The sequence below is a fragment of the Salarias fasciatus genome, chromosome 1, assembly GCF_902148845.1.
Source record: "Salarias fasciatus chromosome 1, fSalaFa1.1, whole genome shotgun sequence".
Classification (NCBI taxonomy): domain Eukaryota; kingdom Metazoa; phylum Chordata; class Actinopteri; order Blenniiformes; family Blenniidae; genus Salarias; species Salarias fasciatus.
In genome coordinates this window covers 3,355,272-3,425,729 of record NC_043745.1, presented here as the reverse complement: position 1 = coordinate 3,425,729, position 70,458 = coordinate 3,355,272, and the positions used below count along the sequence as shown (strand labels likewise).

Below are 70,458 nucleotides of genomic sequence, written 5' to 3'. Positions count from 1 at the left end.
AAACACAGAGGAGGAACATTTCCAGGGTGAAATGATTATCTTTTTACTTTAACTGCCAGGTCATTTTCCCTTTTCAGTAAACTTGTTTCCAGAGCATAAAGCCTCCAGACAACTTCTAAATGTTACTGTGTTTAACTTCAAAATCAACGCTTCAAAGAGGCGACTTAATGTTTTACTGTCTTTTTGATGCTCAAAGGCACAGTGGCAGGAGACGATGGAGCAAAACGGAGGAAACACTCTGTTCTCTAATGTTATTTAAAGTTTACTCTGAAAACGGTTGAATATCGAAATGTGACAGTCGTGTAGTAAATTTCTGGAATCACAGTCTTTCACTTCAACTTTAACTTTCATAATTCATATGCATCGATCAGCCATAACATTATGACCACCTGCCTCACATCATGTAAATCCACATTTTGGAAGGAGATCTGGGAACTTAACATTTCAAGCTCTGTTTATAGAACATTTCAACTGTGTTTTGGTTTCAGAAAAGATGTCTGTTCACACTGAAACAGCAGAGTTACTGAAAATGATGCTTCCATGCTGGATCATGAATCAGCACTTCTGTCTGTTTGTAATGAAACCAAAAACTTTTCCTGTTCTCTATGAGTAGAAGAACTGTTTAATATGGCCATGGTGGGAGGGGAGTTTCAGAAAAGTTTGGTTTTACCTCGTTCACCCAGGGACAGGGTCAAAGCATTTTCAAAAAGTTCCATTTTGGAAACTGTTCTCGAAAAGTTTGATGGTTTTGTGTAAACTGAGCCTCAGGCTGGTCGTTCTGTTTCTCCTGAGGACTGACCATGAACTTCCTGCTGTTTTGTGAACAGCCAAACAATATTTGTAACAGAAGAAAGAAGGAATCATGATGAACTTTGACCTTTAAAGCTCTTTATGTAAATTAAAAACATTGTTTATGATGCAAGATAAAAAAAATGCCTCTTATCATCAAACTATAATGAAATATACAACTGAAAATGATAAAGGCACATTTTCTATACAGCAGAATGTTAATGACAACCTACAACATCCCCGAAGCCTCCACGGGTTTGTTTAACTCCCACAATGCATCCTGGTCAGCCGTGATTTGGTGCAACACAAAATGAGAGTAATTAAAACCAGGAGCAGGTCCAACATCCTGCCTCTTCCATCTAACGCGTCTACATCCTTCATGCTGCACACCTGACCGAACGTCTCAGCTGGGAATCTTTTACTGATGAATTTCAGAACACACTGATCAGCCTGCCTTCACTGATGTTTCCTGGAGGTGTGACTGTGGATTAACCTGCTCGGTGTCCATCTGCTCCTCTGTCAGCGGCTCTCCTGCAGGATCCACTTTGGGACGTTTTTCTTTTAGTGAATGATGTGAAGAAGCTCTTCACTCCGTCCCAGCAGGTGGTCTCTGCAGGGACCACCAGGTCTTCATGTCCTGGATGATCCAGACATGCTCTGGAGAACCAGCTGATGTGCCTGACCGTGTTGGGGGTGTGGCTCGAATCCTCAGTCAGTGTGGTCACATGGTGTTTTCAATTCAGAATTGGTTTATTCCAAACGAAGTAATCATAATTTCATTCCTGATCTTGGTGTTTCCATAGGAAAAACGAGGGATTAAATCCTCTTTAGACAATATTGAATTTGTTTTAATAAGATTCTGCTCCTTCCTACTCCTTTCTGAGCATGTTAAGTTTTTCACTTTTCACTGCTTTTATTGTGCTCATCACTTTCTTCTTATGTATTATGTTCTGAAAGAAATTCAACAAGTGAAAATAAATGACATTTTGGTATGCTTCTGCCTTGAGACATGGCCTCAGATTATGCTGCTCTTTATGAGATGCATGCTCACAAGCTGAAGTTATGACGATGGATTTTAACCTTTCCTGTTTGAGGTTGCAATTAAATGGTTTATCAATAGCGCGTGCTGATCATTTTAAATAGCCAAATTGTATGGCAATTTGTTGACAGTAGTCAAAATGTCCATGATTTATGTATTTAATGGATATTGATTTGTACATATAAAGGTATTATTGAATAAAAATTAATCTATATTTTTTGTGAAATTTGTTGGTGTTACGGTGCAGTGTTGGTGCTATTCTATAGTATTTAAAGAACGTATATGACTGTGCTGCCTGTAGGAATTGGACAGATCTGGGACATAAAGTATAAAACCCAGTCACTGGTCACTCTGTGATTTTAAATGAGGGTTGTTTTCGGGAACCGTTCCACAGAAAGTGTATATGTTAGTGTGTAGAGTCTCATGTTTGTCCATCTGGTGGACTTCAAATCCAACATTCCCTCTGTTTCACTTCTGTTTCGGCCTCCACCAGTACCTGACACAGATATCTGGCTGCTGAAGGCTCCGCCGTGTTCCCAACATGTCGTCTGGGTGTTTGGAGAACAGGACGGAGGTCCAAACGCAGACGGAACAGGCAGGCTGGCAGACGCTGTGGCTTTAATAAGATTTGATGAAGGTTTACAGGCAGGCAGGCGCGAGTGACAGGCTTTGTGGCAAGAACAGGAGTCAATAGCATAAAAGACAACACGATCTGACAGGAAGGAAGTGCAACTGGCTAATATAAATACAAGCTGGGATAACGGGGAGGCTGAGCGGCAAAATGGGGAAAATAAACACGGCTAGGGCAGAAATACAGTCACTGCCTGCGATCCAAACAGTTTCAGAGGGAACATAGTAAATGTGCTTTTTTAAGGTAAAGCCCCAGGGCGTGTAGGCTGGGGTGTCAAACATAACGTCAGTGGGCCAAAACTGGCCCTCAAACATGACACACCAACAAAGAAAGCTTTGATTTGGGAAAAAATGTGATGAGAGTTGCAGAGAGAAAACACTGAGATGTCAGTGATGCTGCCATGGAAGATAGCAAGCTAGCATTAGCCTCAGCTGTCAGGACGAGGAGTTTACAAAAACATGCAGAATGCAACAGCTAGAATGTTTTCTTTAGACTTTTTAAACCAGAAGGTTTCATTAATATTGGATTTATGTTATGAAATGTTATGCTATGAAATTGTAGTCATTTTTGGTGTTGATTGGTCGGTTTTGTGCAAATAGACATTTTCATCACATGCACTCTGCTCCACAACAAAGAAGCACTTTAAAGTTTAACCTAAACTGTGGCACGTGGGAGCATGGTTCACCTGCTCAGGTCTGTGAGGTTATGGGCCTGTGGGGAGGGACTCCTCCTCTTCCTCATCCTCCTCACCTCCTCCTAAACAAAGAAACAGCTGCTCTCCATGTGATCCAGACAGCAAAGTCTGTGTTTGCTAACTGATCCACTAAAAAAGCGAATTCAGAGTTTTTCTTACATTTTACACATGAAAATCATTGTTGATCAGAGAGGTGCACCATGGGAGTCAAACACACTCCAGTTCAGGTTGTACACACAGCTCAATGTCATCTGGAGCAGAATGGTCAGGTAAAATAACAATAATGACAAGAACAATTAATAATATTAAGGTACACTTTGAAGTTTTCTTCACTGTGGTGCAGAGTGTAAGTGATGAAATGTCTATATTTTCACAAGAAAAGCAATTAGTCCAGAAAATGACTAAAATCTCAACATGAAGGCAATTTTAATGAAACCTTCTGGTGCTAAATATAATGAATTGTTTCGAAAACTTCTCTATAAATATTCTCTATAGCAGTTGCATTATGGGTGTTTTCACAAACTCTCCCATTGAGGATAGTTTGACTGTTCACGGCAGCTCGGCCGTCAGCATTCTGTTGTTTCCGCTAAGCTTGTTGTTTTTTTTGTCAATATTTTCATTGACGTTTTTATAATTTTCTTAGTGGTCGGATTGAAGCCTCTTGCGTGCTGGTTTTGGTCCGCAGGCCTGACGTTTGACATTCCTTGTAGAGAATATTAGTAGGTTGCTCAGTTTGTAGCCATCCAGGGTGCTTCACTCCCAGATCTCACCCTGTCATTTGGCAGGTTACTGAAGCAAACACTCTTCCTGATGGCTAATGTGAGCAAGTTGAAACTGCTTAAGTAAAATACAACTTTTAACCTCTTGGTTTTTATCAAAATATTGGCAGTGGAAAACCCCAGCAGAGTGTGTGTGATCTGCTGCACCGACGGAGGAACACCAGTGGCGTGTCCGTCAGAGGTCGCAGTGGGTCCGACCGTTTGGAGTCTCTAAACTGCCCCTGGGTGTGAGTGTGTGTTGTGATCTTCAGTCTCTCGGCGTTGGTGGAGCCCGGCCGTCGTCCAGTCGGCTGGGAATCTCCCCAGTCTGCCATTTGGATCAAGTGTGTGTCGAGCGATGGACTGAAGTTTAAGGTGATTGACAGGCACACATCCTGATCATTATCCCTGAGCTAGCATAAGGCCACTGGCTGGTCCTGTGTCTGTGTAATGAACATGAAGACAACAGCAGAAGATAAATGTTAAAGCTCCTTTCAGCTGCTGCTTTCAGCTGTATCAGCCTCGCTGCATTTTCATCACATACACTCTGCACCACAACAAAGAAAACCTCTAAAGTTCACAGTTAAAGGTTATTATGGCTCTGTTTTAGCGGTCCAGCCCACTCAAGATGAAATCGGGCCGCATGTGGCCCCTGAACTGAAATGAGTCTGACACCTCTGGTCCAGACAGCGGAATCGGTCCACAGCTGCAGGATTAATTTGACCAGCAGAGATCCACACGTTGCATCACACAAAAACAGCCAGAGATCAGGTGAGAAGTGAGGCCGGGGGCGGAGGAGGCGGAGGAGGCCACCTGCACAACGAGGCACGGAGGAGCAGCAGCCAAACCACTTGGGAGTAATGGTCTGTGAGGCTAATGTTTCCTCTGTCTCTGCTGAACCCTGAAGGATTGTGGGGAGGGCTGGGGGGGGGGCGAGGCGCTCACTTGTTGTTGGTGTGATGTTAGGGGGAGGAGGGGGCAGGAGCGGGTCACCTGTAATGGTGGAGTGCTACATTGTGGCCGTTCCACTCTCATTACACCATTTACAATTACTGATACCTATCACCCAACTCCCCAAGAGGCCACCATTAGCACCACAACTCAAATGAAGTGGATAATTGTGTCTCTCTGCGGCCTATCATGAGACAAGAGAGTCAGACGAGAGAGGAGGAGGGAGAGAGAGGGGCTAAAGGAACGAGAGGGGGGGGAGCGATGAAACAAATATATGCTCAGATGATAAAAAGAGAGATGAGTTGTGAGCACGATGCCTCGACTTCATCACCCATGCCTTCATCAATGTGTTGCATTGATAAACCTGGCTCCAGTTCTCTGAAGGATCAGTGCAGAGCAGCCTCTGCAGGGCATTCCTCCACACAGCTTAGATCTCCCTGTATACAGGGCTGCAGGTTCAATTCCTCAAATGCATCGTAGCAAGAAACCAAAATTATTCCAAATGAATGAGTCGACCGCTTTACCCGGTAGGCATCGTACCACACCATGAAATGATCGAAAGACATTTAAGACTGTGGCAGAACAAGTGCAATGGATTAGTAAGGGTGTTTCTTCACACATCTGCATTTAGACTATTTGAATATTTGGAGTGAAGATCTTCTAATGCCCATGTTTTCAACAGCCCTCCCAGAACGACTTCTCCCAAAAAGTGGTCTCTGTATTGAAACGGTTCTTAAAGGAAGGCTTCGTCTTGAACCCTTGAAGGTTTTTCAGCAGCAAATGGCTCTGAGTACAACTTCTCCCCTTCAAGAAGAACCCTTTTGGAACAATCCTGTGTGAGTGCGCCTTATGATAGAAAGAGGAAGAAACTGTATTATAGAACACTATATAGTTACCACTAATTCCACCTCAATCTATTGAGGAAGTAATGGGAAGCTAATCCTGTTCCTTCTTATCTAAATACCATCTGATCTTCCGTCTGGGACTGTGGCAGACTCTCCGTCTTTGTTTCAAATTGTTGCCTCATGTTTAAATGCAAAGTTCATAAAATGCAGCTCGGTTATGAGCAGCGGAGTCAGTCCCAGATCTGCTGAGAGTCCCTGAAGTGCCGGGTGGAGGAGGCGGGGCGGACGTGGTCCCTCCGGTCCCTCTGGAGATGCTGGAGAAGCTGGAAGTGGCTGCAGGGTCTCGGTGTGAAGGACCGCCGTGGATCACAAGAGCAGCCGCTCTGTCCTGATGGCTTAATGACAGCCGGCACCTCCAAACAGGAGGCAGGAGAGAGGAATTCACGGATGGGAGAAGTGAGCGAAAATAGAAATTGATCTCTTGAATGTTAAATATAAGATGAAGGACAATAATTTTAGAGCAAGCCCAGAAAGACTTGTCAAACTTGGAGCCAGCGCTATCCTTTGTCTTAGCACAGTTGTCATGTAGGGCCTGTACCCAAATGAAATATTAATCTTGCATAATAACTTTCAAAGGGAAATAAAGCGCAGCGTTAATTATTAATAGCATGTGTATTCAAGGCATTTCTCTTTTTCACATGGAAATATTCCCTGACAGTTGCCACTCGAAGAAAAGAGAATCCCCACAATGCCACACAGCAGCACAACTGACAATCACCAAACACTGATGCAAGTTCCATGAAACATCTAACCTACATTTGCAGGTATCAGTGGGAAATGCAGCATCGCGCTGACACCTCCTGCTTTCCACGCCACCTTCTCTACATGTACCAACTGACAAAGCCGTCACAGCTTTGGACAAACTCCAGGAAATCCGTCGGTGCTGCATGAAAGAAGAACATCATTTGACTGTACGAGTTCAAACACGTCCACACCTCAGGTTGTAAAGATGTTTTTAATTCATCTACTTCAAAATTATTGTTGTTGTCACCGTCTTTATGACTGACTCAATTTACAGTATTTCCCAGACTGTAGGTCACTTTTCTGTCGTTTCACTGCTCATGCAAATTGTAATAGTTATATCAACTGATATAGCAAAGTATTGTGGTACATACCATCTGTCACCACTAGATGTCACTCTGTGACAACAGCAAGCTGCTACTGCACCACAGATAAACCATTACTACACAGTCTTTAACTGAAAATGAAAAGATCTAAAGAGCTTTAAAAGAGCTTAAAAAAATTTCCCCACCTTTTTCCTCTTCATGAAACATTTTTGACAGATGTATGCTACGCTCAGGTGCAACTTTAGTCCAAAAATTATGATACCTTCTACGGCCTGCTGCGGCAAAAAACAAAAAACAAAAAACAAGCATCTGAAGAAAATCAGCCACCTGATCGCTGACGACAAAACTCAACACACTGCCCTGATGTTTACTGATCTCCTGCATGAAGCATGATAAATCCATTTCACCAAAAATCACCATGAGTGAAATCACATTGAAACCGGAGGATTCAAGTAAAAGTTCAGCATGCAACAAGCTGTTTACACCGGAAAATCTGCTGGAAACAGTGTTGTTCCTTTTGCTCATGTCACAATTGGAGTGATTAGATAGAGCCCTGAGTGTTGATCAGAGCAGGTCTGGGCGGTCTGAGATTGGTTTCTTAACTTTATTAACCAAAACATACAGAGTCTGGTTTACTAGCGACATTATGCACACATGTATGGAAACTGATGTACTAATGGAATCGCTTCTGACAGACATGCAAAACAACACACAGTCCATTCAGCTTGATTCCCTTTATGAATATGGAATATCAGGTGTGTGCTGCTCCTTCTAGAATACTGCTGGTTCCTGCTGCTAGATTATTGTCTTGACCAGGCATGAAAAGTGGCACAAATCATCAAACCATGCCCTTCCTCAGCTGGTTCAGCATTTAGTCTGCGCTTTTGATATTTTCTCTATCGTATCTAAAACTTTTCTCTACAGATTCAGATTTATTTGCTCTCCAGGATCTAGTTGCCACAAAATCCTAATTTTAAAACTCAATTTTGCAGGTGAAGTTCTTTTGTAACCACCTGCCAAACGAGAACCAGTCTATTGATATGAGCATGCAATTTTGTATGCAATAAAATGTATTTCTTATTTTTAGTGAGTGAGTTTAATCGTCTCATGATTTAATAGAAATCTGATCAAATTTAACCAAAAAAACTAAAATAAAAATACTGCTGTGCAGATTATTTAACGTCTCTCAAACCCACCAGTGGGCTGTTTAAGGCATTAAATTTTACAATCAACAATCATCATTATTATATTCAGGGGAGCACTTCGAACACTCGCTCGCTCAGTCACAGACTTTTACATTTCCAGGCTCGTTCCAGCGTCGATCAAACGGATTAGAGGTGAAGGTCTGGCTGAAGTCTCACCTCCTTTCAGGCAGTGTGCGATTTTTTAAGTGCATCCCTCAAACTTAAGGAAGGGCTCCTGTCCTGTCATGCAGTGATTTCTGAGACAAACGGGCAGATCATGTGATGAGTTGTGTGTTCCATTCCAGTGTGGGGGCGTGTGGACTCGAGGATCAGATAATCTGAGGTGTTGACGTCAGTAAATCCAGAAAATCACTGTGATGAGCAGCAACGCTGTCTGTGAGACAATGGATATCTCATTTACTGCCTTTCTGTCCCATTTCAGCGCGCTCTGCCCGGAGCCTCTTAATATGCACGTGATCCGGCTGCACTTAGGGGGCGTATGGCGCTGCTGTGGCGGCGGCGGGGGGGCTGCGGCCAGACCAGCCATTTCAGTGTCAATTTACAGAAATTCCCACCGTCCAAAAAATTAGACGGGAAAAGTGAGAGTACTTCCCATTTTCTTGGCAGATCTTTTAGTTTAATTCAATTGAACCTTTCAATGCCGTATTTACAACACGCAGGAAGCACCGGCCCTATTGCATTATGGGAGGAGGGGAGAGATAAAGATGCTGATTCCTTCAAGCTCTCTGGCACAAAAGGAGATAAAAGCAGATAAAAAGAGGAGTGTTTTTCGTTGTGTTCTATTCTGGACGGGAGGAGAGGATTCGGCCGCTTCATAACACCGCCTGTCTGCGTTCAGGAGACTAAACACGAGATAACACGTTCAACTAAACCCAAGTCTGACTCGTCCTGATGCTCTCAGGGTGGCCACGCCACACACTCTCATCCGGACGCTTCAGCACGCAAACAGGAAGTCTTGCTTTAAATTCTTCAGTCAGGAGGTTTTGTTCTTTAAGAGACTTGAATGAAAGACAAAATCAAAAAGCTCCCAGTTTTAAGGTTCCAGTGTTATTATTGAAGGTCTTGGCCTGGCGGTCCTCTGGGCGAAGCTCCTGGTCCTCAGCTGTGTCCCTCCGGACGTATTGTGGGCGGAGCTTATAGAGAACTGGACCTGCTGCTGCAGGACCTCCAGATCTTCGATGTGAGCGCTGTGTCTGATTAAGTCACTCTTGTTCAAGATGAGCTCTGGACTGCACCAGGCGGTCCCCTGTCCCCCATTCTGTTCAGGACTCTCATTAAGGGGTGTTGAGGTGCAGCGGAGGGCAGGAGGGCAGCACTGAGAGGATGTTTTAATCCTGGCATTGCTCCAGGAGGACCTCTATTTCATATATTACACCGGTTAGAAAAATCTACACTTCCTATGGAAGAATTTTCATTTTGTTTCCGATTTTGAGCTCCAGTATCAACATGTTGACGTAAATTTACTGAATTATTCTTTGTAAAGCATCATTTATCCCTTTATGGGTGAAGTAACCATTGTTCTTTCTTTCTAACTAACAGTTCTAATATAATACAAACTTATGAACCCATCAGCTTTTAATGAAAAAGTATTCCTCTGCAGGAAACTGATGCCGTCCTACCAGCTTCTTGAAGACATCAAGAAAGAATTTTACCCTGTTTACAGATTTTTCTTGGCTAATATGATACTAATATTGTCATTTTGGTCAGTTTTACTCTCTCCATGAAACATTTACTTGTGTGTTTTAAAGTCTACAGTTGTGAATATAAAAAAGCATATCTTGAAATATTCTTTAATGATATCATTTAGAAATATTGCAGTTACTGTTTTCAAAGAGGGGGAAAAGGGTTGTAATGAAAAACATTTTCACAAATTTGCTAAACTTCCACAGATGCTGGTGCTCTGGAAAAAGAGGAGTATTGTTTCTGTCTGTCTTGCCCACGCTGACACGTCTCTTCTTACATTTAAAACATATTTTCTTGTAATTATCCACCTTTTAACGAGGGATTCCTTCAGATTTGGTGTCTGTAAGCCGTCTTCTAGGAAAACAGGCGCAGGCCTTCCTGTGTGAAGAAGCTGTGTGAGGGTTTGCCAGATGAAAGATAATAAAATGACACATTTCCTTACTTAGTGGCACCGCATGATGGCTCCAGGCGCTACCTTTGTCTCAATCACCGCGATGACTAAAATCCAGCATTGTAACGCGACACCCCTGATTTCATGCAGCGCGGAGGATTATGGATGTGAATCCAAACCGCTCAGCTCTTTTTTGTGTTCCAATTTCCCAATTAGGATTTTCTGCCTTCGTAAAGACACAAAGTATATTCTCTTAGTGAAATCAGTGACAGCTATTTATACGAGGCGTAATCTCTCAGCCGGTGCTGAACCGGCTGACTTCTGGAGTGACTCTGCCTCACAAAAGGAACACGCCATGAATGCAATTTGGCTGCTTTGTCTTCCTGAGTGTCCATCTCCAACGGCATGGCTGAACCGGCCAGGAAGGGGAGACAAAGGGGCTGTTTAAGACAGCTCATTTGGTAAATAACCCATAACACCATGTTCACTACCAGTTAGAATGAAAAGCCCCCCCCTCCCCCCCCTCGCCTGCACGAGCTGCAGCTCATTCCTCTCTGTCTCGCATTTCAACAGAACAGGACATGAATGTCTGACAAGTAGGCTATCATCCAAGAGATCATTAAGCACAAGGGTTGAAGTGCCATCTTCAGCGCCATGGCAACAGGGTTGCGAGATGAGATAAAAACAATGCGAGGCAGGAGGCAGGAGACAGGAGGCGGGGCGGGCGCTGCACGATTGCCATTGATCGATGGATCTCTGGCTGCCTTTTGGAGGCCAGGAGCAGGAAGGGGAGGCTGGAGCAGGGAGGGCAGGGAGAGGAGCGGCTCCGGGGCTCCGTAGGTACAGCGACAGTGGGGGGGCTCCGCCTCCTCCTCGCAGCTCTAATTGTTGTCTACACATGGCTGAAATCGAACATGTTGACATGGGAGTGATTATCTTTACCGTTTTCTGAATTCACCAACGATTTCACTGATTCTTCACCACGTTTCTGAGGTGCGTTGAACCAAATCTGATAAGAAAAAAGGGAGAAACGGAGATGAGGGCGTTTGTTGATGCAGTTTTAAGAAAAAAAAAACAGTAGCTTTTCAATCTGGTTTAAACACAAAAACCACTCATGTAGGAGACAAAAACATCACAGTAGAATCAAAACGGCTGTTTTTGGTAAAGCAGGATTCTTTATTAATGGCTATAAATCATTATTGAGGATTGAATACAGTTTTTTGAAGGATATCTTGGGGCATGTGAATTATCAGTGAAAAACAGAACCTGACAAACACTTTATTTTCACACATCTCTCTGTAGTCTGAACCAAACTGCAGAGTGATGCTCATTGAAAAAAAAGATTTATTTTTCTAGATTACAAAACCAGAAACTGAATAAAATGGAAGAAGGTTCAAATAGCCAAAGAGCATGTGTAAGAATTAGGAGGCGACATTAATATGAAAACACCTGCTGTACTTCACACCTGAGTGACTGTTTGGTGCTTAAACAGATGAGAAATGTACACCATGTGATACGATCCTTCAGATTGGAACAGTGTAAAGTTTACAGGACATCATTGATTCTACGTGTTTAATTCCAGCTGGATGCTGACATGAAAGCCATAGTTTGGTTGCTTTTTTGAAATCTGACGTGAACTGGGGTCGAGGGAGTTTAGAACAGTCAGACGAAAAAGAGTTGTCTTGAAAACTTTGCAAAGATGCTGAAAGTTTACGAGCTAAAACTCCAAGATGGATGTCATAAATAATGAAATGACTGATTTTTCTGTCAGACTTGATTACCATGCTCCATGCTGAGCGGTACGACTGACACCAGTACAGCCACACACACACCAAACCACACACATCCAACCTTTTCTATGAATTCACTTTTCATAAAGTACCAATCAGCATCATTTCTTACCTTCAAGAATTCAAAAACCTCCTCAGATCAGAGTAACGTAATGACAGGGTGAAGGACAGGCAGAGGTCACGGCTGCACCTGAGGTCAAACTGTGAGATCGGACCCAACAGACGACCTGCAGAAGATGGTTCTGATGGGAAGAAGTCAGAAATAACCATGAACCCAAAAACACCATGATGGACACATGATGGAGAAACAGCTGGAGGAGCAAATTCGCTGCTGGGAAACCATGTGGACGTTTATTCTCCAAGGTCTCCTGCAGACTGCGCTTACAGGACAATGGTTCAAAGTCAAAACACGTTGTTTTCACATCTTTATTTCAGACAAGTTTCACATTTACTCGGCAGTGTTTTTTAAACAACATTTTTCCACAGAAAAGGCAGAAATGCTGAAGTTGAAAATGACGGTGACTGTCAACTGCAAAACTACTGAGTCAGTCCAGGAGAACACGGACTGGGAGTCATGATGCTTTGGAAGAAAACATTGTCCTTATTGTAGGACCGATCTACTCGCTGTGTTGTGCATGTACACAATAGAAAGGTTTCCATCTTCTACACAGAAACCAAACATTTTCAAAAAAGTGCATTTTAAACGGCGCCTCAGTCTGATCCTGATCCTGTACTCTAATCCTGGGTTGGCTGGACCTTCACGCCCCTCAAACCTGAACCACAGGAGCATCTGTGGGATGTGCTTGATGGATTCAGTCCATCTAGAAACCTCCGGGTTAAACAGTCAGCTGCTGCCAGAAGCCGCCCTGGTCGTATTGTTCTGGCCGACGGGGTGTGTGTACGTCCCGTTGCTCCTGTGAAGACGGCACACACATATCACACACCTGGAGGGTGTGTAAACGCTGCTGAACAGATTATCAACCCAATACGGCAGAACCGGTTCACGGCCCCACAGATCTGCAGGTATCAGACGCTCTTTGAGCCGCCGTCGAAACGCAGCCGCCCCTCCGCCCCGCCGCCGCCGCGGCTGCCCAGCTTAAGAAACGCTCCGCGCGAGTGTGTGGACGCACACAAAGTCTATTTAGCTCCTTTTCTGAGCACAATGCAGCTGTTTGGGGTGTGATAGAGGTGAACTGAGAGCAGCGGTGTATTATCTTCTGCAGCTGTCAGCAGTGTTGGTGGGTTTGTGCCAAAGCTCCAGCAGGCTCCACTAAATGCCATCAGGTTACAACCACTGCTGCGCCTTGCTCTCTTTCTGTTGTTTTTTTTTTTTTTTAAGTGCAACAGAAATGCCTTTTGAAGCATGTGATAAGCGACACACACACACACACACACACACACACACACACACACACACACACACACACACACACAGGGAACCTGGCTTGGGAAGTTTTTTGCATGTGTCTCTCACAACATGTGCTAATCAATCTGTTGAGAGCAATCTGTCAGGAAATCTTTAGCTTTAAACACGGCGGTGTGAATAGGGATGAGGCCCTTTCTGTGGGGCAGGGCACTGCGGGGACTTACACCAATCGCTGTCTTTACGCATCCCGGAGTGTCAATAAGGATTATGAGAGCGAGCTTTTATCTCTTCAAACACACAGACCAGTCACTCATTTAAATGGATGAACAATTCAGGTTTGCTCAATAAATAAAAAAAAAGAAGAAGACGAAGAAGAAGAAAAAAAAGCGACTATACTTCCATAAATACATTCAAATCCCAACTCCATTCAAATTCCAGTACCATATGCTTAATTTAAGATCTAATCTCCCCTTTTTCTATTTCCACCAATTCACAGAAGGAAAATCTTTGTACACATAGTTGTTTAAGACCTGAAAGGATAAACACAGACTACCTATTGTTGATGGCAATGCACCTTTATCCTCAACTTAAGACCCACAGCTCCTTTGAGAGCGCTCCTGGCAGATGCCGTATGCAAAGCAGGTGCACTCGGGGAAACACGCCTAACAAAAGAGACATTATTGCATTTCACAACCTCCCAAAAAGACGAGCGGAATATTAAAGGTGACGCAACTGTATTTACACATGGTTGACGGCGGACCTAAAATAACCTCATTTCTATCTTGCTCTATCAAATAAAAGGAGGCAATAAAAATCTGCCAAGAGAAGAACAAATAAAAGCAAATTTTGACATTTTGCTTTTTGACGCCTTCCATTTATAGGTCAGAGAAAACACCAGCCGACCTCTCATTGTTTTTTAAATGCCATTTTGTAAGGCTGGGAAGCGGGAATTAATTAATGCGTGGGTAGCTGCCACTGTCAAGAGGCGGCACATTAAAATCAATGATTAATAAATTCAAAACACACAACAAACTCAGCTGGGAGATGAAAATAGTATTGTGTGCTCCATAGGAAGCAGTCCTCCCGCCCAAGCCAACGTCCACTCAGATGGCTAATGGAAAGGAGCTGCTGCCAGCTGTGTGCCTGTGAATAAAATCACTTTAATTAAAGGAATTACAATGGAAAAGGAACCGGGGATGTGTGTGAGTAGTATCGACAGGAAGCGGTGTCACACACACACATACGCATACACACACACACACGCGCGTTAAGAAATCCCATAAAGACTTAAAATAACAGGCTACCTTTGTGCCTGCATTATTAAACAGGCCTAATCCACACATGCTCCGTTGTACTGTAACAGCTTTAAGATTTACAAATATGTCCGTGAGTGTGTGTGTGTGTGAGTGTTTTTTTAAGGGACGACGCAGATTCGGGAGCCGTGTGTGGAAGCATGAGACTCGGCGAGGAACAAAGACCATTGTGTCTTGAGCAAATAACAAATCCCTAAATACAATTTAATAAGGCATTTGTTTGCCTAAGCAAGGACAATGAAATTAACGGCAGGCAAAAATGAGATCCTTGTGGTTTGTCAGGGGGAAGGGGGTAATAGCAGCGGCTTTATTTAACCTTTTATCAAGCATGACATGAGAAATTAGCTCTTTGCCAGAGATCCTTAAAGGCTGCGGTCTCTCCCACTCCCACTTCTGCCACAGCCAAACACAGACCACTCATTTACAGAGCTGGGATTTCCATGTTTTAAATAAATACACAGCATTAAGTACACCTGTTCAGCACACTGCAAATATCACGTCAAGACGAGCCGCTTCGGTCCGGACGGGGAAACAGGAAGAGCAGAAACACCGAGTTCAGAGAAGCACACCAGTCCAGATTCTTCCTTCCAGCTCATTTCCTTCACTTTTCTTCCAGTTGTTCTTGTGTCATTAGTTTTTCATTAAGATTCCTTTAATGATAACCACTGACTGCTTCCTCACTCAAATTCCTCTTTTTTCTTTCTAGCGATATATTTTTATCAGATATTCATGACTGTTTGGGATCATTCCCTCGAGGGATTTTAGATGTAAAAAAACAAACTGATCTTGAGGAGTTCACATCCGAGTGTTTCCTATAATTCTTCACATTTTCATTTTCCCCCAAACCGTTATTTCTTTATATTCTATTGAATGATATTCTATTGAACGATTCACCTCAAAGTATCCATTTAAAGAGGGAAAAAAAACAAAACACACACAATGCAAGGTTAGAAACTGTCTTCTGGTGTGAGGAGCCTCCATTTGTCCTGCCTCAGAAACACCACAGCACTGAACCGTCCCGCCTGAGCCTGCAGTCCAGCCTGAGGTGACGGTGTGGGGGAGATTTTCTAGACAGGATCCAGTAAAACGACCTCCAGTCAGCAGCAGAGCAGCTTCGGCCTGATGGAACAGGAGGTTCACGTCACGATCCCATCAAAAGAACACAGCTGGAGGAGCAGGATCACATTCATGGGGCTGTCAGAGTAAAAGAACTTTTAAAAAGAGGTATGTCACGTTTAATAACAAGTCTGTGAAAGTTTTTAGAAGAGAGAAAAGCTGAGCTGCCAGCTGCTTCCAAAGAAGATAGAAAACTGTCACACTCAGCTTTAAATGAGCAGAAAGTTCCTGTGTGAAGATCTGAAGCTGAATTATTGAATAACAGCTGAGCTATTGTGATGAAATGCAACACAGTCAGTGTAGAGGAAAACAGCTCTACGAGAACAAGCAGGAGCCTCCACGAACAGGAAGAAACCTGCAGGACCAGACTCAGGGAGACTTCCTGCAGAACCAGACCTTTAAAACTTTGACAGCGTCTGTCAGGTTGACCTTGTGAACATCAGGTTTCTTCCCTGCTGCCTTTCACACCGTGGCGGTGGCGAAGCGTCTTCTGACGACGATCCAACTTCACATTTCTAGCAAAATTGTACAAAAAGTCTTTTTCATTCCGGAAAATGACTTTCCAACTAATAAATATTTTTAAGATTACTGTAATGTTTTGTGTTTTTACTTTGACTGTGAAGAGTGCTCTATACATACAAGTTGATTTGATTTTGGTGTTCTGGTGTGAGGTTAGAGGACAGGTAACACCCTCCTATGGGATCAGTGTGGTAATCATGCAGCTTTAATAATAAAATTATAGGATAAATTTCAGAATGGACAGAGAGCCACTGCAGGGAAACGGTGCTAAAAGAGCTCAGGAATGTAAAACCATGGAGAATCTCACTGGACCTATGAATATTGATGCGAGGACGTTTCACTGCAGGTCAAAGCTGCTGCTCGATGTTGTGACAATAGATTTATTTAAAAGGATTGTGTTTGATATCGTACGCCACATGACAGCAGTGTTTGGACAAGACTGGAAATGTCTTTAAACAGTCTGTTCTGATCAGAAACCTTTAAAATAATCAATACGAGGACAGCAAACCTGAAGTGAACTTGTGATTTTGACTTTATGGAGCCAGTTTTTCCTCAGCTGAATCTGGAACGTGGAGCGGTGAGTCCAATTGGACTTGATGGAAGTGAAGTTTTTCTTCTCTGGAGATGAAAACTGTTCCCACGTCGAGTTCTGAGTCTCAGCCTTAAGAAAGTTTGTTTGTTGAGGTGTGTTTCGCTCCCCGCTGAGCGCTTCATCTTCTCCGCTTCAATTTGCCACGTATTTGTCTGATTTCCTTTTAGTCATTAAAGTTTCATGCGTCTGGAGTTGTGTGTATGTTTTTGTTATTCTTACTGAATTGACTCGCTCGATGGGTGAGCTTTTGTCTAACTTGCATTGATGTTGGGGAGCCGTTTGATTTTGCGCTCCAATTAGGCCTCCGGCTTCCTTTCCCTCCTCTTTGCTGTGAAAACGGAGTGCCATGGTTGTTAGATTCCTCTTCCTGTTTTCCTCAGAAGAGTTGGAGTCGAAGCGTGACTCCTTTACCTGTCAGCACGTGGCAGGGCCGTCCTCGGCGTCGGGGTAATTGAATTAGCCGGACGGGGCCGTAACTGCCCTGACGTCACCTGCTGCTGGAAGTGGAAATGTTTGGAATTAAAGAGAAAACAAAGGCCCGTCTGTGTTCGGCCTGTAAAACACGGCCGATTGTTCCCGAGCCGACAGATTTACAACAGCAGCACGTCCTCTTCAATCTGTAACGGTGGAGTTATGGAGGGAGGACTGATCAGGACACGTCTCCTGCTTGAGCGCTCAGGGCTGGAGGAGTGAGCGGACAGACGGGTGAGCTCAGGTCTCACACCCCGTCGAGACAACGTCTCAAGAGAAAACAGCGTTTTTTGCAGCTTCATCTCAGAACAGTTTTGCGTTGTCCCTTGAAACGGTTCCTCAGTTAAGACACTGAGTGATGCTGAAACACAGATTTTAGCTTCAGATATTGAAATATACGAGAAACTGCAGACAAACTGAAGTTAGGTCACATTCTCATGTCTCTCACATTTGTCAGCTCTCGAGAACAGAGTCACTGCAGTCAGTGCACTTGAAAAATCAAACAGTCACACAAGGAACAGGTTAAATGTACATTTGTTGAATATGCAACATGTAAAGCATCCTTCAGACTTTCTAAAATGCTATTAAAGTGGATATATTTCATCTAGTAGATTATACATGTGCAGAAATGTCCCCTATGGCTCATTAAAGCACTGGACATATATTTGAATACCGGTTCGTACATAACACTTAAAACTTCAAAAAGTGATTCAGTGATGAATTATCTGTTAGCGAGGTATGATAATAAATTCAAAGCATCAGGAAGAAATGCACAAGTTCAATTGAATATATTCTAATGCCTCATAAAGGGTTAAACTAGATGTCCTGATGATGAGGAAATATAATTGACAAGACTTGGAAGTACAAATAGTTGCCTTTTTTTAGCTGTAGTTTGAGGTAACAGCTTCTTAATTTTCGATCCTCAAGTGAAAAAGACACATTACTTCTTTATCTTGTGTGAACTGGATGAAATACTTGGCAGTGTTATGAGGTCCTGTAGTTAGAGGGAGCAGCCACTAGAGGGAGACAAACAGAGAGAGCAGAGTGAAGGAGACTCAGATCATGACTCTTTTTCACTCTCTTTTTTTTTTTTTTTTTTTTTTTTTTAAATAAATCCCAGAAAAGTTTCTTGCAGTGAGAGAGCACTTCAGTGTTTGTGCAGACCCCTAAACAATCACTGGCCCTGTCGGAAGCTCAATTGATTAATTCAGGATCACACAGGCTTTCCAAGCAGTAGCTGCTGCTGTTTCCTGATTACCATTCATTAAACCATCCCTTTGAGTTGGTGGAAAACAGCAGTCGTAGCCCATCTGACAGTCGAGATCTGACTCCACCGCTGTGAATACGCCTAAATCAATCAAATATTTAAGAGTAAGAGAAGGGGAAACGATGTGGGCCGCGAACATCAAAGTGCCTGCTAACGTACACTGGAGCAAGTTGTTTACATGGGGTAGTGGCAATAGGCCCAGAGGGAGGGCTGGCCTGGTTCAGGCTCTGAAAACAACACACGGAGAGCAAACTAACCGCCAGAGACAGACCGGGCGGGATCCACGCTGCATGGCGGGGAACGGGAAGCCTGTGTGGTCGCTGCCTTTCTCACTGTCACACTCTCCAACGCTGGATTTCAGGAGAACGCCGCGTGGGAAACGCCGGACATCCTGAGGAGCTGGCTCTGAGTTATAGAAGAAACTGAACCGTGGTGACACTCAGATGAAGGAAACTCTGAAACCTTCACCTTCATCATCATCTTTTTGGGGTGGGGTGGTGCTGAAGTTGATCCCAGATGAATTTGAGTAAAGACAGGACGTCGCTCTGCCCAAACAAACACCGTGGACCAACAATCATCCTCAAGCACGTGGTTTTGGACTTTAGAGCGAAATCCAGACATCAACTGAGGAAAAATGCAAACTCCAAATAAAGGCAGACTTTAAAAGACGATTGCAAATGAAACAACTCACGAAACAAAGGAAACAGCAACTTTCAGAAGCTGCGAGTTCTCATGAGCACCACGGCAACAGGAAGTGGTTCCTCTGCACATGCTCAGTAGGCGGACAGTAAAAACAATGTTTTCCTCCAGAGGGTCATGAGTCCCAGTCCAGATTCTCCTGGTCCTGGTCCCAGTTCTGCCATTGTTAATGTTTAGAGTGTATTGTTCTTTGTCAGTTGACGTAACACTTGTGAAAGCTGCAGTGCATTGTGGGACAAAGTGCCATTTTGGGTGGATGTAAACAGTCAGCAGGGGGCAGGGTCTTCACCAGTGATAACCTGGGACACAGGTGTTGTGTGAAAGGCTGCCATGCTAAACTGCATGAAAGAAATGGCAGAAAGGTTGACCAGAATGTGTGATTTTTTTTCAGTTTCCCACTTGGATAACTACGGAGCCCCTAAAGGGACATGGAGGGAAAAAAATTTTGGTGGGTGAAAAAAAAAAAAGGATGAACTTTTGCGAGATCTCGCAAAACAATTGCGAGATCTCGCAAAAAAATTGCGAGATCTCGCAAAACAATTGCGAGATCTCGCAAAACAATTGCGAGATCTCGCAAAATAATTGCGAGATCTCGCATTTATTTTTGCGAGATCTCGCAAAGATTGTTTTTTTTTTTTAAGTAGCGTCAATGAACCGGAAGTAAAACAGGCCATCCTGCCCCACACCTTCTAGAAGGTGGCGGTAATGCGCCTAAAAGTTGCGTGCCAACTGCCATAAAACAACAGAAGAAGAAGACGGAGACGGCGACGACAGGAGAAGGAGGAGGAGAAGGAGTAAAAAGTGAAGGTGAAGAAGAAAAAGAAGGAAGCAAGCAAGCAAACAAAACAGACACAACAATGGCGCGCACCAAATAACCCGTGGGAGAGTTTTTTGAGTTGCGGACGATGGAGGACGATTTGGAGCGGTTCTTGCTCTCAAGAGAGGTCCCAAAAGAGGACATTGCGCAGATGAAGAAAGACAAGGTGGGCATAAAATTCATTAATTAAAAAAATACGTTACTGCCACAACACAGAGCATTTGAAGCTAACAAAGTTAGTGTGGCATTTAGAACCATTAGTCAACTGAGAACTGTTGTTTTGTGGGGCAGTACCTAACTCTGACCAGGAGAGGGCGCGTTCGCTACACAGTGTGTTCATGGATAGGGATACTCTCGCGTGATTACACCCCGAGAACGGGAACACCCACGGATGTCACTGAATGTGAACTGTGGTGTTAAAACACATCTTTTTGCTCTTTACAGCATCAAAATAACAGAAATTAAAATTAAATGTGTAATGGAGTACAACTTCGTATTGTGCCACGCTACATTAGCGTAAATGATATGCTATCGAGGTTCAGCGGCCCGAATAGGGGCCGCTTTGAGATGCGCTAAAGTTGATAGCCTAATAACAGAGATGACCTGGTATAATGAAACTGATGAATGAATGAATAAAGAACAAAACTGGTTGCCATGGTAACTTTGGACGCCATGGCTGGTTGCGCATACTGTAAACCAGTGGTCGGCAACTGGCGGCCCGCGGGCCAAAATGATAATGTCTGACCCGCCAGATGATTTTAAGCATCTGGGGCAGCTGCTTCACGGAGGCAGTAACAATGTCCATTAACCTGTCAGTACCCATCTCCCATAGAAATAGACATAATTTCTGGGAAGTAGGCCAGCTTTCTATCTGGCATCTCTATGTACAATTTGTACATACCATAAGACCAGCTATGTCCAGTGGCTGGTTACCACTGAAACACTGCACTAACACTATTCTCTCTCTCTCTCTCTCTCTCTCTCTCTCTCTCTCTCTCTCTCTCTCTCTCTCTTCCCCTCTGTGTCCTGTTTGCAGGTTGACAAGGCAGTGCTGCGCATCATGACTGATGAGCAAATGACGAAATATATAACATCATATGGTGACCGAGTAGCTGTCCTATCTTTCTGTGAACAGACACAGTGCAGCACCAAAAAAGAGATTCTTTTGCAGAGATTAAAAGCTAAAATAGGGGCACGGAAAATGAAATCAAAGACAAGAGGAATGCTGAGTGGTACCCCAGATGAACCCCAAAATACCATGGCCAGACAAAGAAATACTGCAGGAGAGAAGACTTCAAGGAAGGTTGAAATTGGATGGCTTCATTTTGGCAGTAAAGGATACAATCAAGTTCGGACCAGCCATGGTGGAGGCACAAGACATGCTACATTGGCAAAAACAACAACTGTTGCTCAGGTCATGGATGTAGGGAAGGACCTATTTTTTCCTGATGGGCAGTCCACAAAAGGGCCAGCTGATGACTTCACATTTGACATCTGCGATTTTAAAAGAAACAAGATTCCCTTGGATACCACTGTTGGCCAAATGTATGAACAAACCAAACTGAAGCTACTCAGATTTTACATTTGCACAAAAGAAGGAGCTTCAACAGATCACTCCTCATCTGAAGAAATTGAGCTGCTTGAAGATGAAGAAAATGAGCTGCTTGAAGATGGATCTCACATTGACTCAGATGATTCCATCAGAGATCTGCAGGATGGTTCACATTCATCTCAAAGAGACAGAAGCACCCAGGTTTGTGGAAATATATTTGTGACAAATAAAATAATGATACTTATAAGGAGAGATTTACAGAATTTGCTCAAAGATTACTCTTCAGTCAATAACTTTATTACAACTTTCTTTCTACAAATACCTGCAACCCTGGAGAGACAGAGAGAGAGAGAGAGAGTGTGTGTGTGTGTGTGTGTGTGTGTGTGTGTTTTAACACTTTGACTGACTGTGTTACACACCTTTCTCGCAATATATCACCTGTACACATGTTTGCTACCAGTGCATCATGGAGACTGAGACAAGATGCAAGACAATATAAAAATGATGGCCAAGTTGTTCTTTATTCTTAAGGGATAGTTCAACATTTTGGCAAATTCACCTATTACTGTAATTCTTATAGTCATATGAGTAGGTACATTCCATTTAAATTCAGCGCCTCTTTTTTTAGAGCTGTGAGACAGGTGCGTGCTGCTCAGTGAACACAATGGAGGTGCACTAAACATGCGCTGTTTGAAATCACTCCGCACAACAGTATGGCTGGAATGTAGTTCCTGCTATGCATTTGTTATTAAAACAACTGTCCCATAATGTTCATTATTATTTCATAGTATGGTGAATGTGCAGGTCACAACTTGTCCCTTAACAATGTTTTGGAGTTGTTGGATGGTGTATTGGGTTGGTTTTGAGGAATGCAGCATTCGTTCATCTCCATTGTGTTCACTGAGCAGCGTGCGTCTCTGCTTCATGGCTCTCAAAACAACAGGCACTGATAAATAAAGGGAATAGACCTACTCATATTTGCAATATGCCAATTTGCCAGCATGTTCAGCCATCCCTTTAATAGACTTTGTGTTTTGATATGTATTTTTACACAGCATTTAATATTAAATGTGGAGCATTGTTCTGCTGTTACTGCTGACAACATTAAAACCTTCTGTCTTTGATTTGTTTTCAGATGCAACCAAGATCAAAAAAGAGAAGGGCAATATCCGAGACTGAGACAGAACAAGGTCCAGGTCCATCACATCCCTTTCGGTCGACCCCAACAGAGATTCAAAACAGTCACATTGGCCAAAGGCAGGATGCAAAGACAAGTGAGGATAGTTTACTGGACTCATTTGATGAGGCAGATACACTGCTATGGGATCCAGAGGATGACCGTGGTGGAGACGAGGTGGTGGTTATAAAATGGAATTATGTTGAGGAGGATGAGGATGTCACACAGGTAATGCTTTATTTAAAATTTCTGTATGAAAATATTTTTCTTGAACTTTCATTTCCAGTGTTTAGTTGTGTATCATGCACAACTTGTAGTTGAGTCCTTTTGACCTAATTCCTGGGATTGTACAGCAATTGTAACTCTGAACTTATGACTTTATTGTACTGTTGTGTCTCTGAAATTTAAGACATTTGCCTCTTTCTTTTCTCATTACCTAAGGGGACTTTTTTACATGCTATATCTGAAGTGTGCCTGGTTTGGACTAGAAGTTACACTGATGTAGAGGATCCATTTAGAAAGATTTTTACAAATAATAGTCTGCAATGACATCATAGATTTTAGGGTTAATGTGTCTGCTGTCATTTATTGTATTCTTCAGAGCGCTGAGGTGAGTGCAGCACCGATCCAGGATATACAACTCCTATTGCCTTCACATGATGGCCTGCCTACACTGGATGAGCAGCAGTCCATACATGAGGAGGCAGTGCAAACTGCCCAGGTAAGACACACCACTTCAAGCAACTCTGTTGTCATGGGTTAACTTGTATTGGGGTACGAGATCACAAATTTTGAATAGAAAGCATTTTGAAGAGGATTGAAGTTTGTAACAGGGGCTTATGAAAAGATGCTTGAGTTGAGAGTTGTTTCACGAGAAACATAGGACTCAAACTATTTTAATCTGGGCACAAACTTGCCAAAAGCTAGAATACTTTGCCTCGGCTTTATTCATTGACCACTTTGTTGATTTATGTGTGTCTTTTGTTCTTCTAGCAGGACAGTGAGCTGAATTTCGATTTGCCCTCAGATTCAAGCAGCCAGTTTTCATCATCAACATTAGCCAGCAACGGAAATCCACAGACCACACGACGTGCTTCAATTTGCAGGGTTAAGGTTGTTGATGATCTTTTGGCTGTATTTATGGACAGCGACATCATGAATATGACTTTAAAGATGGACTTTGTTAATGAAAAAGCTATCGATGATGCCGGAGTGTCCAGGGAGGTGTACACAGCCTTCTGGGAGCAATTTCTTGAAGAGTGTGAAGGGGAAACAGAACGAGTTCCAAGGCTCAGGCCAGATTTCTCTGAGGCTGAATGGCAAGCAGTTGGACGCATTTGGGTGAAAGGATTTGTTGACCATGGTGTCATGCCAGTGAAGCTATCGGCGGCTTTCATTTTAGCATGCATCAATGGAATTGACTCTGTTGATACAGACATCTTGATGTCATCGTTTCTCAACTACCTACTTCCCACCGAGAGATCAGCTGTTGAGAAGGCTCTCCAGGGCACAATGGAGGAAAGTGATCAAGAGGACTTGCTTGACCTTTTCACACGGATGGGTTCCCATTTTCTACCTCCAAAGAACAGCATGAAGTCTGCCATAGAAACAATGGCTCACAAAGCCATTCTCCAAGAGCCAAAGTATATAGCTGATTGCTTCTCCACCCCCATGTCGCTTGTAAAGTTGAAACTACCAGATAAGGAAAGTGTGTTGAGTCTGTATGCATTAAAGAAAGCCACAGGCAAAAGAGTGATGCAGCTGTTTGAAACAACAAATGTGGTGCTGTCCCAAACAGAACAAGCAACCTTTAACCATCTCCAACGTTATGTGAAAAATGCTGATCAAGCCAAAGCTGAAAAAATCCTGCGCTTCTGCACAGGTTCCTCTGTCATATGTGTTGACAAAATTATGGTTTGCTTTAATGTTGAAACTGGGCTCAACAGAAGGCCTGTTGCTCACACCTGTGGAGCTACACTCGAAGTGCCGAGTACATACAGTTCTTACCCAGAATTTCGCACGGAGTTTGATAACATCCTGTCCAGCAACTACTTAGAAATGGACATCATTTGAACATGAGAGCAATCTTGATCAGGCCAAATAGTAACAGGCCTCATTGTATGGCTGAGTGTATTTTATTTATTTTTTATGTCTGTTTTTGTTGTCATTTGAACATCTGATGCACTGAACATTGTAGTGAGCAGTCTTTCATCTCATTTTATATTCAGCCTGCAGTTCTGTTTTTTTATTGGTGCAATAGTACACCTCCATACTTTTACATGGATTTTGTGTTTCGAATTATACTTTGAAAATGACTGCAGCATTCATTTCCATCAGTTTGAGTTTAACCCAGCTTTAATGCTGAACTTGTTCTTAAAAAGAATATTAGTGTAATATTCTGTAATTCACAGTTGTCCATCACTGGTAGAATTGTTCATTGTTGATGTTAAAGTAATGCCAGTTGGTTGCTCATTCAGAGACAGTTTGAAACTCAATGTTGAGATACTAATGAGCAGTCCTGTTTAGAAAATGTATAAGCAGATTTTGCCTGTGTGAGATGGCCTTCAGAATGATTGTAATTTTTCCATTATATTACTTGAATTTACTGCTAGAACTTGCCATCACATATTTTTATTGAATGTGAGAGCATTTTGCTGTGAAGTGACCTGTAAGTATTGTAAACATTTCTATCAATTGCTTTTAATTGACAAACCAGTCAGATTAAGCAAAATTTACCTTTATTCAGGGTTGCAGATTTCACGTTTTTCACTGTTCATACAGATTAATGAATAAAGTTTCTGTTCCACTCTGACATTGCAGTACTTGGCTATAAAGTTCATTCATCCACAGATATCTTCACTGTCAGTTACATATCACTTGATTAGGGCTGCAACTAATGATTCTCTTCATCATCAATAATCATTTAGACAGAAAAATATCAGAGTTTTAAGATGACATCTTTAAAAGTCTTGTTTTGTCAAAAAATCTCAAAAGAATCACTTTTATATAACAAAACAGAGAAAAGAGGAAAAATTTTCCCATCTTCCAGTTGTAAAACAAATACAATGACAGAAGTGAGGAGTGATGTGGACATTTACATCATAGTAGCACACCTCCCTACTCAACACAATGGCCGCGACAGGGCACAATGAAATATCCCTGACTTACAGAGATGAAGTGATGGCTTCTCTTAAGTGAAAATATAAGTTCACAGCTTGGTAGGGATCTCTTGGCAGAGTCAGATGAGACTCTGCCATTAAGATGTTGCAGAGTTCATTCACATCTGAATCACATGGTATCGCCCGGCGAAAGACGCATTCTTCTTTGCACAGCTGAAGATATTCATCTTCAACAGGGGAAAGGAAGTCTCTGGTCCCATAGAGTTGAGGTAATGCATACATCACATTGGGCCGACCACTGGGGATGTTATTTGATGGTCTGATGGTGTGTGCATTCCAAACCTGTGCAGTGTCATCCAACTCATCCTGTTAAAAAGAATATACAAAATACAATTAGGAAGAACTGTACATACATGTACACTTAAATTGTGCCAAAAAAAAAAATGTATCCACAATTCTGTCTCTCCTCCTCCCTCCATCCTTCCTGTCTCTTTCCTCACCTCCTGTCTCTATCCTCCCTCAGTCTCTCTCTCCTCCCTCCTCCTCCCTCCATCCTTCCTGTCTCTTTCCTCACTTCCTGTCTCTATCCTCCCTCAGTCTCTCTCTCCTCCCTCCATCTTTCCTGTCTCTTTCCTCACCTCCTGTCTCTCTCCTCCCTCAGTCTCTCTCTCCTCCCTCCTCCTCCCTCCATCTTTCCTGTCTCTTTCCTCACCTCCTGTCTCTCTCCTCCCTCAGTCTCTCTCTCCTCCCTCCTCCTCCCTCTATCTTTCCTGTCTCTTTCCTCACCTCCTGTCTCTCTCCTCCCTCAGTCTCTCCTCCCTCCTCCTCCCTCCATCCTTCCTGTCTCTTTCCTCACCTCCTGTCTCTCTCCTCCCTCAGTCTCTCTCTCCTCCCTCCTCCTCCCTCCATCCTTCTTGTCTCTTTCCTCACCTCCTGTCTCTTTCCTCCCTCAGTCTCTCTCTCCTCCCTCCTCCTCCCTCCATCTTTCCTGTCTCTTTCCTCACCTCCTGTCTCTCTCCTCCCTCCTCCTCCCTCCATCTTTCTTGTCTCTTTCCTCACCTCCTGTCTCTTTCCTCCCTCAGTCTCTCTCTCCTCCCTCCTCCTCCCTCCATCTTTCCTGTCTCTTTCCTCACCTCCTGTCTCTCTCCTCCCTCCTCCATCTTTCTTGTCTCTTTCCTCACCTCCTGTCTCTTTCCTCCCTCAGTCTCTCTCTCCTCCCTCCTCCTCCCTCCATCTTTCCTGTCTCTTTCCTCACCTCCTGTCTCTCTCCTCCCTCAGTCTCTCTCTCCTCCCTCCTCCTCCCTCTATCTTTCCTGTCTCTTTCCTCACCTCCTGTCTCTCTCCTCCCTCAGTCTCTCCTCCCTCCTCCTCCCTCCATCCTTCCTGTCTCTTTCCTCACTTCCTGTCTCTATCCTCCCTCAGTCTCTCTCTCCTCCCTCCATCTTTCCTGTCTCTTTCCTCACCTCCTGTCTCTCTCCTCCCTCAGTCTCTCTCTCCTCCCTCCTCCTCTCTCCATCCTTCCTGTCTCTTTCCTCACCTCCTGTCTCTCTCCTCCCTCAGTCTCTCTCTCCTCCCTCCTTCCTGTCTCTTTCCTCACCTCCTGTCTCTCTCCTCCCTCAGTCTCTCTCTCCTCCCTCCATCCTTCCTGTCTCTTTCCTCCTCCCTCAGTCTCTCTCTCCTCCCTCCATCCTTCCTGTCTCTTTCCTCCTCCCTATCTCTCTCTCTCTCTCTCTTTCTCTCTCTCTCTCACACACACACACACACACACACACACACACACACACACACACTCACTCTCTCTCTCTCTCTCTCTCACCTGGATGAGTCCCATGCAACAAAATTGAAGGATGGCCTTGTCCAGAAACCCGCCGTCAAAAAACCCGTTGTCTCTGATGTCTGCAAACAAGGACAACCAGAACTCCACACACTGGTTGCGGAGAACACCCCACCAATATTCGATCCGTTGATTGGCGGTGCTAGCTCCCTCCAAATAGCTGTCAAAAGTGCCGTCTGGATGAATGGGGACGAGGAACCGCTGAAAGCGTCGAACATGGCCGTTTTCGGTCCCGAGATCGCCTCTCACAATCCTTGGACAGCCTCCTAAACGTTGCACTGCTTCAACGTAGTAACCTCCGATCAACTTTGGGTCACTATTCGTGGTGTAGGCATTAAGCCAGATTATTTTCCTAGAAAAACCGTCGATGCTTCCGTTGATACAAAATCCATATGGCTTCAGTTTATCATACGAGTCAATGTGCCAAATGAAGTTAGGACCTCTCGAGAAGTAGCGCCGTCGTCGTAAACGTCCTGCTTGCCTTAGCGACACTCCTCTGGGATCCAGCTCCTTCAACACCAACCGCACATCCTCCTTCTTTACCCGTAGTCCATGTTCTCGACACTTTGCGTACATCCACCGGTACCCGTGAAGCTGGCCAGAGTACTGTAGTTGGTTGCTGATGAATTCAACCAGGACTGCAAGATCACAGTACTCTTTACGACGAGAAAGTCCCCTCGCGCTGAGTAATCTTTTCAGATGTCTCTCACTTATGTCAAAGCCATGTCTCCGGCCAAGAACTGATTTAATATCTTTGTATGTGAGGCCAATACCAAAATAAAAATCAATAAACTTCTCCCACGGATGATGTGTGTATTCCTCCATCTTTGTGTGTCTGTTTTACTTCCGGTTCATTGACGCTACTTAAAAAAAAAAACAATCTTTGCGAGATCTCGCAAAAATAAATGCGAGATCTCGCAATTGTTTTGCGAGATCTCGCAATTATTTTGCGAGATCTCGCAATTGTTTTGCGAGATCTCGCAATTATTTTGCGAGATCTCGCAATTGTTTTGCGAGATCTCGCAATTGTTTTGCGAGATCTCGCAAAAGTTCATCCTTTTTTTTTTTTTTCACCCACCAATATTTTTTTCCCTCCATGTCCCTTTAGGGGCTCCGTAGATAACAGGCTCTGGACAGCAGGTTGAGGAAACAACGTCAGATGGCCTGGGTCGCAGCGGCAAGACAGAGCAGCATCGATTTCCACTCCACATCTCCCTTCCTGCACCTCACTTCCCCGGCATTTTCACAAAGGCAAGTAAAAAAGATTGTTACTGTTACTGTAAAGTTACTGAATATGCTGTTTTCGTCTTAATAAAGTCACTGTTTTCACATTAGCTAACCTAGCTAGCTTGTGAGCTAGCTTGACTTGTAAACAGGCGAAGGCAAAGAGGGAGGGCAGTAGAAGCGGGTTAATCTGTTCGTGTGAAATCAGTGTTTACTTTATTTCATCTTCTTATATCTGAACATTACAGAGTGACTGGTTTTAAAGATGCAGGCAGACCTGGCTGGTCGTGTCAGCTGTCAGACGCTTTTCCAACCTGACGGACCAGCATCACCACAACCGACAGACACATGCGCCTGTCCAGACCCACAGTCCTGTGGTGACAGGTCTGTGGTTTCATGACACAAACAAACAAACAAACAAACAAACGCCACCAACCAGTGGACCAACATAAGAACTTCATCTTTTTTCAGCATTCCTAACATTTCTGCGTAAATGGACGCCATTTGCAAAATGTTAACGTGTAAACGCAGAACTCCTCTGAAACAAAAAGGCTAAAACTTTGCGTTTTCACTTAAAACAGAGTAAATGGGACCAAAGAAACTGAGCTGGGATGATTTTCAAAGTGAGGAGAGAGAATAACCACGACACCAGTGCAGCAGCAGCTCATAATGCAATAAATATGGCCTGTTTAGACTGTAATGAAGCCAGTCGTGTAATAGATTACTCAAATATTGGGTAATCTAACAATGATTCAAAACGCTATCAGACTATTGAGCTACGAAGACATAATAACTAAAGCTAACTGTAGGACATAAAAGTTATTTTCTGCAGTTTGGAATAGTCATCACATTAATTCACTGAGAACTCAACACTGTCTCGGTCATGGCTGTACTCCTAAAAACTATTTCATTACATTATTGGTCTCGTTACATTGGAAATTGTTGAAAGTATTTAAACGTGTCCATGTAGAATGAATTCCATCTCATTTTGAAGGTTTCTCCATCAAACAGAGCTTTCTCTTCTGCCAGAGGTGGATTGAAAACAGAAAATCTGACCCGGATTTATCGGGAATGTTGTTGAATTCTTGCTGATAATTCTCAGTGGAGGTTTGTTTCAGTGGCGGTGGAATCAGTCGCCATCATTTCATTTATCAGTCTGAGATTTATCGTTGTGGATTTCTGCTTCAAGCCTGGGAAAATCCAGGTCAAGCAGATCCATTTGACAAAGTGAGAGTTCCATCCTCACACACTTCCGGTGTGTGGACCGACACTGCCACCTGCTGGAGGAAAGGCTCACGTGCAGCTGCAGTTCCACTGATCCAGCCTAAATGTCAGGTCTTTTCATTGATTCCACTCATTTTATCCCAACATAACTTGGAGATTAACGGTTTTATTCTGTGTCGAAGTGAATGGATTGACATTTCTGTGGAGGATTAAGAACTTTATTCAATAAATACAGTAAATATTAGAGCGCTGTGGGGTTCAGAATGTTCGGTCTGAAGATCAAATCACATTTTAGGACCAATTCACGTGGAAGATTTGTGACTTTTTAAAGGTTTGACAGCAGCTGTTGAGCTCAGTCGCTCCACCGTCAGTCTGGAGAGCTGTGGCACTGTGGAGAAGTGGGAAGTCCTGCTGCGAGAGGAACCGGGAAAAACTCACTTAAATCCAACAGTCTGACTGGCTGATTCGCTTAATATTTAATAGACATTTTAGACTTTTATCCAGAGGGGCCAAACATAAGGCTCTTGGGCTGAATCCAGTCCATCAAACTAGCTAGAAAACTGAGGAAAAAAAAAAAAAAACACTGGTTTTTCAAACAAATTTGTGTCGGTCACAACACAGCAGACCGAGTGGAGACGTCGCTGAATTGAAAGCGAGCTGAAGCCACGCTGTCAGGGGGAGTTTGGAAAAACTCCCATAATGCAACAGCCAGAGAGGTTTTAATGCAATTTCAGTGAATTTCGCACCAAGTTTCATTAAAAATGGTTTTATGTTGACACTGTAGGCTCTTCCAGGAGTGTGGGAACACCAGGAGATACGAGTCCTTAAAAACTTTACTTTTATTGAAAATACATAGCAGCATTTCATTTTAAAAAGTCAGATGATAGAAATCTTCCGTTTGGTGGCGAGTCGACACACTGCGGTTCGGACTGGAGGATAAAACCTTAAATACAATCAATAGATTAGCTTCTGAAGCCGGCTGGTTCTCCTGTGAGTGTTGAGGTAGCCGAGCTACTGGTCCCCGAACAAAACCTGGCAAGTTCGCTCCACTGCAATGGCAGGAGTGGAGCCCCACACGCACACGCACACACACACACACACACACACACACGTTTCCCATCATGCAAAGCCCACTTTATAGCAGCATGTAGAGCCAACTCTGACCCTAGAAATAGATGTTGGGCAAATGAGGCCATTAATAGAATAAAAAAAAACTAACAAACAAAAAAAAAATCACTAAAACCAAACATACACACGTACTAAATTAATCCAGACTCCACAAAATATCGTCCATATCGGACTCAGCCTTTGCATAGACGATGAGCACGGCGTGTGGCGTAACTGACGCCAGCGATCGGGTGCAAAAATAAAAATGGAGCCGGAGAAAGTCTCCTGTGGAGTCGCCCCAGAACTCCTCCGCTCCTGTTCGCCCCTCCAGGCTCAACAGTCTGTATTCCTGGAGGGATTCTCCTCAGTCAGTGTGTGCAGCGGCGTGAGGACGGGAGCCTCACACCGTCAGGAACACGGTTCAAACTCCTCCCCCGCAGCCAGTGTCCTGCTACAGCGGAAGGCGCCGCTCCCTGGACGGGCTGTGCATCCTCGGCCGGAGCTTCACGGGCGCCGCGGCGTCCGGCCGGGGCGCCTCCTCGCACTTCTCGCTGCTGAGAGGCGGAGTCAGGACGCCGGAGGGCAGCGGGCAGCGGTGCAGCGCCACCTTCTGGTACGAGTCGGCCTTGTCCTGCAGACAGAGCCGGGAGTCAGTCACACACACACACACACACACACACCGGTTAACGATCTCCACTGAGGAGGAGGAAGGCGCCGCTCCTCACCAGCCACGTCATGTAGGGGGCGTGAGTCTGGATGTTGTGCATGTCCTCCGCCGCGATCCCAACGAACTGCTTCATGGGCAGCGTGCCGGCCTCCCGCAGCGCCATGGCGAAGGGCTCCATCCACCGCACACACTCCTCCAGCTCCGCCCGCTTCAGCGCTGCCGAGGAAACACAGCCAGGTGAGCGGACGGATCGCCGCCGGAGCCGTGGCCCCGCCCCCCTCCCCACGCCGCCTACCTGAAACGCTCTCCACCAGCTCAAGCGAGGAAAAGTGAAACAGAGCCGAGGCAGCGAGCACGCCGTTCGAGAACTCCAGGCAGCGCATGTCCAGCAGACACAGATCCAGCAGCTGGACGGGACACGGGGGAGGTCAGGGGTCATTTACCTACACTTCAAATCTCTTCACATCAGTCTGAGGACGCTCCCTGTGAAGGGCGGAGTCAGTAAACGGACAGGCGGGGCCAACCTGTGCGATCTGGGTGAAGGTGGCCTGGGGGTATCTGGGGATGAGCAGCTCCTCGGCCTCCTTCAGGTAGGCCACCTGCATGTAAACACCGAGCCAGGAGATGGGCGTCTGCGGGCTGAGGGTCCAGTTCAGCTCCTGTAACCCAGCCGGGGACAGAGCGTCAAGGAGAGCAGCGGACGACCCCCAGCGGGGTCCACCACCGACCGACGACTGCAAATCCACCAGGACCAGGAGGATCTGGACCGGAGTCCTGACAGTCCGGGGGAAACCTTGTTCTTATTGTAAACCCACTGAGCATGTGCAGAGGAACTGTTTACATGCACAGCAGCAGAAAGTCAGTTGAGCTGCGTTTTTCCATTTTCAAAAAGTTCCACCTTGCAGCCGTCCCCAAAAAGTTGCATTTTCAGCGTCTGAGTGCTGTTGTCATGGAAACAGACGGCCAGAACACAAGGGTTTGCAAACTTCATGTAAACAGGCGATAAACAGTGAAGAGTTAAAGGAACTCTGCAGCTGGTTTGATGTGAATCTCACAAAAACATCAGCGTAAACTGATCCTGAGTCTGATTGGTCTGAAATCTTAAAAATGTCCCAATCTGCTCTCCTGAAAATGAAGCCGATGGAAGAAGCAGTGAGCTCCGTCTTCCCCCAGGCTGCCCGCTGGAGCAGCAGCTCGATATTTATGAAAATAAAGAGTTGATCTGAGAGTGCAGCTCAGTGCTGGTGTGTGTGTGTGTGTGTGTGTGTGTTACCTTCATTATGATGATCTCCATACTGAGCAGCTCGTCCTCCGTGCACGCTTCGTCTGTCACGTAGGCGAACTGGTGGACTTTTGGAGGATACATCTCCTAGAGGGGTAAAAACCAGACCAGGGTTTTAACAACAGATCGTCTCACAGCAGTGTTACACAAACACACACAGACACACACACACAAAGCTTCCACAGAACTCCTGGTTTCCTCTGGGCTGCATGTTTAGTTTGTTTTCACAAGATTCAATCTGAAACCGATCGAACCGTCCTTACTCATCGATTTAAAATGTTTCAGTGACAATGCACTGTAAAAAAAAAAAAAAGATCATCATTAAATTGGCTTCATGTTGAGATTCTGGTTATTAAGAATGTAAGAAGCTTCGGTGTGGGCCGCCTCACCTCCACTTTGGCTGCGATGAACAAGCAGGTGATGCCGATGAGCTGCAGCGTGGACTTGAAGACGTTCCTCTGCGTGGCCATGAAGCGGTCGAAGTAGTCCTGGGCCAGGTGGTACGTCTCCCGGTGCAGCTTGTACACCTCGCTCACCTGACGGAGCAGAGCAGACGCCGGAAACAACGTCAGACGCCAGACAGCGCAGCTTCAGGACGAGGCTTCAGCGTTTCTGCTTCAATGGGATTGTTTTTCCTATAAACTCTAAATCAACTTAAAACCTTTTCTTATGAACTCAGACACTTCCTCCATGTCCTTAGAGGCTCTCACATGGAAAAAAAATGATTCTTTAAAATCATTTTGCATCATTTAGTGTTTTTTCTGAACGTGGCGCCCACCTCCATGAGCCAGTCCAGCAGGACGGCCCTCATCTTGGGCTGCAGGTGCGGGTGTTTGTCCATCATGTGGACGTCCCTGATGTACGTCTTATCCTTCTCCAGCATGTTGCTCCACACCACATCCTTACTGGCCCAGCTGAAACAGGAAACACACCGTTAATGGTGGTCTGGCTTCTGCTGCAAACTGCGAGACACGTCATGAGAATAATGAACAAACATCACAACTCAACCCTCCAAAAGCAGATACTTCTGTCAGTTTGAAAGGCTGCGACTGAATTAAAGCCGAGACTTTAAGGTCGTGCAGCTCAAACCTGCGGCGTCACATCGCCTGGTGTGTGACAGATTGAAGTCGAGGCACGTTGGGAAGTTCAGCAATAAATCTCCATCCGTGCTTCTCGACATGCAGTCTGAGGAATTCCGCTGGAGGGATGAACGGCATTCTTCTCCATGTCCTTATTCTGACACCGTCCTGACGGCAGAGCTGTAAGCTTCTCACGCTGCTTCCTGAACTTTCCCTAACTCCCTCCGATCTGTCGGTGTGTGTTTCCCGCCGGACCCACCAGAGCACGGGCAGCGGGGCGCAGTGCACCGGGGTGCTGAAGATGTTGCTGAAGCTGTAGTGGGGGAAGCTGCCGCTGATGGGAGGAGCCGGCTGCTCCTCTTCCTGGTCCGGCGTGGGTAACCACCTGTGAGGACTGGTGCAGCCGGAGTCCGGACTCCAGCCCTGTGACAGGAAGAACACTCACTCTTTATCCACATCAGTTTGATCTCCAGTGTCCCAGACTGGTAAAGTAATGCTAAAACAACTCTGTGATTTAAACTGTGCAATTAATCCCAATTTATCCAGTAAGATGTGTAATTTAGGAGATTTCAGGACTTGATCACAAAAGAAAGAGCAGAGTTACTTAGAAGAATAATTGTCCTGGTACAGTAATATCTATTTCAGTGTTTGTATGCACCACAAATCATATTATTATCGGAATAACTCATAATTATTATCCCAAACAGCTCGGCCGTCTGGAGTCGTTTTCTCCCTGCATCCTGCAATGAGCCAAAAGCAGCCGATAAAACAAACGCACCTCGCGCTGCTTCTTCCTCGTCATCTCTGCTACCTCCTCGTCGGGATCCTGTAAATACTGACAATCAAAGAAAAGATGTCCAACGTGAGCGTCAGACACTGAAAACCCCCCCAAAGTGACCCGATCGTCTGAATATTCCCGTGTTTTGGGAGATAATCTGCTGTTGAACAGTGTTTAACCTGCGTGTTGGTGTCATTTGATGTAATCTTTGTGTATATTGGGGGAAGATGTTGACATTTCGTGGTGTGTTGAGTATCGGGTGGTCTGCGTTTGTCGATGTGTGTGTGTCACTGTCGTCTGAGGAGGATGCTTCCTCTGAGGAAGCTGACAGATCCATCGAGTCTCTGTCGGGGCACGTTGAGGCAGCGGCCGGGTGCCGGGGCTGAGAGTGGTGTGGTGTGGGGCCGGGGGACACTCACAGTGGCCACATCGGCCTTCCTCTTCCTGGGCCGGGCGCTCAGCTCTCGGGGCTCTCGGGGCGTCTCCGGCTTCGCTTCGGGGTCTTCCTCCCTGAAGGGCGGCAGACAGAGCACAGCTGTAGGCCTCACTCATCAACAGGGCCTGGACGGTCCAGACAGTCCTGAACCAGCAGGCGAGGCTAGCTTCCTCCTCCTCCTCCTCCTCCTCCTCCTCCTCCTCGCTGATGCCAGCAGGCGGCTCGAGCAAACTCACCGTTTCCCTCTCATCCTCCTCCTCGGCGGCTGACACGGTCAGAGCAAACCTGGGAAAGACAAATGTTTTAATTTGGACCCTTTGGGGGGGCTTGAAAACACATGAACATACTCCCCAACCCCCACTCTGTGTGTGTGTGAGTGTGTGTGAGTGAGTGTGTGTGTGCGCCCTCCTAACAAAGCCACAGTCAGCCTGCTGGCGCGGGGAAATGGGCTCAGTACGCAATGTTAAAAGACGACTAAAAGTACCAGAACACCCCGGGAGAGTGGTGGAAGTGGGCTGACACGAGCCGCAGACTGTCCAGCTTCACCTCGAGGTTCATATTCGGCTCAGTCGAGAGAGGAAGCTCCTCATTTTTCCCTCCACACTCTGGAGCAGCTGTCTCCACATAATGGCCGCGCAGAGCGGGCGCAGCAGGGCCGGTTTGTTCCATTATTCTGCTCCAATCGCTCCACAAACACAACATCTGACACTCCGAGGTGGTGTGATACAGCTCACATTTCGTCCGAATGTCTTGTTAGAAGTTACTTTTAGCTTTGTTAGCATCTAAACACGACAATAGCTCCAACTTAGCGCCATGTAAACCAGACAAAGTGAAACACTCACCTCAAGTTTCAGCCCTTGAAGTTCACTCCGATCAGGCCGCAGATGAGCAGAAGGCAGCTGTGTGTGTGTGAATCTGGGATCCAGAGGTAGATGGTGAGTGTGTGTGACTGTGTGTGTCTAGGCCGGGGCTAGTTCCTCCAAACTGGCGCCTCGTTCAGAACCAGATGAGCCGCCGGGGAGGAGCGCGTCCAATTTGGCGCTTAAAGTCCGACTCGGCCGCTTCTCCGGGCCCGACAGCAGCGGCTGCGGCGGAACGTCCAGCGGGGACGCGGTCGGAGGACGCAGATGGGCGCTGCGGAGGACCCCGGCTGCGCTCCGGACGGAGGGAAACTCGGTTTGAAGTTTTGCCGGCAAACTGGAAGAAGCGGGTCAGTGAGTGACAGCTGCGGGGGCGGGGCTTCCACACCGGAAGTGCTCCGGCACCGCGTGGCCGCTGTGTCAGATGTAAACAAAGCCGGTGTGTGCTCCGAAAACAGTGCGGGACACGGCTAAAGTGCAGCGATCTGAGTCGATATCTCCCCCTGCGGACTCCGCACGTGGCTGCCAGCGGCTGTCGGCGCGGCTGCGCTCGGTTCAGGTCAATATTAGCCCGATCAGCAGCCAAATAAATCCTCAACTCTGGCACAGGTTGCCAAACCCGCTTTCGTCCCTGAAAGTAGGCAGGGTTGCCAGATCTGAGTGAAACGGCAGGGCAAATTCATTTATAAAGCACAATCAGACACAAGCTAATTGACAGTGCTTCACAAGGAAATAAGCTATTAAGAAAGACGGAAAAGGGAGGACAAGTAAAGTAAAAACGTTCGCAGGATCCATTCATATTCTAAACCACTTATATCCTGTTTCTGATCACTGGAACCGAAAAGGGCAGGACACACCTGGACAGGTGTCCAGTCCATCACCGGACAAACACAGAGAGACGAGCCACACACACTCCAGTCACACCTGGGGTCAATTTAGGGTTTGTGCTTTTACACTCTAGGTTAAAATTATGTCCTGTTGCATGTAAATCACCTTTTTTCTTGTCTGAAGAGTGCTTTATCAATGAAATATACAGGTGATGATTGATTGATGTTTGGTTACTCTTGTAGGTAAAGGGTCCACAATGGTTCCTGTTCACACTGGCATTCAAATTGGTGCACCTCAGAATCCAAAGTCACCGCTCAAATTTCAGGATCAAAACCGACGACTCTACTTTATCTACATGAAGTTGCTTCATTTGCTTTTGAAACATATAAGTTTAAACGGTTGGATTTCAAAAACCTCTTTTAATTTACTGTGCTTTTGATCTCACTTCAGATTCAAGCTCAGGGCAACAAGAGGGTTAACAGAAGTGACCCTTGGTCGTCACGTGATCTGCTTTGAAACAGGAAAAAAGAGGAAAGCTTGGTCCTCTGGTCTCTGCACACACACACACACAAAACAGAATGAAGTTTCTAAACCTTTTCGGGCGCCTGAAATCTGTGGTCATTGGAATGATTCATGTCAAAGCTTTACCAGGTAAAGTCACCGTAAACACTGACTTCTGGTCTTCACTGTTTAAATGTGCTGCAGCTTAACGCTACTCACTAAAATAAAGGTGCAGAAACTTAAGTTATATGCATGTAATCAGTCTATAGTCAGTCAGTCTGGCACTGTCAACATTTCTGCATACGTTTTGTTTTTTTGTTTAGTTTAGTTTTTTACCCTTGATGTTTACACTGTGTTTTTGCAGTCTCTCTGGGTTAAACTAGTTCAAACTGAAATATTTCTAACAATGTATCTGCTTTGTATAACCAACATTTGCCTTTTGTTTAAAAAATACATTTCAAAAGTATCATACCAGTTACTTTGGTGATTCTTTAATCATTAAAACATTGCTGAAAGGTTTTTTTTTTTTTGAGGAGACACTGATTGCAGTTTAGAGATTAAATTTAAGAAAATCATTTCATGTTTAAGATTTAAGGAGAACTTAAAGTTAAATGTGAGCTCTTTTTACTGTTATTTGATATTAAAAATGAAAGTATAAATCAAATAATCCAGGAAATCAATCTTAGAGGGGCCTGGATGAGATGGTTTGGACACTGCTGAGGGGAGACAGACTCTACTGGATAAATGATGTTGAAGATAGTTAGAGGAAGAGTTCAGACAAGATTCACGGATATGGTGACGATGGATTTGGAGATGTCTGTTGCTGAAGGAAAAGCTGATAAATACTTGTTTTCAATTCAATTCAGTTTTATTTCTATATCGCCAAATTCAACGCAGTCAATTCAAAACACTTTTACAGAGCAAAACCAACAATTCCACATGAGCAAGTAGAGGATGGAAGAAAGGAAAAAAAACTGCCTTTAACTGGGAGAAACCTGTAGAACCAGACTCAGAGGAGACTTTGTCCTGTTCCGGTTGGGATTGGGGGACAGAATGAGAGAAAAGGACGGGGCAGACAGGCTGTCAAGAGCTTCATAGCTTAAAAGAAGAACTTTAAATTATCGATTTAGCAGGAAGTCAGTGAGGAGAAGCTAATATTCATGTGATATGATCTCTACTCTAGTTCCTGTCAAAACTCTGACTGCAGCATCGTGAATCAGCTGATGACTCTCCAGCAGTTATGTGGATTCATTTTTTAGTTTCACGCTGATGTTCCTGATTTTTGAGACATTCCAGGTGAAAGAAGGCAGTCGCAGGGGAAGTCCGGGTCCAAAGAAACTTCAGAACATTCTGAGCTCAGTTCAGTGCGAGTCGTTCAGATGTGTCCTTTGACCTTCATGAGTGTTTGTGCTGAGTGGAGCAGCATCGGCCTTGTCGTCGTCAGGTACTCCACTCAGCAGTTTGAAAATGTCCCAGATCACCGAGGAAGCTTGTCGGGAGGCAGAAATCTACCGTGATGCTGGAGTCGTAAGTAATTCCACTTCGTTTCATGTCTGCCCTCATTGAAAGTGGTAAAACCTCCACTTCTACTCTTCTTTCAGGACGGCGTGATCATTGAGAACATGCACGATATCCCGTACGTGTTTGACGTGGGTCCGGAGGTGGTCGCCTGTATGACTGCGGTGTGCACGGCCGTGAGGAGCGCCTGTCCTCTCCTGCCCACTGGAGTGCAGATACTGTCCTCTGCTAACCAGCAGGCGCTGGCCGTGGCCTTGGCTTCAGGTCCGTCCTGTCTGTCCTTTATAAAAATCCTGTCTCCCTAAATAGAAAGCAACAAAATACTACACAAGACACTTTATAATGCTGGGGTGTCAGCAGAAAGGATTACTTTTAGAAGCGTCTTGAGAGTGGCACACACAACTCAACAGAGAGCTGAGCTGAGATACTATCAGAGACGCTGCCATGAAAGACAGAAAGCCATGCTGTCAGAATGCAGCAGCTACAGGACAAGTTTGATGATATTTCACCTTATTTTACACCAGAAAGTTTCATTAAAATTGACCTCATGTTGAGATTAGAGATATTTTCTGAAGTTATTATTTGGTTTTGAGAAATTATAGACATTTTCATCAAGGTATACTCTGCACCACAGCAAATAAATTTAAAAGCAAATAAATACATTTAAAGCAAATACATTTAAAGGTGCACTATTTTTTGCACTATTTTACCCAGTCTTTATGTGGCCACTGAACTGGTGACCCCTGGCATATTGCAAAACAGACTGACAGTGCATAACAACAGCTTAATATTGATCTTATACTGTCCTCCATTGGCAGAAATTAAATCAATATGATTGATTTAATAAGTAAAATAAAGCAGTCACCTTTGACACTGGAACTGAAACACTAACTTTAAGCTCATTCATGGTCCTTCATTCTAATTTTTATTCTTTTCCTTTTACTGAGGAGTTAAGCTCTGAATAGAAGAAATTCTTGTCTCATCTCACCCGGCCTCTGCTGACTGTCTCTTACCTTTTAGCCGCATGTTGTCTCAGCGACTCTCAGATCATTTGTCCATTCATGGAATCATGCCTGATTCAGACCCAACAGTCGAGTGCAGATGTGATGATTGCAGGTGTGGATTTCATCCGGGCCGAGGGCTTCGTGTTTTCTCACGTGGCCGACGAGGGCCTGCTGAACGCCTGCGCCGGGGACTTACTGAGATATCGCAGACGCATCGGAGCGGATCATGTGCAGATCTTCACCGACGTGAAGAAGAAGCACAGGTGAGCTGAACCCCTGGTGAGCCGCTGAAACACGAATAGAAGGTCTATTATATGTTTGATGTTTCTCATTACTGCCTGAAAGCCAGTCGAGTCCCAAATAGGTGGAGTTACCCAATACACACGTGTACAGTTTTTACTCCCAGCTCCGGTCCGGCAGCAGTTTATTGTAAATTAACAGTTTTATCCTCCAGGCACTCTGGTTTCCTCCCACAGTCCAAAAACATGCATGTGAGGTTAACTGGTGCCACTAAACTGCCCCAAGCTGTGAGTGTGTGAGTGTGTGTGGGGATCTGTTTGCCCTGCGATGGACTGGAGACCTGTCCAGGGTCTGTCCTGCTGGCGCCCACAGTGAGCTGGATCCAGCATACTGTTATAGAGGCGATGAAGTGCTACTATAGATGGATGATGGATAGATGAATGGATGAAGTGTATCTGTTGCCTTGCAGCTCTCATGCCCTGACGTCAGATGTGAGCATTGAGGAGACGGCCCGTGCAGCCGAGTTCTTCCTGTCAGACGGACTCATCATCACAGGAACGGCCACCGGAGTACAGGCCGACCCGCAGGAGCTCAGAGGTGTGGCACACACTCGCACTCGCACGCACACACACACGTGCACACACGCCATGTTTTATGCAGAGTACTGGTCATTGAAGAAGACTTTTTATTGCTGGGGGAAAGGTAAAGAGAACGGAGCCACTCCTGGATGGAATAGGGTTGTCGTGAGGAACTCACACTGCTATTGTCAGTGAACACTGAAAATAAAGTGAAGTGAAAACCCAGATTGTCCCTCCATCGAAGGATGAAATAAAGTTTCAGTCAGCTCTCTGAAACAGGGCCCAGTTCTCTCTGAAATAACCAGTTGCTCACTTCACTTATCTTCATGTGATGACAGTCAAATGTCAGGACCTGTAGGTAAAACATAACGCCAAACAACACATCCTTGAAGAAGAGATCATGACAGCTGATAGGGAAACATGGAGGCAACAAACTGGAAACTTTATACTTTAATTTCACTTTTCAACACAAGTAACAGAAGCCTTCTGCTTTAAAATCTGCTTCTGAGTAACTGATTAACTCAGTCAGAACTAAAATGCCAATGTTAGTGTGGTTTGTGCAGCTTTTACGGCACAAGTTTATAATAGAGACATTACAGTTAATGTTTCAGAATAATTCAAGTGTTGCTGGGAAAAACATGTCTGAACCACATCAAACTGGAAACTTCCTACTGATGTTTGATCCAGACAGTTTTCTCATTTTTACTTTAAAGCCCACAACCACTGTCAGAGTCATTTACAACCAAAAAATCTGCTAATTTCTTTCAAATGGTGTTAAATGCAGCCTGTCCTGTCTCATCCATCCTCCACTGCAAAACATTCACATCCGTCACATCAGTGACTTTGTGAAAGACCACATTCCTTTGAGAACGTCCACCGCAGCAGAAGACCAGCTCCGGTGTGGAGCAGGAGGAACATGAAGCTCCACACATTAAAGAGGTGGAAACGTTCCTTCTCAAGTCAACAGTCAGTAGAAGCCAGAGCCTTGTCAGTGCTGAGGACGGTGCTGGAGGAGACCAGGTCTCCAGGTCTCCATGCAGTGAGTGGTCTGTTGGCAGGGAAGTCCTTCATCCAGCTGCTGAGGTGTCTGAGAGAAATTTGATGACTGTTTTTTGGAATTTCTTGAGAACAATTAACAGCAGGACGTCTCATCATCCCTCCATCTCAGGTAGCGTGGTAAGCCTGCAGTTCCCCGTGTGTCCAGCAGGTGTACGGGAACATAAAAAGTTCTATTTATAGGAGTAAGCTTCTGATTAAAGCTGTTTTCTCTTTCTTTTGCAGAGGTTTCCCGGTCTGTGAACATCCCGGTGCTGATCGGTTCTGGCGTGACCTTTGACAATATGGAGAGTTACCTGGACGCCAGTGGAATAATCATCGGTTCTCACTTCAAGCTGGGCGGTCACTGGGCCAACGCAGTCGACCCCCACCGAGTGAAGAGGTTCATGGGAAAGATCCGCAGCCTTCGGGAGTAAGAGGGAAACATAGCACCTCCTATGGCTTCCCAACAGGGTGTCAGCGTAAGGCCTGTGGGCCAATTTTGGCCCACAAAAGGCTCCAAACTGGCTAAATAAGCAAGCAGATTGTAAACATTTCAAAGAAAATATTGATTGTTTTCCAAAAGTTTTCTTAAGGTTAGCTGACAACACAACACTGAGAAGAGCTAAGATGTCTGCGATCCTGCTAAGAATGCTAGCAAATGTACATGCCTCAAAGCCATGCGGTCGGTCAGGGTGACTTTGTCAAAAAAACATGCAGAATGCAGCAGCTGGGGAAGTTTTTAGAAGATTTCATAGCATTTTGCACCAGAAGGTTTCGTTAAAACTGGATTTATACACACTTAAAAGCAACACATTACATTTACAGCATTTAAAACATAAAGAACTAGAATTTGGCACTGAGAGAGCGCAGGCCTCCGCTAAACAGATGTAAACAAACCCTGTCCAGTGTTTCCTGCAGGATAACAGTTTGGCCACGGAGGAATGTGTGGTGGTCCGGGGGTGGGGGGGGGAGCCAAGAGTTGCCGAACGGTGGGGGACGATTGAGCAGTGCAGCGTCCAAGCTGCTCCGCGGTGCACAACTGCTAATTAGCCGCAAACGCAGCGCTACTTTTTTTCTTTTTTTTCCCTGTCCGTTGTCCGGGCGCTGCAGAGTTTAGCGTGGGCGGGGTGGCCGGACTGAAAAGGTCTGGCGGAAACCCTGCCTGTCATCAATTTAAGACATAGTACTGAGGCCCTCTGCTGGATAGATACAGTACTACACTGGTCAAATGAAAGTTGTCACCTTAACGTAACTCAGCAATAAAAACAACAACACAATGACGGACATGCAGAGATGCATAACAAAGGAAACGAACAGTCCAACATCGGGTGAAATCACTTACAGACGAAGCTCTGATCAAGTTTTGAAGAGAAGCCAACTTGTGGCGACTTTGTTGTGCTGTTGCGCGACTGTTCCGTCCGTGAAACAGGTCCGACTAGGAACTAAAACTAATGTTCCGCTGGGCGGTACACCCTATCGGTCAGTGATAAAGAATCCTTTAAAAATCCGGATCATCACCAAAATTTAATGGATTCTAAGTTAGCCCAAGACCCACCTTTCCACAAAGTTTCATTGCAATCTGTCCATTACTTTTTCCGTGATCTTGCTAACAAACCAACAAACCAACAAACCAACCAACCAACCAACCAACAAACCAACAAACCGACGTGATTACATAACCTCCTGGCGGAGGTAATAACTCTCCCTTCATATAGTACAGTAAAACACACACAACTACACTTTCACCAGACACAGACACACACTCCCACTGTCACTGCTTTTCATGATCCCTCCTGCTATAGAGCTTCTGGATTTCATCTCACATTTTGTAACGGAAACAGTAAAACCAGCAGCCTGTTACTCAGGTCTCATTTACTCCACAGAGCTTCAGAGGAAAATATATCAGACAAGTTATGCATTCAAACAGTGGGCTATATGTTGAAAACGAGGTCTGTTTTCATGGAACATTGTTGGTTTTGTAACTCTGGTTATTGAAATGTTTTCGGTGCTGTTTGGAAGGTTCATGTTCAAACAGGTGAGCAGCTGCTAACAGGCGGCGTCACGTGAAGTTGATGGGAAAAGATTACAGACTTAATAAAGACAAAGAGATGTTGACAAATGCATTGAAGTCTTTCTGTTTATTCATTTATCACTTATCATGCAATTCTTATCTGGATTGAGAGAGCACCGGAGCACCTGGAGAAAACTGTCAAAGAGAAAGGTTCACATCACAAATTCACTAATTCACTGTGATTCCAGGCAATACATCTTTTCAGGAACCCATGAGGCTCAGCGTCACCATCATGATTTAAAATTCTTGAGATCTGTGTAAAATACAGAATCTTGACTTCTGTATGACTTGTACGGAAAAGATTAACTATATCTATATCTATCTATCTATCTATCTATTTATCTATATCTATCTATTTATCTATGTCTATATCTATTTATCTATCTATCTATCTATCTATCTATCTATCTATATCTATATCTATCTATCTATCTATCTATCTATCTATATATATATATATACATGGGGTTGGGGCTCGTAAGCGAGCGCCTGGTGGCCGGGCCTTTGCCCACGGGGCCCGGCCGGGCTCAGCCCGAAGGGACGACGTGGGCCTGACCTCCGGTGGGCTCATCACCCACCGAGGGAACCGTAGGGGCCGGGTGCAATGTGAATTGGGTGGCAGTCTACGGCAGGGTGCCCGGCGACCCGATCCTCAGACACAGAGACGAGCTCTAGGGACATGGAATGTCACCTCGTTGGCGGGGAAGGAGCCCAAGCTTGTGAGGGAGGTTGAGAGGTACCGGCTAGATATAGTCGGGCTCACCTCCACACATAGCCTGGGCTCTGGAACCCAACCTCTTGAGAAGGGCTGGACTCTCCACTTCTCTGGCGTTGCCTGCGGTGAGAGGCGGCAGGCTGGTGTGGGTCTGCTTATAGCCCCACAGCTCAGCCGCCATGTCTTGGAGTTCACCCCAGTGAACAAGAGGGTTGCGTCCCTGCGCCTTTGGGTCGGGGACAGGTGCCTCACTGTTGTCTCGGCTTGCGGGGCCGAGCAGCAGTGCAGAGTACCTGGCGTTCTTGGAGTCCCTGGGAGGGGTGCTGGACAGTGCTCCGACTGGGGACTCCATTGTTCTACTGGGGGATTTCAACGCCCACGTGGGCAGCGACAGTGAGACCTGGAAGGGGATGATTGGATCGCACGGCCTCCCCGATCTGAACCCGAGTGGTGTTTTGTTGTTGGACTTCTGTGCCAGTTTGTCCATGACAAACACCATGTTCGAGCACAGAGGGGTCCATAAGTGCACTTGGCACCAAGACACCCTAGGTCAGAGGTCAATGATCGACTTTATTGTTGTCATCTGACCTCCGGCCGCATGTTTCGGACACTCGGGTGAAGAGAGGAGCAGAGCTGTCGACCGATCACCACCTGGTGGTGAGTTGGATTCGCTGGCGGAGGAGGAAATCGGACAGACTTGGCAGACCCAAACGTGTTGTGAGGGTCTGCTGGGAACGTCTGGTGGAACCCTCTGTCAGCAGGGTTTTCAACTCCCACCTCCGGGAGAGCTTCTCTCATGTCCCGAGGGAGGCGGGGGACATTGAGTCCGAGTGGACCATGTTCTCCACCTCCATTGTCGAAGCAGCTGCCCGGAGCTGTGGTCGTAAGGTCTCCGGTGCCTGTCGTGGCGGCAACCCCCGAACCCGGTGGTGGACACTGGAAGTAAGGGCTGCCGTCAAGCTGAAGAAGGAGTCCTATCGAGTCTTGCTGGCTCATGGGACTCCCGAAGCAGCTGACGGGTACCGGCAGGCCAAGCGAACTGCAGCCCGAGTGGTTGTGGAGCCAAAAACTTGGGTCTGGGAGGAATTCGGGGAGGCTATGGAGATGGACTATCGGTCGGCCTCGAAGAAATTGTGGCAAACCGTCCAGCGCCTCAGGAGGGGAAAGCAGGTCTCCACTAACACTGTTTACAGTGGAGGTGGGGAGCTGCTGACCTCAACTGGGGATATTGTTGGATGGTGGAAGGAATACTTTGAGGATCTCCTCAATCCCGTCACCACATCTTCCGTGGAGAAAGCAGAGGCTGAGGTCTCAGAGATGGACTCGTCCATCACCCAAGCCGAGGTCACCGAGGTGGTCGGTAAGCTCCTCGGTGGCAAGGCACCGGGGGTGGACGAGATTCTCCCTGAGTATCTTAAGTCTCTGGATGTGCAGGGACTGTCTTGGTTGACATGTCTCTGCAACATCGCGTGGCAGTCGGGGACGGTGCCTCTGGATTGGCAGACTAGGGTGGTGGTCCCCCTGTTTAAAAAGGGGAACCGGAGGGTGTGCTCCAACTATAGGGGGATCACACTCCTCAGCCTCCCTGGGAAAGTCTATTCCAGGGTACTGGAGAGGAGGATTCGACCGATAGTCGAACCTCGGATTCAGGAGGAACAATGCGATTTTCGTCCTGGTCGTGGAACACTGGACCAGCTCTATACCCTCCATAGGGTGCTCGAGGGTTCGTGGGAGTTCGCCCAACCAGTCCACATGTGTTTTGTGGACTTGGAGAAGGCGTTCGACCGCGTCCCTCGTGGTGTCTTGTGGGGGGTGCTCCGGGAATACGGAGTCCGGGGCCCCTTGTTAAGGGCCGTCCGGTCTCTGTATGACCGGAGTAGGAGTCTGGTCCGCATTGCCGGCAGTAAGTCGGACCTGTTCCCGGTGCATGTTGGACTCCGGCAGGGCTGCCCTTTGTCACCGGTTCTGTTTATAATTTTTATGAACAGAATTTCTAGGTGCAGCCAGGGGCCGGAGCGGGTCCGGTTCGGGAACCACAGGATTTCATCTCTGCTTTTTGCAGATGATATTGTCCTGTTGGCTTCATCGAACCCGGACCTACAGCATGCACTGGGGCAGTTCGCAGCCGAGTGTGAAGCGACTGGGATGAGGATCAGCACCTCCAAATCCGAGGCCATGGTCCTCGACCGGAAGAAGGTGGCTTGCCCCCTCCAGGTCGGTGGAGAGACTCTGGCCCAAGTGGAGGAGTTTAAAGGAATTCTCCGAAGATTTTGGTCCCACGCCCTATCCCAATCATTTACAAGTGAGATAAGCTCATAAATACCTATTTTTGTGTCTGTTAGTCCAGTGCCTGCCTCCCAGCTGTTAGCATCGTAGTTAGCTTAGCTCAACTACGGCAGGTGAAGTGGAGACAGAGCCAGACTGAGAAAGTGGAAAAAAATACTCCTTCCAGTGGTCCAGGGGACGGCGTAATAGCACGCGAAGTAAATCCGAAAGGTTATAAAACTTTTTGAAAGACGTGTTTTCTTTTCAATCCCTTAAAATAATGTTTTGATCCACACATGCGCAGTGCTCCGCGGAAGGATATACCGGAGCACAGCAGTAGAAGCATAGACTCAGCCGCTGTGCGCCTGGTATATCCTTCCGCAGCGCACTATGCTTGTGCAGATCTGTGTTTGTCAAAATGCTATTTTAAGGGATTGAAAAGAAAACACGTCTTTTAAAAAGTTTTAAACCTTTCGGATTTACTTCGCGTGCTAATACGCCGTCCCCTGGACCACTGGAAGGAGTATTTTGTCCACTTTCTCAGTCTGGCTCTGTCTCCACTTCACCTGCCGTAGTTGAGCTAAGCTAACTACGATACTAACAGCTGTTAGCCAGGCACTGGACGAGCGGACACAAAAAAGGTATTTATGAGCTTATCTCACTTTGTAAATGATAGGGATAGGGCGTGGGTCCAAAATCTTCGGAGTATTCTTTTAAGTATCCGCCTTGTTCACGAGTGAGGGACGGATGGAGCGTGAGATTGACAGGTGGATCGGTGCAGCGGCTGCAGTGATGCGGTCGTTGTGTCGGTCCGTTGTGGTGAAGAGGGAGCTGAGCCGAAAGGCGAAGCTCTCGATTTACCGGTCAATCTACGTTCCCACCCTCATCTATGGTCATGAACTTTGGGTCATGACCGACAGGACAGGATCCCGGATACAAGCGGCTGAAATGAGCTTCCTGCGTAGGGTGGCTGGGCTCCCTTAGAGACAGGGTGAGGAGCTCAGTCACCAGGGAGGAGCTCGGAGTAGAGCCGCTACTCCTCCACATCCAGAGGAGCAGCTGAGGAGGCTCGGGCATCTGGTTAGGATGCCTCCTGGACGCCTCCCTAGGGAGGTGTTCCGGGCATGTCCCACTGGGAGGAGACCCCGGGGAAGACCCAGGACACGCTGGAGAGACCATGTCTCTCCGCTGGCCTGGGAACGCCTTGGGATCCTCCCAGGGGAGCTGGAGGAAGTGTCTGGGGACAGGGAAGTTTGGGCATCTCTGCTGAGACTGCTGCCTCTGCGACACGGCCCCGGATAAGCAGTAGAAAATGGATGGATGGATGGATATTTTATATGTACTATATGTGCGTAGGCCTGAAGGTAATATTATATGACTGTATAGTCAGTAAATATTGGTGTCATATAATTTTTGCACATCTTCATCTGTTTTACCCCTGTGAAGTAAATAAAGTTAAAAAGATAAACAGTCTTGTGATGGAGGCTTTCTCCTGTCATTTGGCACCTGGATCACAATGATTTTGGTGTTGCTCCTCCTGCAGTTCACCCCTTCTGGTATGGGTGCAGGAAGGAAGTCTTCCATGGGCATGCCCTCAGGAACGTATCTGTACACTGTGGTCTGAGGAAGCAAAGGTCTGTTTTCTTGACGAGGAGGAGCTGGAGCTGCTTCTCCTCTGTTGATGATATAATTTTCCACTAAAGTCTTCATGGCGCACGTGACGGCACTACCGAAATAGTAAGTCAAACCAAGGAGAAACATGTTAATCTGAGAGCTGCTGACGATTAGGTTATAAACTCGGGAACTTGTTGGGTTCTGTGCTGTGACTGGCACTCAAATGGAATATCACCACAGCCTGGCTTTCATCTCTTCTGGACACCTATGACGTCAGTATGTTGCCATGGTAACACTAATGACATCACAGCCAATGGAACTGTGTCTAAGCTCCGCCCCCTAACACAAATGAACCAATAGCGTTCAACCACTAACTTGCTAGAATTGGGGCATTGTGGGACTGGGAGACATGACACTGTGGAGGCAAACATTTTAAATTTCAAATTGTTATTACTGTTATAATAGAATAGATCTATACTTTGATAAGTCCAGTTAGAAATTTGGAATGTGTCATGTCCACCTTCCACCAGATAGCATATATACAAAGCCCACATGTGTAAAGATCAGACCAGGGGTGTCAAACATAAGGCCCGTGGGCCAAGACTGTCTCACAAGAGGCTCCAATCTGGCCCACCAAGCCACCAAAAAATTTGTACAAATACCAAGGAAAACTTAAACAAAAAAAAAAAAAACAAAAAAAAAAAAAAAAAAAAGGATTTCTTCAGAGTATAGCAGACAAAAACAACTCTGAGACCCAAGCTGAGACATCAGTGATGCTGCCATGGAAGCTCGCTACCTGGTTGATATCAAATTAGAAGTATTTTGACATTTTACTGTATTTTGTAGCAGAAAGTTTCATTAATATTGGCTTTATGTTGAGATTGTTGTCGTTTAAAGTCAGTGTTGGTAACTGTAACTTCAATTAAATATCTTTTTAACTGAATAAGTTCATGCAAAAAATGTCAATATTGTCGTTTTTAACAAACAGGGAAACATTGTTGAGAATATGTTGAAATCATAGCTTTGTTTTTTTTTTTAATACGAAATACAATTTAAATGTCTTCAAATTTTGATATATGTTTCTTTTTCGAATATTTGGATATGAAAAGGCATTAAATGTCTTAACTTTGTACTTTATTGGGTAAATCTGCAGAGAGAGAGAGTCAAACATAGTGCAAGTTTGTTGGGAAGTGGAATCACCCACCGCCAGATCTGTCACTGGAGATGTAGAAGCTTTGGTTCTTTCTGAAACAACAAAGAATCTCAGCCATGCAAACTGTGTCAGGGTATTTAGTGTGAATGTCACGTTAGCTCTCAAGACACCTGCTGGTGTGGAGGGTTTTCTTTTACTGCAAAAAAAATGACTGGAGGAGGAAAGAACATAATATATATTCTTCCTCTCCAGGAAGAATTTAGTAAGTCCCCAAAAACAAAAAAATACATTCATTCATCTCAATTAATTTTTCAGACTGTCGGAGTATCATTGGTGACTTTAGTGATCAATATATCCTGTTCATGCTATCTTTTAGATAGATAGATAGATAGATAGATAGATAGATAGACAGATAGATAGATAGATAGATAGATAGATAGATAGATAGATAGATAGATAGAGATATCTTTATGTCACTATCAAACTTGTTGGGCAACAGGTATGTACAGGGAAATATTGTTTGGCATCCTCTGTGGCAGTGTGTGAGGACAGTGTAAAAACATACTCATATAAACATATATAAAATGCTACTGTATGCCTTCTAAAGCTGCTTTAACACCTATAAATAGATAATGCATTTGAGGATATGGAAAGGCTATAGAGTGGAATATGTGTATAAAAAGAAATGTGTATTTTTGTCATTACACAAATAAAGATTTATATCGGTATGAATAATGACTGATTGATTGATTTGGATACTGTGTATTTACAAATCAGTTATAATATGCTACATTTACTCTGTGTGGTCACATTGTGCATACAACTAATAACTAAATGATTTATTACTACTAATCAGTATCTGAGTTTGCGTGCTTCATACAATGGGAGTAACTGTACTCACAGTAGCCTTTCACCGAGTTATGTGTGTCATGTTTTAATAGAAAACTCGCATCCTGCATTTACAGAGAGTCCTTTCAAAAAGCTGCAAGGCATTTTATGCATCTACTGAGCAGCCATCTTCAAGATGACTGCTGAACCCCCACACAGCCACAGACAGCACAACACACAATGCAACAGACAGCACACATCCACACAACACAGCACCACCGCACAGTCACAACCACACCCAAGAATACAGCAGGAAATGGCCAGGTCTCAAATATGTTCATAGTTTCATTGTTTCTTCTTTGTTCTACTTTTTTTTGTTTGTTTGTTTGCTTGTAAAATGCCAGATAGGTTTCACACTGTACTTTTTTTTTTAATTAATATGGCTTTATTTGAATCCACAGATCATTTCCTGGCTTTTTTTTTTTTAACATACTGGTTACTTTGGTGATTCTTTAATCATCAAAACATTGCTGAAAGGTTTTTTTTTTTTTTTTTTGAGAAGACACTGATTGCAGTTTAGAGATTAAATTTAAGAAAATCATTTCATGTTTAAAATTTAAGGAGAGCCTAAAGTTAAATGTGAGCTCTTTTTACTGTTATTTGATATTAAAAATGAAAGTATAAATCAAATAATCCAGGAAATCAATCTTAGAGGGGCCTGGATGAGATGGTTTGGACACTGCTGAGGGGAGACAGACTCTACTGGATAAATGATGTTGAAAATAGTTGGAGGAAGAGTTCAGACAAGATTCACGGATATGGTGACGATGGATTTGGAGATGTCTGTTGCTGAAGGAAAAGCTGATAAATACTTGTTTTCAATTCAATTCAGTTTTATTTCTATATCGCCAAATTCAACGCAGTCAATTCAAAACACTTTTACAGAGCAAAACCAACAATTCCACATGAGCAAGTAGAGGATGGAAGAAAGGAAAAAAAACTGCCTTTAACTGGGAGAAACCTGTAGAACCAGACTCAGAGGAGACTTTGTCCTGTTCCGGTTGGGATTGGGGGACAGAATGAGAGAAAAGGACGGGGCAGACAGGTTGTCAAGAGCTTCATAGCTTAAAAGAAGAACTTTAAATTATCGATTTAGCAGGAAGTCAGTGAGGAGAAGCTAATATTCATGTGATATGATCGCTACTCTAGTTCCTGTCAAAACTCTGACTGCAGCATCGTGAATCAGCTGATGACTCTCCAGCAGTTATGTGGATTCATTTTTTAGTTTCACGCTGATGTTCCTGATTTTTGAGACATTCCAGGTGAAAGAAGGCAGTCGCAGGGGAAGTCCGGGTCCAAAGAAACTTCAGAACATTCTGAGCTCAGTTCAGTGCGAGTCGTTCAGATGTGTCCTTTGACCTTCATGAGTGTTTGTGCTGAGTGGAGCAGCATCGGCCTTGTCGTCGTCAGGTACTCCACTCAGCAGTTTGAAAATGTCCCAGATCACCGAGGAAGCTTGTCGGGAGGCAGAAATCTACCGTGATGCTGGAGTCGTAAGTAATTCCACTTCGTTTCATGTCTGCCCTCATGGAAAGTGGTAAAACCTCCACTTCTACTCTTCTTTCAGGACGGCGTGATCATTGAAAACATGCACGATATCCCGTACGTGTTTGACGTGGGTCCGGAGGTGGTCGCCTGTATGACTGCGGTGTGCACGGCCGTGAGGAGCGCCTGTCCTCTCCTGCCCACTGGAGTGCAGATACTGTCCTCTGCTAACCAGCAGGCGCTGGCCGTGGCCTTGGCTTCAGGTCCGTCCTGTCTGTCCTTTATAAAAATCCTGTCTCCCTAAATAGAAAGCAACAAAATACTACACAAGATACTTTATAATGCTGGGGTGTCAGCAGAAAGGATTACTTTTAGAAGCGTCCTGAGAGTGGCACACACAACTCAACAGAGAGCTGAGCTGAGATACTATCAGAGACGCTGCCATGAAAGACAGAAAGCCATGCTGTCAGAATGCAGCAGCTACAGGACAAGTTTTATGATATTTCACCTTATTTTACACCAGAAAGTTTCATTAAAATTGACCTCATGTTGAGATTAGAGATATTTTCTGAAGTTATTATTTGGTTTTGAGAAATTATAGACATTTTCATCAAGGTATACTCTGCACCACAGCAAATAAATTTAAAAGCAAATACATACATTTAAAGCAAATACATTTAAAGGTGCACTATTTTTTGCACTATTTTACCCAGTCTTTATGTGGCCACTGAACTGGTGACCCCTGGTATATTGCAAAACAGACTGACAGTGCATAACAACAGCTTAATATTGATCTTATACTGTCCTCCATTGGCAGAAATTAAATCAATATGATTGATTTAATAAGTAAAATAAAGCAGTCACCTTTGACACTGGAACTGAAACACTAACTTTAAGCTCATTCATGGTCCTTCATTCTAATTTTTATTCTTTTCCTTTTACTGAGGAGTTAAGCTCTAAATAGAAGAAATTCTTGTCTCATCTCACCCGGCCTCTGCTGACTGTCTCTTACCTTTTAGCCGCATGTTGTCTCAGCGACTCTCAGATCATTTGTCCATTCATGGAATCATGCCTGATTCAGACCCAACAGTCTAGTGCAGATGTGATGATTGCAGGTGTGGATTTCATCCGGGCCGAGGGCTTCGTGTTTTCTCACGTGGCCGACGAGGGCCTGCTGAACGCCTGCGCCGGGGACTTACTGAGATATCGCAGACGCATCGGAGCGGATCATGTGCAGATCTTCACCGACGTGAAGAAGAAGCACAGGTGAGCTGAACCCCTGGTGAGCCGCTGAAACACGAATAGAAGGTCTATTATATGTTTGATGTTTCTCATTACTGCCTGAAAGCCAGTCGAGTCCCAAATAGGTGGAGTTACCCAATACACACGTGTACAGTTTTTACTCCCAGCTCCGGTCCGGCAGCAGTTTATTGTAAATTAACAGTTTTATCCTCCAGGCACTCTGGTTTCCTCCCACAGTCCAAAAACATGCATGTGAGGTTAACTGGTGCCACTAAGCTGCCCCAAGCTGTGAGTGTGTGAGTGTGTGTGGGGATCTGTTTGCCCTGCGATGGACTGGAGACCTGTCCAGGGTCTGTCCTGCTGGCGCCCACAGTGAGCTGGATCCAGCATACTGTTATAGAGGCGATGAAGTGCTACTATAGATGGATGATGGATAGATGAATGGATGAAGTGTATCTGTTGCCTTGCAGCTCTCATGCCCTGACGTCAGATGTGAGCATTGAGGAGACGGCCCGTGCAGCCGAGTTCTTCCTGTCAGACGGACTCATCATCACAGGAACGGCCACCGGAGTACAGGCCGACCCGCAGGAGCTCAGAGGTGTGGCACACGCTCGCACTCGCACACACACACACACACACGTGCACACACGCCATGTTTTATGCAGAGTACTGGTCATTGAAGAAGACTTTTTATTGCTGGGGGAAAGGTAAAGAGAACGGAGCCACTCCTGGATGGAATAGGGTTGTCGTGAGGAACTCACACTGCTATTGTCAGTGAACACTGAAAATAAAGTGAAGTGAAAACCCAGATTGTCCTTCCATCGAAGGATGAAATAAAGTTTCAGTCAGCTCTCTGAAACAGGGCCCAGTTCTCTGTGAAATAACCAGTTGCTCACTTCACTTATCTTCATGTGATGACAGTCAAATGTCAGGACCTGTAGGTAAAACATAACGCCAAACAACACATCCATGAAGAAGAGATCATGACAGCTGATAGGGAAACATGGAGGCAACAAACTGGAAACTTTATACTGTAATTTCACTTTTCAACACAAGTAACAGAAGCCTTCTGCTTTAAAATCTGCTTCTGAGTAACTGATTAACTCAGTCAGAACTAAAATGCCAATGTTAGTGTGGTTTGTGCAGCTTTTACGGCACAAGTTTATAATAGAGACATTACAGTTAATGTTTCAGAATAATTCAAGTGTTGCTGGGAAAAACATGTCTGAACCACATCAAACTGGAAACTTCCTACTGATGTTTGATCCAGACAGTTTTCTCATTTTTACTTTAAAGCCCACAACCACTGTCAGAGTCATTTACAACCAAAAAATCTGCTAATTTCTTTCAAATGGTGTTAAATGCAGCCTGTCCTGTCTCATCCATCCTCCACTGCAAAACATTCACATCCGTCACATCAGTGACTTTGTGAAAGACCACATTCCTTTGAGAACGTCCACCGCAGCAGAAGACCAGCTCCGGTGTGGAGCAGGAGGAACATGAAGCTCCACACATTAAAGAGGTGGAAACGTTCCTTCTCAAGTCAACAGTCAGTAGAAGCCAGAGCCTTGTCAGTGCTGAGGACGGTGCTGGAGGAGACCAGGTCTCCAGGTCTCCATGCAGTGAGTGGTCTGTTGGCAGGGAAGTCCTTCATCCAGCTGCTGAGGTGTCTGAGAGAAATTTGATGACTGTTTTTTGGAATTTCTTGAGAACAATTAACAGCAGGACGTCTCATCATCCCTCCATCTCAGGTAGCGTGGTAAGCCTGCAGTTCCCCGTGTGTCCAGCAGGTGTACGGGAACATAAAAAGTTCTATTTATAGGAGTAAGCTTCTGATTAAAGCTGTTTTCTCTTTCTTTTGCAGAGGTTTCCCGGTCTGTGAACATCCCGGTGCTGATCGGTTCTGGCGTGACCTTTGACAATATGGAGAGTTACCTGGACGCCAGTGGAATAATCATCGGTTCTCACTTCAAGCTGGGCGGTCACTGGGCCAACGCAGTCGACCCCCACCGAGTGAAGAGGTTCATGGGAAAGATCCGCAGCCTTCGGGAGTAAGAGGGAAACATAGCACCTCCTATGGCTTCCCAACAGGGTGTCAGCGTAAGGCCTGTGGGCCAATTTTGGCCCACAAAAGGCTCCAAACTGGCTAAATAAGCAAGCAGATTGTAAACATTTCAAAGAAAATATTGATTGTTTTCCAAAAGTTTTCTTAAGGTTAGCTGACAACACAACACTGAGAAGAGCTAAGATGTCTGCGATCCTGCTAAGAATGCTAGCAAATGTACATGCCTCAAAGCCATGCGGTCGGTCAGGGTGACTTTGTCAAAAAAACATGCAGAATGCAGCAGCTGGGGAAGTTTTTAGAAGATTTCATAGCATTTTGCACCAGAAGGTTTCGTTAAAACTGGATTTATACACACTTAAAAGCAACACATTACATTTACAGCATTTAAAACATAAAGAACTAGAATTTGGCACTGAGAGAGCGCAGGCCTCCGCTAAACAGATGTAAACAAACCCTGTCCAGTGTTTCCTGCAGGATAACAGTTTGGCCACGGAGGAATGTGTGGTGGTCCGGGGGTGGGGGGGGGAGCCAAGAGTTGCCGAACGGTGGGGGACGATTGAGCAGTGCAGCGTCCAAGCTGCTCCGCGGTGCACAACTGCTAATTAGCCGCAAACGCAGCGCTACTTTTTTTCTTTTTTTTCCCTGTCCGTTGTCCGGGCGCTGCAGAGTTTAGCGTGGGCGGGGTGGCCGGACTGAAAAGGTCTGGCGGAAACCCTGCCTGTCATCAATTTAAGACATAGTACTGAGGCCCTCTGCTGGATAGATACAGTACTACACTGGTCAAATGAAAGTTGTCACCTTAACGTAACTCAGCAATAAAAACAACAACACAATGACGGACATGCAGAGATGCATAACAAAGGAAACGAACAGTCCAACATCGGGTGAAATCACTTACAGACGAAGCTCTGATCAAGTTTTGAAGAGAAGCCAACTTGTGGCGACTTTGTTGTGCTGTTGCGCGACTGTTCCGTCCGTGAAACAGGTCCGACTAGGAACTAAAACTAATGTTCCGCTGGGCGGTACACCCTATCGGTCAGTGATAAAGAATCCTTTAAAAATCCGGATCATCACCAAAATTTAATGGATTCTAAGTTAGCCCAAGACCCACCTTTCCACAAAGTTTCATTGCAATCTGTCCATTACTTTTTCCGTGATCTTGCTAACAAACCAACAAACCAACAAACCAACCAACCAACCAACCAACAAACCAACAAACCGACGTGATTACATAACCTCCTGGCGGAGGTAATAACTCTCCCTTCATATAGTACAGTAAAACACACACAACTACACTTTCACCAGACACAGACACACACTCCCACTGTCACTGCTTTTCATGATCCCTCCTGCTATAGAGCTTCTTGATTTCATCTCACATTTTGTAACGGAAACAGTAAAACCAGCAGCCTGTTACTCAGGTCTCATTTACTCCACAGAGCTTCAGAGGAAAATATATCAGACAAGTTATGCATTCAAACAGTGGGCTATATGTTGAAAACGAGGTCTGTTTTCATGGAACATTGTTGGTTTTGTAACTCTGGTTATTGAAATGTTTTCGGTGCTGTTTGGAAGGTTCATGTTCAAACAGGTGAGCAGCTGCTAACAGGCGGCGTCACGTGACGTTGATGGGAAAAGATTACAGACTTAATAAAGACAAATAGATGTTGACAAATGTATTGAAGTCTTTCTGTTTATTCATTTATCACTTATCATGCAATTCTTATCTGGATTGAGAGAGCACCGGAGCACCTGGAGAAAACTGTCAAAGAGAAAGGTTCACATCACAAATTCACTAATTCACTGTGATTCCAGGCAATACATCTTTTCAGGAACCCATGAGGCTCAGCGTCACCATCACGATTTAAAATTCTTGAGATCTATGTAAAATACAGAATCTTGACTTGTGTATGACTTGTACGGAAAAGATTAACTATATCTATATCTATCTATCTATCTATCTATATCTATCTATTTATCTATGTCTATATCTATTTATCTATCTATCTATCTATCTATCTATGTCTATATCTATCTATCTATCTATCTATCTATATATATGTATATCTATCTATCTATCTATATATATATATATACATGGGGTTGGGGCTCGTAAGCGAGCGCCTGGTGGCCGGGCCTTTGCCCACGGGGCCCGGCCGGGCTCAGCCCGAAGGGACGACGTGGGCCTGACCTCCGGTGGGCTCATCACCCACCGAGGGAACCGTAGGGGCCGGGTGCAATGTGAATTGGGTGGCAGTCTATGGCAGGGTGACCGGCGACCCGATCCTCAGACACAGAGACGAGCTCGAGGGACATGGAATGTCACCTCGTTGGCGGGGAAGGAGCCCAAGCTTGTGAGGGAGGTTGAGAGGTACCGGCTAGATATAGTCGGGCTCACCTCCACACATAGCCTGGGCTCTGGAACCCAACCTCTTGAGAAGGGCTGGACTCTCCACTTCTCTGGCGTTGCCTGCGGTGAGAGGCGGCAGGCTGGTGTGGGTCTGCTTATAGCCCCACAGCTCAGCCGCCATGTCTTGGAGTTCACCCCAGTGAACAAGAGGGTCGCATTCCTGCGCCTTTGGGTCGGGGACAGGTGCCTCACTGTTGTCTCGGCTTGCGGGGCCGAGCAGCAGTGCAGAGTACCTGGCGTTCTTGGAGTCCCTGGGAGGGGTGCTGGACAGTGCTCCGACTGGGGACTCCATTGTTCTACTGGGGGATTTCAACGCCCACGTGGGCAGCGACAGTGAGACCTGGAAGGGGATGATTGGATCGCACGGCCTCCCCGATCTGAACCCGAGTGGTGTTTTGTTGTTGGACTTCTGTGCCAGTTTGTCCATGACAAACACCATGTTCGAGCACAGAGGGGTCCATAAGTGCACTTGGCACCAAGACACCCTAGGTCAGAGGTCAATGATCGACTTTATTGTTGTCATCTGACCTCCGGCCGCATGTTTCGGACACTCGGGTGAAGAGAGGAGCAGAGCTGTCGACCGATCACCACCTGGTGGTGAGTTGGATTCGCTGGCGGAGGAGGAAATCGGACAGACTTGGCAGACCCAAACGTGTTGTGAGGGTCTGCTGGGAACGTCTGGTGGAACCCTCTGTCAGCAGGGTTTTCAACTCCCACCTCCGGGAGAGCTTCTCTCATGTCCCGAGGGAGGCGGGTGACATTGAGTCCGAGTGGACCATGTTCTCCACCTCCATTGTCGAAGCAGCTGCCCGGAGCTGTGGTCGTAAGGTCTCCGGTGCCTGTCGTGGCGGCAACCCCCGAACCCGGTGGTGGACACTGGAAGTAAGGGCTGCCGTCAAGCTGAAGAAGGAGTCCTATCGAGTCTTGCTGGCTCATGGGACTCCCGAAGCAGCTGACGGGTACCGGCAGGCCAAGCGAACTGCAGCCCGAGTGGTTGTGGAGCCAAAAACTTGGGTCTGGGAGGAATTCGGGGAGGCTATGGAGATGGACTATCGGTCGGCCTCGAAGAAATTGTGGCAAACCGTCCAGCGCCTCAGGAGGGGAAAGCAGGTCTCCACTAACACTGTTTACAGTGGAGGTGGGGAGCTGCTGACCTCAACTGGGGATATTGTTGGATGGTGGAAGGAATACTTTGAGGATCTCCTCAATCCCGTCACCACATCTTCCGTGGAGAAAGCAGAGGCTGAGGTCTCAGAGATGGACTCGTCCATCACCCAAGCCGAGGTCACCGAGGTGGTCGGTAAGCTCCTCGGTGGCAAGGCACCGGGGGTGGACGAGATTCTCCCTGAGTATCTTAAGTCTCTGGATGTGCAGGGACTGTCTTGGTTGACATGTCTCTGCAACATCGCGTGGCAGTCGGGGACGGTGCCTCTGGATTGGCAGACTAGGGTGGTGGTCCCCCTGTTTAAAAAGGGGAACCGGAGGGTGTGCTCCAACTATAGGGGGATCACACTCCTCAGCCTCCCTGGGAAAGTCTATTCCAGGGTACTGGAGAGGAGGATTCGACCGATAGTCGAACCTCGGATTCAGGAGGAACAATGCGATTTTCGTCCTGGTCGTGGAACACTGGACCAGCTCTATACCCTCCATAGGGTGCTCGAGGGTTCGTGGGAGTTCGCCCAACCAGTCCACATGTGTTTTGTGGACTTGGAGAAGGCGTTCGACCGCGTCCCTCGTGGTGTCTTGTGGGGGGTGCTCCGGGAATACGGAGTCCGGGGCCCCTTGTTAAGGGCCGTCCGGTCTCTGTATGACCGGAGTAGGAGTCTGGTCCGCATTGCCGGCAGTAAGTCGGACCTGTTCCCGGTGCATGTTGGACTCCGGCAGGGCTGCCCTTTGTCACCGGTTCTGTTTATAATTTTTATGAACAGAATTTCTAGGTGCAGCCAGGGGCCGGAGCGGGTCCGGTTCGGGAACCACAGGATTTCATCTCTGCTTTTTGCAGATGATATTGTCCTGTTGGCTTCATCGAACCCGGACCTACAGCATGCACTGGGGCGGTTTGCAGCCGAGTGTGAAGCGACTGGGATGAGGATCAGCACCTCCAAATCCGAGGCCATGGTCCTCGACCGGAAGAAGGTGGCTTGCCCCCTCCAGGTCGGTGGAGAGACTCTGGCCCAAGTGGAGGAGTTTAAAGGAATACTCCGAAGATTTTGGACCCACGCCCTATCCCAATCATTTACAAGTGAGATAAGCTCATAAATACCTATTTTTGTGTCTGTTAGTCCAGTGCCTGCCTCCCAGCTGTTAGCATCGTAGTTAGCTTAGCTCAACTACGGCAGGTGAAGTGGAGACAGAGCCAGACTGAGAAAGTGGAGAAAATACTCCTTCCAGTGGTCCAGGGGACGGCGTATTAGCACGCGAAGTAAATCCGAAAGGTTATAAAACTTTTTGAAAGACGTGTTTTCTTTTCAATCCCTTAAAATAATGTTTTGATCCACACATGCGCAGTGCTCCGCGGAAGGATATACCGGAGCACAGCAGTAGAAGCATAGACTCAGCCGCTGTGCGCCTGGTATATCCTTCCGCAGCGCACTATGCTTGTGCAGATCTGTGTTTGTAAAAACACTATTTTAAGGGATTGAAAAGAAAACATGTCTTTTAAAAAGTTTTATAACCTTTCGGATTTACTTCGCGTGCTAATACGCCGTCCCCTGGACCACTGGAAGGAGTATTTTGTCCACTTTCTCAGTCTGCCTCTGTCTCCACTTCACCTGCCGTAGTTGAGCTAAGCTAACTACGATGCTAACAGCTGTTAATCAGGCACTGGACGAGCGGACACAAAAAAGGTATTTATGAGCTTATCTCACTTTGTAAATGATCGGGCGTGGGTCCAAAATCTTCGGAGTATTCTTTTAAGTATCCGCCTTGTTCACGAGTGAGGGACGGATGGAGCGTGAGATTGACAGGTGGATCGGTGCAGCGGCTGCAGTGATGCGGTCGTTGTGTCGGTCCGTTGTGGTGAAGAGGGAGCTGAGCCGAAAGGCGAAGCTCTCGATTTACCGGTCAATCTACGTTCCCACCCTCATCTATGGTCATGAACTTTGGGTCATGACCGACAGGACAGGATCCCGGATACAAGCGGCTGAAATGAGCTTCCTCCGTAGGGTGGCTGGGCTCCCTTAGAGACAGGGTGAGGAGCTCAGTCACCAGGGAGGAGCTCGGAGTAGAGCCGCTACTCCTCCACATCCAGAGGAGCAGCTGAGGAGGCTCGGGCATCTGGTTAGGATGCCTCCTGGACGCCTCCCTAGGGAGGTGTTCCGGGCATGTCCCACTGGGAGGAGACCCCGGGGAAGACCCAGGACACACTGGAGAGACCATGTCTCTCCGCTGGCCTGGGAACGCCTTGGGATCCTCCCAGGGGAGCTGGAGGAAGTGTCTGGGGACAGGGAAGTTTGGACATCTCTGCTGAGACTGCTGCCTCTGCGACCCGGTCCCGGATAAGCAGTAGAAAATGGATGGATGGATGGATATATATATGTACTATATGTGCGTAGGCCTGAAGGTAATATTATATGACTGTATAGTCAGTAAATATTGGTGTCATATAATTTTTGCACATCTTCATCTGTTTTACCTCTGTGAAGTAAATAAAGTTAAAAAGATAAACAGTCTTGTGATGGAGGCTTTCTCCTGTCATTTGGCACCTGGATCACAATGATTTTGGTGTTGCTCCTCCTGCAGTTCACCCCTTCTGGTATGGGTGCAGGAAGGAAGTCTTCCATGGGCATGCCCTCAGGAACGTATCTGTACACTGTGGTCTGAGGAAGCAAAGGTCTGTTTTCTTGACGAGGAGGAGCTGGAGCTGCTTCTCCTCTGTTGATGATATAATTTTCCACTAAAGTCTTCATGGCGCACGCGACGGCACTACCGAAATAGTAAGTCAAACCAAGGAGAAACATGTTGATCTGAGAGCTGCTGACGATTAGGTTATAAACTCGGGAACTTGTTGGGTTCTGTGCTGTGACTGGCACTCAGTTGGCATATCACCACAGCCTGGCTTTCATCTCTTCTGGACACCTATGACGTCAGTATGTTGCCATGGTAACACTAATGACATCACAGCCAATGGAACTGTGTTTAAACTCCGCCCCCTAACACAAATGAACCAATAGCGTTCAACCACTAACTTGCTGGAATTGGGGCATTGTGGGACTGGGAGACATGACACTGTGGAGGCAAACATTTTAAATTTCAAATTGTTATTACTGTTATAATAGAATAGATCTATAGTTTGATAAGTCCAGTTAGAAATTTGGAATGTGTCATGTCCACCTTCCACCAGATAGCATATATACAAAGCCCACATGTGTAAAGATCAGACCAGGGGTGTCAAACATAAGGCCCGTGGGCCAAGACTGTCTCACAAGAGGCTCCAATCTGGCCCACCAAGCCACCAAAAAATTTGTACAAATACCAAGGAAAACTTAAACAAAAAAAAAAAAAAAACAAAAAAAAAACAAAAAAAGGATTTCTTCAGAGTATAGCAGACAAAAACAACTCTGAGACCCAAGCTGAGACATCAGTGATGCTGCCATGGAAGCTAGCTACCTGGTTGATATCAAATTAGAAGTATTTTGGACATTTTACTGTATTTTGTAGCAGAAAGTTACATTAATATTGGCTTTATGTTGAGATTGTTGTCGTTTAAAGTCAGTGTTGGTAACTGTAACTTCAATTAAATATCTTTTTAACTGAATAAGTTCATGCAAAAAATGTCAATATTGTCGTTTTTAACAAACAAGGAAACATTGTTGAGAATATATTGAAATCATTGCTTTGTTTTTTTTTTAATACGAAATACAATTTAAATGTCTTCAAATTTTGATATATGTTTCTTTTTCGAATATTTGGATATGAAAAGGCATTAAATGTCTTAACTTTGTACTTTATTGGGTAAATCTGCAGAGAGAGAGAGTCAAACATAGTGCAAGTTTGTTGGGAAGTGGAATCACCCACCGCCAGATCTGTCACTGGAGATGTAGAAGCTTTGATTCTTTCTGAAACAACAAAGAATCTCAGCCATGCAAACTGTGTCAGGGTATTTAGTGTGAATGTCACGTTAGCTCTCAAGACACCTGCTGGTGTGGAGGGTTTTCTTTTACTGCAAAAAGAAATGACTGGAGGAGGAAAGAACATAATATATATTCTTCCTCTCCAGGAAGAATTTAGTAAGTCCCCAAAAACAAAAAAATACATTGATTCATCTCAATTAATTTTTCAGACTGTTGGAGTATCATTGGTGACTTTAGTGATCAATATATCCTGTTCATGCTATCTTTTAGATAGATAGATAGATAGATAGATAGATAGATAGATAGATAGATAGATAGATAGATAGATAGATAGATAGATAGAGATATCTTTATGTCACTATCAAACTTGTTGGGCAACAGGTATGTACAGGGAAATATTGTTTGGCATCCTCTGTGGCAGTGTGTGAGGACAGTGTAAAAACATACTCATATAAACATATATAAAATGCTACTGTATGCCTTCTAAAGCTGCTTTAACACCTATAAATAGATAATGCATTTGAGGATATGGAAAGGCTATAGAGTGGAATATGTGTATAAAAAGAAATGTGTATTTTTGTCATTACACAAATAAAGATTTATGTCGGTATGAATAATGACTGATTGATTGATTTGGATACTGTGTATTTACAAATCAGTTATAATATGCTACATTTACTCTGTGTGGTCACATTGTGCATACAACTAATAACTAAATGATTTATTACTACTAATCAGTATCTGAGTTTGCGTGCTTCATACAATGGGAGTAACTGTACTCACAGTAGCCTTTCACCGAGTTATGTGTGTCATGTTTTAATAGAAAACTCGCATCCTGCATTTACAGAGAGTCCTTTCAAAAAGCTGCAAGGCATTTTATGCATCTACTGAGCAGCCATCTTCAAGATGACTGCTGAACCCCCACACAGCCACAGACAGCACAACACACAATGCAACAGACAGCACACATCCACACAACACAGCACCACCGCACAGTCACAACCACACCCAAGAATACAGCAGGAAATGGCCAGGTCTCAAATATGTTCATAGTTTCATTGTTTCTTCTTTGTTCTACTTTTTTTTGTTTGTTTGTTTGCTTGTAAAATGCCAGATAGGTTTCACACTGTACTTTTTTTAAATTAATATGGCTTTATTTGAATCCACAGATCGTTTCCTGGCTTTTTTTTTAATTCCATACCAAATCTGGATTAAGTTTTACCTCTATTATACAATGTGGTGTATTGTGTTTTATACAGATTTCAAGACTCCTGATCTCCAATTTTCCAAAACTTGGATCTGTTTTAGGAGGATGTCTTCTATATAAAGCTTATTGTGGACATTAAAAATGGTGAAGTATTCAATCATTTAACCATGTTTTTAGTCTTCATTTATTTCTTTATTGCACTTTTCAGGTGGATCAGGACAACGGAAGTTATCAGTAATCCCCCCAGAAGCAGAGGGATACAATGGACTGTGCTTACAGTAAGTCATGGAGATCAGAGCATTGCATTTCAAACTGGATTGAAAACCTTCATTAAGCTTTGCTGTCCAATCTGCATGTCCACACCCCATCATCAATATTACAAGAAAAAAACCTTGTCGATTACGTCTCTCTGAATCCACGTTTATTGCTAATAAAACTACAGTTTGAGCAAATAAACAGCTGCAACCATCTAAAAAAAATCAATTTATTTTTTTTATACATTTTACAAATAGAAAAACAGAATTAAATTACAATATTTTCAGTAACCCCTCCTAAAAAAAACACTTTAAAAAACAAAAGTAATTCTTCTTTAAGCAGACTGACACAGAGGCAACCCGTTCACGCAGCATCCGTCTGTCTGAATGCTGCTGGGTTGGTGAGGTTCATGAGAAGTTCACTTGGCAGAAGAGCGAGTAAAGCGAAGCCACATGTGGTTATCAAGCCAGCCAGCAGCCGGCACCATGTGTCCCGATCAGACGTCTGCGGGGTTCAACCTTTACAGATCTGCCACAGTATCGCACGCATACACAGTAAGGACACCTATAAAATAACTTCACAGCACTTCGTCTGAGTCCTGCTTCTAATCAGAGCTTTATCAATCCACACAAGTCAACCAACCACACGCTTCTGTTCAATAGTTTACAATATCAACATGTTTTGGGGGTGAGTGTGTCCCTCGTGGTCAGGAGTTTGATGGATGGATTCAAACCGTGGTTCTCCTCAGGGAGCCGTGTGAGGTGAGTTAGCGGTGTGTGGCACGGTGCTGCTCAGTAGTTGTAGAATCGCGGGCTGGGCTGCTTGAAGTGGCCGTAGCGCCGGTCTCCCGGGGACAGCCGCGCCTTGGCCAGGTTCTGCCGGTGGAGGACGCCGCGGCTCAGCTTCCTGCGCTCGGCCTGGCTCCTGGACCTCTGCACGGCCAGCAGCTGGACGTGGCACGGCAGGGGGATCCCCCAGGCGGCGAGACGCCAGGACACGTGGCGCCTGACCACCGCCGGCCTGCAGACGCCAAACAAACCATCACGGAGATGTTAGAGAGCCTGTGAGTTTGGTGAAATCCTGCACTTCCTGTACTTTCAGGTGAAGAGACCTCCTCATCTTCCTTTGATTTCTACATCATGAACTGTGTCCAACACAATAACAGATTAGCTAAAAATGCAGCTCATCTGTGAACACAAGAGAAGACAAACCGAGACGCTTCAGCCCCTGTTATCCTGACGTACCGTGTTTTACATCAAAGAGTAAATGTTGGGCTGTGTGAGCTTTGACCTCTTGACCTCCAGCTCTCCAAACACGGCTCGTTTGTCTGTGATCTTTAACGTTTGAGTGTGATTGCAGGGAAACGTGGAGCACTCAGTGCTTCAGCTGCTCACACCGTTCAGTGTAAATGTTCACGGGTGTGTATCAGCGGGTGTGTGTGTGTGTGTGTGTGTGGTCAGATGGACGGCTGGTGTTTTGGTATCTAGAGTTGACAGTGATCAGTTAAACCAGGGCTCTCAGCTGAGAGAGGGAACTGTCCTGCCACAAAGAACCTCTTTTTATAGTTTCTATAATGTTACCTGCCAGACACTTGCAGCAGTCTGTGTAAACCATGGAAGTACAGACACAGCCGCAGTAACTTTATTATCTACTTGTCAGTCATCCATCAGGATGAACGGGAGATAATACTGTGAGAATCTGTTTCACTTCGCTCACACTGGAACAACGGCTGTGATCGCCGTCAGCCGCTCTGCTGCTTGGTCTAAACTGAGCTCTACACTCATGTAACTGTGACTTTCTTCAAAATCTCAGACAAAAGTGTCTTCAAGTTGAGATGTGGAGGTAAAACCTGACCTTGAGGCGTCCTCCTCCTCCTCCTCCTCCTCCTCCTCCTCAGAGAGCTCCTCCTTCTCTGCTCCACCCATCCTGCATCTCATCTGGTAAACGGACATGCTGGGATGCTCAATCAGCAGGTTCTCCAGAGGATCCACATCAGGACCTGACAGAGGTCCGTCCTCTGGAAGGAGACCAAACATCAGTTCAACAAACACCTTTTCCCAGAGCGTGACGGGAGAGGACGACCAAACTGTGAGTGTCTCTCTCACCAGGGAGGTTTACAATCACCCATCCGCCCTCCTCGAACTCCAGCAGCTGGTTGTAGGAGTCCTCTGCTGCCTCCAGCTCCTCATCGGCGTTCCCCAGTAGATGGGAGAGAATCTTTCCGATCATCTTCAGGAATTCACTCTGATCTGTAAATTGACAGCAGGAAGTGTGAACTAAAAGAGAGCATGGAAGCTAAAATCACCTTGAAGTACCTCCCTGTGTTCCCTGAGTAAATGATCAGTGTGTAGCTATCGGTTGTCGCTCAGCAGTTCACTCAGCACCGGCATGTGATCCTGCTTCCATTACATCAGCACAGAAACCTGAACTGGTGTTTCTGTAAAGTGGAAGTGGAGTCATTTTAAAAACATGTCAGGGAACAGGATGAAACCAGAGACTCGTCAGAAACATCTCTGAGTTCACATTAATGTTCCCAAAACGAAAAGCTGCAGACTCCCTTTATAATCTCTGATTTGTCGAAATGACATCACAGTGAAGCCAAACATTAGGACAGGCCTGCTGCTGCATAGGAATGTCATGAATGCATCGTCATGGAACATATTGTAGCTGGGGGTGGCGGGGGTGGGTGTGGGGGGGTGGGGGGGTGAGGCTTTCATGCAGACGTCTTTTTTTTTCCCAACATTTTATCTTTGCAGAGAATAAAGTTTATGATGAATTTATCTAGCCTCAGTATGTGTCTGTGTGGTAAACTGACACAGGATCTAATTCAGAGAGACACAAAAAGAACAGGAACCATCAAGAGCTACTGTTTGGTTAAAATACGACGGACGACAGAGGAGCCATATCCACACAATGAATGATGGAAAATACAGAAGAGGATTGGGTCAAAACAACAACACCAACAGGATTTATATACATATATTGGGTTTTTCTTATCAAAAATCACATTCCAAAAAAAAACTATTGTAAGACTGTATCAAGATTATTTTGTTGTCACTGCATTTTCTCATTAAAACAGATTTACAAAATCTACACTCATAACAGTAATGATCCCCAAAAGAAAAATTTTCGTGTTACGTTTATGATTAAAAAACGCGGGAGTTAAATACTTCAAACATTTTAGATGGATATTTAAAGCATTTCCCTCTGGAACTCATGAAGTATTTTCTATACATGCAGTTCCTACATGAGCCAAGAGATGGTGCTGTTTCACCTCCAGCGCTGCTTGTTAATGCAGCCCGTCTGAAACACCTTGGTGGAAACTGAACGAATAATGCTCATGATGAACAATCAGACGCATATAAGATTCACGAATAGAAGAATTAATGTTAATGATAATGATTACATTTTGTGAAAAATGTAATAAATATAACACACTACCTCAGGTTAAAGTACATGCTCCAATCTATGTGAAACAATTTGTGAACATTATTCACTGAAATGCATGTGATAACTTCTCATCTGTAGTGAGAAAAAGGCCTGGGTTAGAATGCGTTTTAATTCGGAATTAATTTATTCTCCATGTTTACATGGAAAAAACGTAATGTGATTTTAGGTTTTTCTCAGCTCCAGTCAAAACAACATTTTCTTTTGTTGGAGAACTCGTTCAGTATTCCAGAATTAGTAATTACAGTAGTATGCAGTTGTCATGAGCGTGTTATATCTGTACCACACTAAAACAGTTCAGCTGTTTTGTCGCTGAACTTCTCAGAGTTAATAGTTGAAAAAAATCCTACATTATAGAGCATCTTCTCCCCACATTAACCATGGTAACTTCAGTTATCAAGGCAGGATGAACGGATGGAGACAAAATAACCCAAATGTTGTTTTATATATAATTTATTTATATATTTGTAACAAGTCAAGAAAGTGCAGAAGTGACAAATTACTGTGCTCAATTGCTTGTGTCTGGACGGACTGCAATAGAGAAAAACAGATGCTGGTCTGGATGCCTTTCAGGCTTCAGATCTAATTTTATAGACGAACTCGGTTGCTGTAAACATGCATACACGCGCAAGCGCGCACACACCCACACACACACACTGAAACCTGTCATGACATAACATCAGCTGCTCTCTTTTAGTGCTCATCATGCACAGTTCATCACAGCTGTGACACAGTTAGTTTGTTTTCAAAATATATATATTACTGACACACACACACACACACACACACACACACACACACACACACACACACACACACACACACCCTCAGTTGAAACACAAAGCCTCTGTACAGTTTGTGAAAAGACAAAGACAAAAGAACTCCACGGTGATGAAGCTCCAGCACCGTCAGTGTTGCAGGAGCGGACGGATCTTGACTTACCGCTTCAGAAATAATCTTCGTTCTTCGGTCGCACAAACAGGATCCTGCTGTCTCTGTTTTCTTCTCTTCTCCGTTATTGTTTTGATCTTCAGCTTGTTTATCTGCTTGTCCAGGCACCTCCCCGTAACGTCAATAAACCCCGCCTAAAAGAGGCGTGGTTAATGTGATGGTACATGTCAACACAAAGGAACGTGACTGGATTGGCTGCTGCGGCGCGTTGCGTGTCTACGTCATTGTCCGCCATCTTGGACCGGGCAACACGACGCTGTAAACAGCAGCTGAGTACCGGGAAATTCCCGTATGGAAGCTCTCCTTTCGGGAGTTTACAGTGTAGACATGAAAATAACAAGCTATATTTTCTTTCCTTTTTTAGTACTGACAGAGTCCAGAAAAGAGACAGATGAGGTTTAGAAGCAGCTGTTGATTTATATTCTACATCCATGCACTTTTGCATTGTTTTTGACTTAAAAAAAATCATGTAATCATATCACAAAATATCAGCTATTGGAAGTAAAATATTTTACCATTTCAATAAATACAGTACAAACAACGTGGGAAAGTGCACAGCTCTGAAGGATAGTGAAGGATTAGTGTTCAGTCTTCAGGCCCTCAGGCTGCACTACATGTCTGCTCTAGAAACCACTTCATCTGCTGCTCAGGAAATCTTCTATTTCCCACAATTCCACACATAACTGAGTATAAGTTGATAACATGACTGCATATGTTAGCACTGTTGTTTTGTCTTTTTTATGATTCTTTTATATAACATAAGACTTTATGTTTTGTATTTTAGACGCTTTAACACGTACAGATCTTTGCTTGTGTCTTCCGACCACTGCTGAGTGTAACGCCATATCCTGTTTTCATGTCCTCTGTTATAAATTAGTCGGCACATCAATGAAGTAACAAGTGAAATTTCCACTGTCAGCTCAGCAAAACAACTTCACATCTTCACCGACTGCAGCTGGAAAATAAACTGATCGTGTCTGGATGCCTTCCTCAACCGCCTGTCAGTGTCTGTGCAGGATCGCATTTCAGAGGAACCGTTGCAGTAAACACACACACACACTCGCACGCACGCACATGCATATGCACATGCAAGCATGTACACATTACACACGAGCACTCAAACATCGTAAGTTGTACCTTTATCGAGTTGGTAAAGCAACAATACCAAGAAATGTTTTGACCTTTAGTTCAGACAGATCAGCTGGGAACGAGCTGGAAAGGAACCACTGCTTCTGGAAATGTGTGTGTTCATGACACAGTGACCAGGCTCAGCAGAGCCTGGACGTCCAGACCAACCTGAAGGAAGCTCGTCTTCCTCATCCCCCAGCTGACTGGTTTAAATCAGAGAACCTCTTGACCTGCTGCTGCACTGTATCACTCTCCAGCTGTGCTTCTCAAGCTGTGGTTCTGAACCAGATGTGGTTCAGCTGCACAACTGGAGAGCCACACAGTGCAGCTGGACCGACAGAATGTCGTGAGGACCGACTGGCTTTGAACACGTGTTCCTTT

At 45.2% G+C, this 70,458-nt stretch overlaps 5 protein-coding genes across 5 annotated transcripts; 2 read left to right on the top strand and 3 right to left on the bottom strand.

Annotated features, from left to right (window-relative positions):
- Positions 1-25,826: 25,826 nt before the first annotated feature.
- LOC115391582 (uncharacterized) lies at positions 25,827-28,559 on the bottom strand. The gene is made up of 2 exons (XM_030095857.1): positions 27,728-28,559; positions 25,827-26,277 (listed from the first exon to the last, which is right to left on the bottom strand). Exons 1-2 carry the CDS (start codon positions 28,319-28,321, stop codon positions 25,957-25,959), a joined length of 915 nt encoding a protein of 304 aa, XP_029951717.1. The 5' UTR covers positions 28,322-28,559; the 3' UTR covers positions 25,827-25,956.
- Positions 28,560-30,982: 2,423 nt separating this feature from the next.
- ccne1 (cyclin E1) lies at positions 30,983-36,772 on the bottom strand. The gene is made up of 12 exons (XM_030091721.1): positions 36,385-36,772; positions 35,779-35,827; positions 35,526-35,616; positions 35,107-35,163; positions 34,588-34,751; positions 34,028-34,163; positions 33,639-33,785; positions 33,241-33,336; positions 32,492-32,626; positions 32,263-32,374; positions 32,026-32,183; positions 30,983-31,931 (listed from the first exon to the last, which is right to left on the bottom strand). The coding sequence occupies exons 2-12, from the start codon at positions 35,790-35,792 to the stop codon at positions 31,752-31,754; spliced, it is 1,290 nt and encodes a 429-aa protein (XP_029947581.1). The 5' UTR covers positions 35,793-35,827; positions 36,385-36,772; the 3' UTR covers positions 30,983-31,751.
- Positions 36,773-37,788: 1,016 nt separating this feature from the next.
- Positions 37,789-42,543, top strand: LOC115391411 (uncharacterized protein F13E9.13, mitochondrial). Its single transcript, XM_030095656.1, has 6 exons — positions 37,789-37,881; positions 39,176-39,258; positions 39,333-39,513; positions 40,366-40,516; positions 40,963-41,090; positions 42,353-42,543. Exons 1-6 carry the CDS (start codon positions 37,809-37,811, stop codon positions 42,541-42,543), a joined length of 807 nt encoding a protein of 268 aa, XP_029951516.1. The 5' UTR covers positions 37,789-37,808.
- Positions 42,544-52,050: 9,507 nt separating this feature from the next.
- Positions 52,051-55,597, top strand: LOC115389963 (uncharacterized protein F13E9.13, mitochondrial-like). Its single transcript, XM_030093557.1, has 6 exons — positions 52,051-52,102; positions 52,205-52,308; positions 52,383-52,563; positions 53,416-53,566; positions 54,013-54,140; positions 55,407-55,597. The coding sequence occupies exons 1-6, from the start codon at positions 52,051-52,053 to the stop codon at positions 55,595-55,597; spliced, it is 807 nt and encodes a 268-aa protein (XP_029949417.1).
- A 9,169-nt stretch (positions 55,598-64,766) lies between these two features.
- LOC115394090 (tumor protein p53-inducible nuclear protein 2) lies at positions 64,767-69,073 on the bottom strand. Its single transcript, XM_030099253.1, has 4 exons — positions 68,941-69,073; positions 66,657-66,800; positions 66,406-66,568; positions 64,767-65,571 (listed from the first exon to the last, which is right to left on the bottom strand). The coding sequence occupies exons 2-4, from the start codon at positions 66,778-66,780 to the stop codon at positions 65,343-65,345; spliced, it is 516 nt and encodes a 171-aa protein (XP_029955113.1). The 5' UTR covers positions 66,781-66,800; positions 68,941-69,073; the 3' UTR covers positions 64,767-65,342.
- Positions 69,074-70,458: the final 1,385 nt, after the last annotated feature.

Bases quoted from the DNA above. Each gene is read 5' to 3' on its own strand.
- LOC115391582 (XM_030095857.1), bottom strand. From the start codon at position 28,321: ATGTACGCAAAGTGTCGAGAACATGGACTACGGGTAAAGAAGGAGGAT. The intron at 26,278-27,727 runs GTGAGAGAGAGA...TCTTTTTAACAG, and splicing joins GTTGCATGGGACTCATCCAG to GATGAGTTGGATGACACTGC.
- ccne1 (XM_030091721.1), bottom strand. The intron at 35,164-35,525 runs GTGAGTGTCCCC...TTTGATTGTCAG, and splicing joins GGAAGGCCGATGTGGCCACT to TATTTACAGGATCCCGACGA. The intron at 32,375-32,491 runs GTTGGCCCCGCC...TGTCCCGTCCAG, and splicing joins CCTTCACCCAGATCGCACAG to CTGCTGGATCTGTGTCTGCT.
- LOC115391411 (XM_030095656.1), top strand. From the start codon at position 37,809: ATGAAGTTTCTAAACCTTTTCGGGCGCCTGAAATCTGTGGTCATTGGA. The intron at 39,259-39,332 runs GTAAGTAATTCC...CTCTTCTTTCAG, and splicing joins TCTACCGTGATGCTGGAGTC to GACGGCGTGATCATTGAGAA. The intron at 41,091-42,352 runs GTGTGGCACACA...TTTCTTTTGCAG, and splicing joins CGACCCGCAGGAGCTCAGAG to AGGTTTCCCGGTCTGTGAAC.
- LOC115389963 (XM_030093557.1), top strand. From the start codon at position 52,051: ATGTTCCTGATTTTTGAGACATTCCAGGTGAAAGAAGGCAGTCGCAGG. The intron at 52,309-52,382 runs GTAAGTAATTCC...CTCTTCTTTCAG, and splicing joins TCTACCGTGATGCTGGAGTC to GACGGCGTGATCATTGAAAA. The intron at 54,141-55,406 runs GTGTGGCACACG...TTTCTTTTGCAG, and splicing joins CGACCCGCAGGAGCTCAGAG to AGGTTTCCCGGTCTGTGAAC.
- LOC115394090 (XM_030099253.1), bottom strand. From the start codon at position 66,780: ATGATCGGAAAGATTCTCTCCCATCTACTGGGGAACGCCGATGAGGAG. The intron at 66,569-66,656 runs GTGAGAGAGACA...GTCTCCTTCCAG, and splicing joins GGTGATTGTAAACCTCCCTG to AGGACGGACCTCTGTCAGGT. The intron at 65,572-66,405 runs GTCAGGTTTTAC...TGGCGTCTGCAG, and splicing joins GAGGAGGAGGACGCCTCAAG to GCCGGCGGTGGTCAGGCGCC.